This window comes from Taudactylus pleione, unplaced genomic scaffold (genome assembly GCF_031769625.1).
Source record: "Taudactylus pleione unplaced genomic scaffold, aTauple2 ptg000189l, whole genome shotgun sequence".
NCBI lineage: Eukaryota > Metazoa > Chordata > Amphibia > Anura > Myobatrachidae > Taudactylus > Taudactylus pleione.
The window spans coordinates 35,119-107,207 of NW_028284591.1; the positions used below are offsets into that span (position 1 = coordinate 35,119).

General features: G+C 47.4%; 1 protein-coding gene and 1 pseudogene across 3 annotated transcripts; both read right to left on the minus strand.

Annotated features, from left to right (window-relative positions):
- Positions 1-1,424: 1,424 nt before the first annotated feature.
- On the minus strand, positions 1,425-55,254 carry CCDC68 (coiled-coil domain containing 68). Of its 3 annotated transcripts, none has more exons than XM_088476522.1 (11): positions 54,999-55,254; positions 29,106-29,251; positions 26,045-26,119; positions 20,840-20,980; positions 19,785-19,910; positions 19,138-19,266; positions 12,047-12,129; positions 11,768-11,873; positions 10,060-10,143; positions 7,969-8,045; positions 1,425-1,893 (listed from the first exon to the last, which is right to left on the minus strand). In XM_088476522.1, the coding sequence occupies exons 2-11, from the start codon at positions 29,235-29,237 to the stop codon at positions 1,821-1,823; spliced, it is 1,026 nt and encodes a 341-aa protein (XP_088332648.1). In that variant the 5' UTR covers positions 29,238-29,251; positions 54,999-55,254; the 3' UTR covers positions 1,425-1,820. The 3 variants fall into 3 exon arrangements, with proteins under 3 accessions (XP_088332648.1, XP_088332647.1, XP_088332649.1); XM_088476521.1 differs by lacking the exon at positions 54,999-55,254 and adding an exon at positions 54,629-54,668; XM_088476523.1 differs by lacking the exon at positions 54,999-55,254 and adding an exon at positions 54,587-54,653.
- Positions 44,357-47,710, minus strand: LOC148519487 (uncharacterized; annotated as a pseudogene).
- Positions 55,255-72,089: the final 16,835 nt, after the last annotated feature.

The window sequence follows — 72,089 nt, forward strand, 5'->3', positions numbered from 1 at the left end:
TTTGGCACCGATGCACCTGGATGGTCCCTCACGTGCTCCCCACCCTTTCATTATATTCAACCTTTACATTATTCTCCTAGAATACTGCTCAGGTTATCTACATTTGTTTGAGGCTTTGTTTTACATTGGACAAATGCACGTAAAATTGCACTTCCCTGGTGACTGGCAACATGGAGGCGCAGGGCCATTAAAGATATCGCACAGGACTCCAGGAATTCCAGCTCTGAGCTGGTGCGAAACTCCTTTTGTGGAGTGGAAGTGGCCGTGCCCCTCTGGGCCTACTCAGGAAAGTCCTTAAGAATGTGCCGTCCCCAGCTTATCATCTCACTCCATAAACCGTACTCCTCGGAGACGCACGAGTGCGCCCATACATTGCAAAGCGCACATTCAAAGTTCCCAACTCAAAACACTGTCAAATTCTATTCCTCCCCCATCGCCGCCATGTTGCTCGACCCACCAAGAAGCTTTTACCAGATATCGTTTGCACAAAACGGAGACATGTGCTGGGACCAAATATCTCTTTGCACTGTGTATTTAAACTTGGTCATGGACCTCTAATGTGTCAAAGGAGGTTCCTGTACAATATTTAGCGTTTACCATGTTTCATTGATTGGTGTAAAAGGGTTAAGCTGGCTGCACATGCAAACGCTGCAGTTATGTCAGCCAATTCCATATGCATCTCAACGCGCCTGCGCAAACTCGCCACTGCGATCGGGACTGCGAGCGCAGAGGCTACGCAGACCCATGGCAGAGTGATTGACAGGAAGTGCCGTTTGTGAGCGGTGAAGGGGGGTGGTCGGCCAAACGCAGGCGTGCCAGTGCGTCTCAACGGCGTGAGCCTGAGGTCTCATAGCGTGCGCTGAAGTGAGCAATTCCTGAGTGATGTTGGACCTGCCTTAACTGAGTGTATGGGTCCGATGTTACCTATTGTTTAGCTATGTTGTGAAAGTATACCGATGTGAGTATGGGGAAGTGGGCGTCCTTATGTCAGGCTGCGATCGAATGCAAACATTTACATATCACCGCTGATATTAGCAACTGCGTTGCGTGCGTATAAGCAGAATAGCGTTGCGTAGTGAATCAGGCCCACAGTTCACTTACAAACGTGCTTCTCTGATTATTGGGAGGGTGAGAAATTCATCCAGAGGAAGGATTTAGGGGTCTATTTATTAAGCCTTGGAGAGAGAAAGCTAACGGAAATAGAGTACCAACCAATCAGCTCCCGTCACTGAATAGGCTGTGTTTGAAAATTGACAGTTAGGAGCTGATTATTTGGTACTTTGGGGTCCATTTACTAAACAGTGTTAGGAGAAGTGAAAAGTGATAAGGTACCAGCCAATCAGCTTCTAACTGTCATTTTTCAAACACAGCCTGTGAGATGACAGTCAGGAGCTGATTGGCTGGCACCTTATCACTTTTCACTTCTCCTAACACTGCTTAGTAAGTAAATAAATAGAGATCGATCTCTCTCGTCACATGAAAGGTACAAAATGGCTTCTTGAAAATGAAATGGCTGATAACAGAGAAAAAATAACTTGTGCTTTTCGCCATAGAAAATAAAATGTTAAAATATCAAATTGCGTTCTTTTGCGGTATGGAGACGGTTACATGTAATATACACGTGGCTGTAAAAGATGCTATTCAGTAATGGAACTGTGTTTTAGGCCCTTGAACAACATGTAAAGCAGGTTTATCTAGCTCCTTTAATAGAACCGCTTAGAGAGAACTGAATTTTCATTACGCAGGCTCTGTAGCGAAGTCGCTTCCGGTAGCACAGTCCAGCTGGCGAGGAACAAGCCGCGCACTGTCCGAAACTGGTGTCAGCTGCTTCCTGGGCTGTTCTTGTGTTTCAGCATCATATAGTAGGGAGACAAGGCGCCAAACATGGAGTCACTGCAAAATAAGATCCAGTCACAGTTACCAGAGTAATCGCTATAACCTGGAAATACGGATGTAACTGGAATGCATCCAGGCGCAACAATAATTAACCCCAGCAGCACCGAGACAACCACAAAAGGATAGACCCTAATATCCAGACATACATGTATCTTATCAATCACTTATTATAATAGTTCTATCCTGTTCCTGCCTTCAAAGGTTCAAAAGTTGCCACTACTTACATTTATCCCACACATCTGTTGCGTCAAATGATATAGTACATAAATATTAGGGGTGTGCACCGGCCACTTTTCGTGTTTTGGTTTTGGATCTGGATCTATCTTCGTGTTTTGGATCTGGATTGGTTTTGCCAAAACCACCCTTCCGTGTTTTGGGATCTGGGTTTTGTGTTTTGGATCTGTATTTTTTTTTTTAAAAAGCATAAAAACAGCTAAAATCACAGAATGTGTTGATTTTTCTGCTCCTATGCTATTATTACCCTCAAAAACCTTAATTTCCACTCATTTCCAGTCTATTCTGAACACCTCACAATAGTGTTTTTATGTCCAAAAGGTTGCACCGAGGTAGCTGGATGACTATGCTAAGCGACACGAGTGGGCGGCACAAACACGTGACCCATCTAGGCGTGATACTGCAGTGGCAGACAGGATGGTAGTTTGAAAAACTAGGCCCCAAACTGTACATAATGCAAAGAAAAAAAAGAGGTGCAAGATGGAATTGTCCTTGGGCCCTCCCACCCACCCTTATGTTGTATAAACAGGACATGCACACTTTAACAAACCAAACATTTCAGCGTCAGGGTCTGCCACATGACTGTGGCTGATATGATTGGTTCGTTTGGGCCCCCACAAAACAAGCTGGCAATTAATCTGGCCCTGCACAAACTGGCTCTACGGAGGCAAGATGTCATCCTCATCCTCCTCATTCGCCGATTCCTCACCCTCTTCAGTGTTGTGTACAACCTCATCCTCACAGAGTATTAATTCGTCCCCACTGGAATCCACCACCACAGGTCCCTCTGTACGTTCTGGAGGATGGTCTCCTTGGAAAAGTTGATCATTCATTTTTATGAACATAATCTTCTCCACATTTTGTGGAAGCAACCTCCTACGCCTTTTGCTGACAAGGTTCCCGGCTGCACTAAACACTCTTTCGGAGTGCACACTGGAGGGGGAGCAACTCAGGTAAAATAGAGCCAGTTTGTACAGGGGCCTCCAAATCGCCTCTTTTTCCTGACAGTACATGTACGGACTGTCTGACATGCCTACTTGGATGCTGTCACCGATGTAATCCTTTAACAGACAGACGCACGCTTGTCGCTGCTGCTTTGAGGATGCAGGTGCGGCTACAGCCCACACAATTCACAAAGACAGGAAAAAAAAGACGAATTTTTTTATTGTTTGTGGAGCACACTTTGAGGGTGTCACCACCCTTTAACAGACAGACGCACGCTTGTCGCTGCTGCTTTGAGGACAGTATCATATGCAGTGACAGTAGACTTGTCAGAAATTGTTGGAACGTCCTTCAGTCCGGACCCAGATGTCCAAACCGGCCCTTGACTTATGACACAGGCGCACGCTTGGCGCTGCTACTGTGTACGCTTGGCGCTGCTACTGTGTTGATGCACGTGCGGCTACATCGCACACAAGTCACAAACACATAAAAAAAATAGTTTTTTATTTTTTGGAGCACATTGAGGGTTACACCACCCTTTAACAGACAGACGCACGCTTGTCGCTGCTGCTTTGAGGATGCAGGTGGAATCTAGACGGGATTTGGAACTGGGGACACACTACCTCCATCACTTGTCTAAATCCCACTGCACTAATGGCGGATACCGGACGCACGTCTAACACCAACATAGCAGTCAAGGCCTCAGTTATACGTTTTGCTTCAGGATGACTGCTGTCGTACTTCATCCTCCTCGCTAGGGACTGTTGGAGGGTCAATTGTTTAGTAAAAGTAGTGGTGTTCCTACTTCCTCTCTGGATGATGAACAACTCCCAGCAGCAGCAACAGCACTAGGAGGAAGTGGTTCTTGATCTTTCCCTATTTTATTTTTATCGGAGAAAGTTTGGTCCTCCATTTATGTTATATTGATATATACGTGCGGCTAAAGTGCACACAAACACAGAAAATATTTTTTTATTTTTGCTGGACAGTAGTGCACTTTGTGGGTTACACCACCCTTTAAGAAATGAGCAGCCCGGCTCTTTACTTATGGGACACAGGCGCACGCTTGGCGCTGCTCCTTTGTTGATGCACGTGCAGCCACAGTGCACACAATTCACAAACACAGAAAATATCTTTTATTTTGTTTGGAGTGTACTTTGGGGGTTACAGCACCCTTTACGGTCAAGCCAGCCGGCCCTTACCTATGACACAGGCGCACGCTTGGCACTACTTTGTTGATGCACGTGCGGCTACTGTGCACACAATTCACAAACACAGAAAATATTTTATTTTTTTTGCACTTGGGGGGGAGCACCCCTGATGGACAGAGCACCCCCTGGACAACACTGCAGCACCCCTTTAGGACTGGGACTCTGCACAGGACTTTGAGTGGACACAGCCCCTATGGACAACTGACTGCACAACACAGTCCAGCCAGCCCCTATGGACTTTGGAGGAGTGGACACAGCCCCTATGGACAACTGACTGCACAACACAGTCCAGCCAGCCCCTATGGACTTTGGAGGAGTGGACACAGCCCCTATGGACAACAGCAGCACAGCACAACACAACACAGCCACCCCTATGGACTTTGAGGAGTGGACACAGCCCTTATGGACAACAGCAGCACAGCGCAACACTACACTGCACACTACACAGCCCCAGCCAGCCCTAACTCCCACCCTCCCTCTTCACTGTCCACAGCAGAGTGAGAAATGGCGCCGACGCGGGTACCTTATATAGGATCCAAAACCCGCGAGACCCGAAGCGGGATGATGACGTTTGCCTCGATTTCAGATCCGAGTCAGGCGGGAAAAGTAGAGCCTGAATCGGGTCGGCCTCGGATCGGGGGGGTTCGGATTTCAGAAATCCGAACCCACTCACCCCTAATAAATATATTTCTCTGCAAAGTCCCTCCTACTTTATCGTGCACAAATTCCATTATAGTTTGCTTTCTAAGTAATAACTTTTAAACCTTGACCCATTTTACAATGGACGTAGGAATTTAAGGCCCGATTCAGGACATGTATGCTATTCGATGTTTAAGCACCAAAAGCGATAATCAGCAAGCAGGGTGTAGTCATGGCACCCGGAGCATGTGTGGGGGGGTGTCCAGCATGTAGGGGCAAATTAAAGGCAATAAAAATAAACTTTAAGGGTAGTATCAAACTGGACATGGAGGGCTAGATCTATTCCAACCCACTAAAGTGATTCCACCAATTAAAAATAAACCACACAGTAATGCCCGTTATGCCACACAGTAGTGCCCATTATTCACATCATGCATCAAAATAATGGCCACTACACACGTTATGCCACACAGTGCCCACTAATTTGCGTTATGCCACAGTTTTGGCATTTTTTTTAACATTATGCTACACAGTAGTCCCCACAGTTCATAGTATGCCACAGTGGAATCGGTATGTAATGCAGTCGGGATTCCTCCTGTCAAAATACAGACAGCAGCATCCAGATGGTTGGTATCTCCCCCCCCCCTCCCCATTACCCTTTCTTCTTTTAGCCTAACCATAATCCTGCCCGTTCGTGCCGAACCATAATTCCCCCAGTGGTGCCTAACCTTCCCACCAAAACCGAACCCTAACCATGCTATCCTTCCCAAACATAGCCCTAACCCCGATGCCTAACCCTCCCCCCTAGGGGTGCCTAACCTCCCCACCAAAACCGAACCCTAACCCCCCCAAAGCTAACACTAAGGGCACCCTGGACTTACCTCTTTCGAGCTGGCATCCTCTGGATTCCAGCGTCAGGATTAAGTTAGACGTCAGGACCGAAGATATGTGTCAAAATACTGTGTTGGACTTTCAGCATCAGGACTCCGGGCCTGATTCAGACCCGCTCGGGAGCGCATAGCGTTCGCAAGCGGTCGATGTTGGCCCCTGCGCATGCGCTGCCTCTGGCGTACGCATGCGCAAGCCCCAGCAGCTCTATCGCTATGGGGCTCACTGCAAGACGAGGCGGATGTCGATTGACAACTCGCCCCGTTTTGAAGGTGGGGAAGGGGGGTGGCTGTACAACGCAGGCGTTTCCCATAGGAATGCCTGCCGTTTGTGGGCGGCCCTACTGACATCACTTGGCGATGGTCGCGTTTCTCGCAACCATCGGGCTTTCGGCGAGACCCTGCGGGAGGGGTCTCGGCTCCCGGCAAGACTGAGTGGACTTCCTGCTCTAATAGAGCAGGAAGTCCACTACTGACATCTGCTTTGCAAGCAGCCTGGGACCAAAACTAAAAAAAAAAAAAAAAAAAAAAAAAAGGCCCCGATTCAGAGCGCGCGCAAATAGCGTGCGCCTCTGAATCAGACCCTCAGTTCGGTGGCACGCTGTCTGCCGGTCTGATAACTACATCCAGCCACAGTAATGTCCATAGTTCACATTGTGCCACAGTAGTGCCCCTTGTTCACATCATGCCATAGTAGTGCCCCTTATTGGCATTTGAGGTCAGAGCAGTCAGGCTTGACCTCATCAGACTCACTGCTCAGGCTTCTCCCAGTCACGGGCACCACAACCCAGGCTCTCAGCAGCACCCGGCTCAGGCCTCCCCTCAGCAGCAGGAACACAGCTGCCATGTTCTTTCCATGTAAACTGGCCCGACTGACGTCAGGGCGGCAAAATACCGCCTCAGGGCTCCATATTAATGTATATATAAATACGCACAGTATATAAAAATTTCTCACACAGCTCTCCCCACTCACTCAGATCACACACACACACACACACACCTCCTCCCCTCAAACACACACAATGATCCCCCCTCATTCAGACCCCGCCACTGCTCTCCCCCTCACTCACCTCCCCCGCACACACAGCGCACCCGCCATCCACACACACAGCGCTCCCTCTCACTTAGCCTCCCCCCACACACACAGCGCACCCCCCAACCACACACACACACACAGCGCTCCCCCCTCACTTAGCCTCCCCTCATTCGGATCTTCACTCAGATCACCCCCCCCCCCCTTCACACAGACAGCGCTTCCCCCTACTCGGATTTTTCACCTCACTCAGATCCCCCCCCTCACACACAGACCAACCCCCGCACACACTCATACACAAACAGCTCTTCTACTTAAAGCTCCCCCTCCCATCACACACACAGATATTCCCCCCTTGCTCAAATCTCCTTCCCCCTCCTTACTGTTGCAGGGTGCCGGAGATCAGCCATTTGACTGGGGGAGGGGCTTACGAGCTGAGGCCTGAAGCACATAAAGAGATCAGTGCGTCCATACTGGGGGTGTGTGAGGGCGGAGCCACAAGCGCTGTTCCGTTCACACCACGCCCCTTGTCTGGAGGCACTGATCTGTAGGTGTTTCATGTTCAGCTTAGCGGGTGCTCTGCCCTTTGTCGGATGGCTGCTCTCCAGCACCCTGGCCGGAGCAGGCTCACTGGAGCCATCCTTGCTAAGCCCCTGCCAGCAATCTGCACACGCCCCCTTCAGCTGCAAACCGCACGTGTCAAAGTTCATCGCTCGCAGCGACTATTTTCACGCAGGGTGATTGACAGCCGGGCACAGTTTGGGAGAGGGAACAGGGTAGGCGCAGCAAAAATGCAGGTCTATCATGGCCATTTTCGGGGTCGTAGGTCGCAGCCTCAGTCTGCGATCCAGTACGCAGAGAACATGCTCCAGTCTCACTACACGCCCATAGGGCTACTCAGAAGTCAGATTATTAAAAGGATCTGTGGCTGCGTCTTTGTACCGTATTCGCTTGGATTTGTGGAGCCGCAGGTGGGCGTCTCAATATAAATGCCGGCGGCCGCATCATTTGCATATTCTCGTACAGTTGCTGCGTGCAAAGACGTTGCAGCGATGGCATTAGCCTACATCTCTGAATTGGGCCCATAGAACAAGAAGACAAAAAAATTAAAAAATAAATGTCCTACTTCACAGAGGTTGCTTTGGTCACTTTGAAGTTGTTGGGGCGAGAGCAGTGATCCACCTTATATTTTAATTCTTTGTTCTGGAATAAAAAAAAATGTAAACAACAGAAGAAATAAACAGATCATAACAAAAAAAAATATTAATGAACTTTATTATATATATTCCCCACAATATTAAGAATTGTTTGAAATACATTCATTTGTCATAAAAAAAAAAAAAAACTCAAAAACTCATAGCTTGAATCTGTCCGTTCAGCTGCTAAACATTAGACCAGAGGTTCCCAAACGTGGTCTTCAAAGGCTCCCCAACAGTTCAGGTTTTAAAGATATCCATGGTTGAGCACAGGTGGTTAAATCAATTGACCGAGGTACTAATTAAGGTCACCTGTGGTCAAGCCTGGATATACTTACACTCGGGACTGTTAGGGTGCCTTGAGGACCGGGTTTGGGAACCTCTGCATTAAACCGTAAGCTCTGTGGACCACAGAGCAAAGTGCTTGAATAAAAGGAAGACATGCATGTAACAAGTCTATAAAAAAAGGAAACCTTAGCTTTCCCCCTCAGTGAGATTAAAGTATATACCGTACAACAGTTACCGGAACCCATGTCTACCTATTCTAGGTCTGTTTGTAGTTAGAATTCTATACATCCACAGTTAAAGGTTGTAGTACTTGAACTACAACCAGAAGAGCCTAGCTAGCACAGACTGTGGTCACCCACAAGTGATACAGCTACAGACATGCGTCTCAGGTGGGGTCTGCCTCCGGTCACTGTAGCAAAACACTGGACCTTTTATAGTACACCCCCTTCCTTCCTTTGTTATGCCTCTCTAAGTGTAAGGGGGCACAATGTCAGATCTGCATATGGATGCCCATCTCAGTTCCAACCGCCATACGGCTATCAAATGGGAAAAATAATATAATTTTCATAGGGGTTGGGGGGGGGGGGGAAATGTCTCAAACCTTGGAGAGGGATAAAGTGGAGATCTGCCAACAGCAACCAACCAGCTTCACAATGTCATTTATCCAGCACCCATTGCTAATTCAGCACGGTGCTGTTATAGGAAAATGGGTGGAACACTAAAGGGGCACATCCACTAGACGATCTACTCCCTGTCCAATCTCTAAACGATTTTCCCTCGATTTTTTTCCCTTGAAATTTTATATTTCAGTCTGAACGATTTGCAAACGATCTTTAATAGATCAAGTGAGATTGACCTGCATGTTCAGCCGACTGCTGAGACGATCAAACGACCAGCGGGAGCGCGCATCGTTGATAGTTTATGACCAAACACTTGCACGATTTATAAACGATTTTTTAAACGATTGAACGATACGACGTCGTGATCGTTCAATCGCCTGCTAAAATCGTGTAGTGGATTGCCCCCCTTAAGTCTATATTTCCCTACATTTTTTTGTACCAGAACACAGGCTGCGAAGACCAGGGCTGGTTATGCTTCTTTTATTTAAAATTTTTTGGAGGTGGGTTTGGGAGGTAGGCATGCCTTTCATTTTTGACACTTTTTTTACACCTATAGCACAGAAGCACTGCACAGATCACACTGAAACCGTGCAGCGCTTCTGCAGATCACACACGGCTGCGGAGGAGATGGTCTATTTAAAATTTATAGTTTTAGACAGAGTTTTGCACTATTTTGGAACGTGTTTGCTTCTTTACTACAGAAAGTACTTGCGAGTTGGTTTGATGGTGTACTGACTTCTAATTGTGTGTGTTTGGCCCTGTTTTGCAGATCAAATTGTGTTTTTACACCCGTTTTGCCTTTAGAAGAATATACTGTATATCTTTCTCAAAAAAAAAAAAAAAAAAGATTTTTATTAAAACTAAGCATTTTTTCTGTGGACGCTAAAGGCATTGGCTATCGGAGAATAGTGGCGGGACTTGTAGAATAGCTGGAGTTCCCCTGGGTCCAGGTTACTGCTGGCAGTAGCAAATTGCCGGCGATTGACCTCACCAAGATGGGGAATCTCGTAAATAAGCAAAAACCCTAAAACCATCCCTGCCTAAATACCCCTACCCAAAATGGTCACTTGTATGCATAAGATGTTGAAATTAATAATAAATTAGTTTTTTCACCTGACATTCCAGGATATTGATTCGGTCCTTTAATTCACCAATTCTATCATCTTGCTCTTTCAGGTGGTCCTTTAAATCTTCACTCTGTCATTGCAATAAAACAAAACATAGAAAAATAAAAAACAGTGCGGAATTCACTTCAGCGCGATGAGCTTGGAGAATAAATGGGGGAAGGTGCTCGCCGACAAATATCTTTGCCGATTTTTCTTCTGACCCAATAAAAGGTGCCCAGGAAAATGAGCGTAGATTGCCTACCGTAATAATGGCTTGATACACTACGGATCGCAACGGAGATTACGCACGCAGACGGACGATTCTTGAGTACTGCGCATGCGTCGCAGTGCGCGAAGGCTCCACTACGATCGCAGTGTCCACGCAGACCCATCGCAGAGTGATTTACAGGAAATGTGCATTTGGGGTGGTGGTCGGCAAAACGCAGGCGTGCAGGGGCATGCATAAATTAACCACTGCGACGCCATACGCAACTTGAGCTTTTCATTGAGCAAGTGTGCGTGAGGCTCCGATGTTAATTGATGGTACCGATGGTTTCGCAGACTAGCAAAGTATTACGGATGTTTATAAGGGGGAAGTATGTGTCCTTATGTCAGGCTGCGACGGCATAGCGATTGCAGGCATTAGCATTTTCGCAGCAGGACTGCGTGCGTAATTATGGCTGCGATCGCAGTAGGGTCTGAATGAGACCCACAGTCCTCTGCAAATGCCCGGCCCGCACTCCTGCGCCATCTGCTGGATAAAGCAGAGTGTGCAAGAAATGGTCATTTTCTGTGACTGAGTCGTTCGAAAGTGGGTGGAGTTTATCTGTGCAACCGCGGCGCATCATTTACCATTGCTAAGTATTAGCTGCAACATAAATACTACTGTTGTACGCCAAGCCAAGTGGGTTTTTGTTGTGGTACTGGTCTGTGCAATGTGATGGTTATTTTTTTTGGGGGGGGGGGGGGAGGGGGGATTTCTAAAATGTCAGTATCTAGTTTTTAGCACATCACTTCCTGCTGCATTATATTACACAGCTCAATTATACTGCTACATTTTAAAATACAGTTTAGTATCTCTGACTGACTAATTGAAAATGCTTTATATAAATCCCAGGGGTCTATGTACTGCGCGCGGAGAGAGCGAGAGAGAGCAGGGGAGAGAGAGCAGGGGAGAGAGAGCAGGGGAGAGAGAGCGAGAGAGAGAGAGCGAGAGAGAGAGAGCGAGAGCGCGAGAGCGAGAGCGAGAGAGAGCGAGCGAGCGAGAGCGAGCGAGCGAGAGAGAGCGAGCGAGAGAGAGCGAGCGAGCGAGAGAGAGCGAGCGAGAGAGAGAGAGAGAGAGCGAGAGAGAGAGAGCGAGAGAGAGAGAGCGAGAGAGAGAGAGCGAGAGAGAGAGAGCGAGAGAGAGAGAGCGAGAGAGAGAGAGCGAGAGAGAGAGAGCGAGAGAGAGAGAGCGAGAGAGAGAGAGCGAGAGAGAGAGCGAGAGCGAGAGCGAGAGAGAGCGAGAGAGAGAGCGAGAGAGAGAGCGAGAGAGAGAGCGAGAGAGAGAGCGAGAGAGAGAGCGAGAGAGAGAGAGAGCGAGAGAACCAACCAATCAGCATCTGTAATTTTTCAAACACTGCCTGTAACAGGACAGTTAGGAGCTGATTGGTTGGTACTTAATCTCTCTTCAAGGCTTAGTACATAGACCCCACAGTCCTGTATGGGCCTCTCACCTCCTGGATCAGAGCACGTAGATGCTGGTGATGGGACATCATTAACTGCTGCAGGTGACCGATCTGCTCTTGTACCGTGTAAACCTCATTTTGAATCATCACACAACTAAAAGCAACAAAAATAGGAGAGTGATGAGATTTAGTTTATCCGGTCATCGTATATCAGTCTATTTCAAACATTCTGTAAGTAAGGTGGAGTGTCACTGTGGTGAGAAGTCCTGGTAGATAAATGGGCAACGCGTGACACCACAGGCCATTGGATTCCATTGTATTACTGACCCGTTCTTGTTGGAAGGATTGGCCATTCGCCTGGAGAGCTCATTTTCAAGGAACTGTTTCTTCTCTACCAAAGTTGCGTTCTCCTGTAAGGAAAACGCGGCAAGTTCATTAGAAATTACATTATGATAACAGGCAAATTAATTTTAAGTGATGTCTGATCACATACATTAATTTTAACATTTCCCACAAAACCACAATAATTGTTATTTATAGGAGCGCCAAACAAGATAAAAACGATGGGCCTGATCTGGAATCTGTTGCAAAAGTGACCGTACAGCCAAAGCGAGGATCCTTGCGGCTTCAAGCGGAAAGCCGTGCCGACCACTGATTTTACACCAGTTACCGCAATCGTCGTTATTAGTACTGCATGTGCGTGGTTCCTCGGCATTGAGAACTTGCTCAGCAAAAACTACTGGGAGTCATCCCGTATCGCACCAGCACTAGGCTGATGTAATAGAGGTCAGGACAGGGATTGCCGGGGAAGGGAGTTATTGTAACACATCTCGGATGACTCACTTTTTAGTACATAGCAGCACTAAGGCATCCTGCACCGTTGTGGTAAGTGTCAACACAGTATGTCACTTAGCTCTGAGAATAGGGGCATACTAAAGGCGGGATGTACTAAGCATCACATCCACGAAGCGGTACATTCCGCCTCTCTTCGGGTACATATCGCGGTTGATTACCGCGGTATGTACTGTACCTAGAACATCGCTATCTTGAAAAGAGTGGTCCTTTGCGATCCCCCGGCTAGAGAGACTTCTGGGATTCCCCCTTTAGTACATCCCACCCAATAACATTTGCCCCTATGTGTTTTAGGACCACCACAAGGTCTCATGGTTACTGCCAAAACAAAAAACAAGCCATCACATTACATCAGCCCTGACATTCTTAAGCCATGATTTTTTGCTGTAACTTATTGTAAATGTATAAAAGTGTTAATATGGTATCCTCATTCCCGCCTCAGTAAGCAATAACCCTGTGCAATGCGCACTAGGAGGGTACCACATCCTGAAATGGTTTTGCCCAATGAAAACCTGTGTGCAGAGTACTGCACCTTTCTAACATCTCCTTCTACATGAAGCAGGACTTCTGCCTAACGGATGTGGTGAAGCCGACACGGGAATGCAGCTAAAAGCTTCTGCATTCATAAACACGCAACCTTTCATGCAGGAGGCCATACTCAGGCGGAGAAGCCACCTCGGCCATAGGGTTAGTGCTAGTTTCCGTGGTGCGCTGCATATAAAAGCCGCAGAGTGACGGAAATACACTGCCCTAAGGTGCTGCAAGTGGGGGTCTCAGTTGCTCGAAAAATCGGACGCAGCATTAGCATAAAGACGCTGACACGACTGCGGCAAAAGGCGCATCTGCTCCCACCTCTGGATCAGGCCCACTATGGCGATCATTTGAGAAGTAGTTAAAAGACAGACATTCCTCGTCTACATCTGTAACCACGGAAACAAAATGAGAACAATCTATTAAATGGCGGCAGGTGACTTCAGGCAGCCATCTTATTTCAAGTATTACGACTGAAGAGGTAAAACCAGTAACTTGTAATAACCAACATAATGGTTTTTACAAGGAAAATAACTTTTGATCTAAGGGCTCGATTCAGACCCGCTCGCTAGATGCGTACGCTCGCTCCCAGCGTATGCAAATTCGGCTAAGTGACAACATGGCGTGCGATAGTTTTGTGTACGTAGACGCCCACCTGCGCACGTCATCTCCAGGAGGTGTATGCAACAATCGGTACATCGGGTACCATTCGAAGCAAACGCTCCCTTGAGGTTGACTATACCGTACCGCAAGCACTTCAGTGTAAAATACAACCAGGTGACGTGTACTATGACGCTGCCTGTTAATTATGCACGCCTCTGAAACGGCGTTAAGATGCTCAGGCACGCCTGCGTTCATACCTCCACTCCCCTGTTTCTAGTGGACTGCCCCTGTCACCACCCACAAGGCCTCTACTGTCACTCACTCTGCTGGGCTGTCTATGCTCGGCGAGCGACCGCTTGCCAATCTCTCGCACTGGTTTGCACACTGAGATGCATACGAAGAATGCGGAAATCGGCCCGTTACGAGCGAACGCTTCTTAGGACCTGATTCAGACACGGTCGCTAAGTTCGAACGGTCTGCAAATCTGCTGATCATGTTGGACAATCTGATTGCAACCAAAAAGTGATTGGAATTGTTCAATCTGTGATCTATAAAGCCCATACCGTACACTGCAGATTTTTTATACACAATCGATTGCAAATGGCAGAATTGCCGCAATCGATTGCTGATGTACGGGGGCCTTTACTTGCTCTATCTGAAGGCCCCCATACATCAGCAATCGATTGCAAATTGCAGAATTGCCACAAAGGATTGTATAAAGATATATCTGCAATGTATGGGCCTCACAGATCGCAGATTGCAACCAAAAAGTGTTTGGAATGGTTGAAATCAGATTGTCCAACATGTTGGACTCCACAGATGGATTGGGGCTGTAGATTGCTACTGTATGGACATAACCAGCAGATCTGTGTTTGCTGCAATCGATCTGCAAATCACTGAAAAAGATCTGTAGTGTATGGGCGCAGATTGCTAGATTGGGAAATCCTAGAATCAGGCAATAAATCTTCAAATTGTTTAATTGTGGTTTTCAGATTGCTGATGTATGGGGGCCTTTACTCTATTCCCAAATCTGCATCAGGCCCTAAGAACTTATAAGAGGCTTGCCTGGGACATGATGCACAGCACCACCAGTGGGCTACTGAAGACTGGATGAAGTTCTTATGAAATCGATGAAGCACCCAGGTCTTTCGTCACGTAAGATGGTACCTCAGTGTGTGGGGTTTGTTTACTAAGCCCATGTTTTGCTATCAAAAGCATTGCACTTTCAAACTGTGGGCCTAAATAAGCTGTCAACATAAACCCCTATGACATTGACTAAGGGGTCAATTATTAGCCACAAGTCCATCAATCCAGCTGCATGCCACACTCATGGTACCTCTGGACTCTCAGATTTTTGTTTGCAGCTGGGGGTTCGAAATGAGGTGTCATTACCGGTGTTTCCACAACGTTACAATGGCAAATCGCCCCCATCGCAGCCAATTGAATTGACCTTAATCTGTCAAAAATGGAGGAAGTAGTTGGACGGCCTGGGGCTCTTTTCCGTGATCCCCGGTCAGCGACTTGCACAGAGTGACTGGCACCCAGGACCAAAAGGGGCACTATGGCATTGTGCAGAACCATGCAATACCCTCTGATCTATGCCTAGTTGGTCATGTGCTCATCCTACAGCAAAATAACATACCCATAAAAATATCTCCAGGCTATGGCCCCGATTCAGAGCCGGACGCTCTGACCAGAGCGCTCGCTCTGAATCAGGGCCCACCTCCATTAATATGGAGCGTCCTCCTGGACGCTCGTATAGCTGTGGGTCACCACCCACAGCATATACGAGCGTGCAGGATGATGGTCGCGATGGTCTTGACCATCGCGACCATCGAAACTGCGAGCAAAAGCCTGCGGTTGGGTTTTTCAACCGCAAGGCCAGGAGTGATTTTGGCTCTATCAGAGCCAAAATCACTCCCACTGACATCACTAGTGATGTCAGTGGGGCCGGCTTCTGACGGTAGGCGTTCCCTTGGGAACGCCTCCATCTGGCAGGCACGCCCCCGGCACGCCCACCAAAGGGGGAGTGCTGTCAGAGCTCCCTCCGTCGTGCGCATGCGCAGTGGGGACCATCGACCCACTTGCGAGCGGACAGCCGCTCGCGAGTGGGTCTGAATGAGGGCCTATGTCAGAACTTCCATAATGGCTTCATTCACGGCATGGTTAGCACAGTTCTCCAGCCTTATGGTGCATACACGCGGTCGGATATGTCAGATGAACATTTTAACAATTTTTTACTGTATTAAAATGAATGGAAATCGTGCAAAACTGACTGCAAAACACATCAGATGTCAGATATTGTTATCTGACAAACGGGAACGCGCATCGTTCATTGTTGCACACATGTCATATATGAACGATTTTTAAAATAGTTATCGTTCAGTTCTGAAGAAAAATCTGACCGTGTGTATGCACCATTAGGGCCTGATACAGCGAGGAACGCAGCGGCTTATACGCACGCAGTCGGCCGATTGTTGCGTACTGCGCATGCATCACGTGTGCAAACTAGCCGCTGTGATCGGGAAAGCAATCGCAGAGGACACGCAGACCCATGGTAGAGTGGTTGACAGGAAGTGCTGTTTGCAGGTTGTGATGGGGGGTAGGGGGATGGGTGAAAGCAGGTGTGCCAGTGCGTTGGGATGGCTTTGCAGGGGCGTGCATAAATTAGCCACTGCGATACCATACGCAGCCTGAGGCCTCATAGCGTGTACTGAAGTTACCAATTCCTGAGTGAGGTCTGACCTGTGTTAACTGTGCATATGGGTCCAATGTTTCCGATTGTTTCGCTTTGTTGACAAAGTATATTGATGCGAGTAAGCGGGAAGTGGGAGTCCTAATGTTAGGCTGCGATCGCGATGCGAATGCAAACATTTACATATCACCGCTGATATTAGCAACTGCGTTGCGTGCATATAAGCAGAATGGTGATCCGTAGTGAATCTTGCCTTTAAGCTGTATACACAATAAACGATTTTTATCAACGATAACGATTAACGATATATTGTTCAGTGTGTATGCAGTGAACAACCAACTATGGCCCTGATTCAGAGCCGAACGCTCTGACAGAGCGCTCGCTCTGAATCAGGACCGTCCTTCTTAATTTTTAGAGCGGCCTCCTGGCCGCTCGTATAGCTGTGGGTGATCACCCACAGCTATAGTGAGCGGCCAGGAAGTTGGTCGCAATGGTCAAGACCATCGCGACCATCAGGCTTGCGACGAGACCCTTGTGGTAGGGTCTCGTTGCCGCAAGCCCTGGAGTGCTGTCGGATCTATCAGAGCACTCCCACTGACGTCACTTGTGATGTCAGTGGGGCCGGCCCCAGACGGTAGGCGTTCCCATGGGAACGCCTCCATCTGGGCAGCCACGCCCCCCGCACGCCCACCAAAGGGGGCGTGCTGTCAGTCACCATCGACAGCACGCCCCCTTTGTAGCGAGACCCGGAGCGACGGCTTGCCCGTCGCTATCCGGGTCTCGCGCATGCGCACAACGGAGCCGCCTTTGTCGTGACCATGTGGCTTGGGCCAACATCGACCCACTTGCGAACGCTAAGCGCTCGCGAGCGGGTCTATATCAGGCCCTATGTGCGCTCCAGTGGGTCTTTAACGATGTCTTTTGCCATCCGTACATGCAGGCCTATCTGATGATATCGTCAAGAACGGCCTGTTCAGACCTCTGGCAGGACGACTTCACTGTAGGTGCCCACACACATACCAATGTCCTCATGATACGATTTTATGGCCAATTTCCTCATGAACTTTCACGGTGTGGAGTTAAAAATGTCGAATCTGACTAAAGATCTATCTTGCAGCCAATGCATTGTATCCCAGATTGGCTAATCTGCCCTACAGCACGGCAGATCAGAAGATGCGATGTACGACGAGCGGGGACGCGCATCGTGCTCGCGAGTATAAACTCACGATTTGTACCTTTTTTACCCGATTCGTCGTCACGATTCGTCGAAATCGGCCAAATCGTGTAAAATGTCGCTATGTGTGTGGGCACCTCTTTAAAGATATATCTCTCCATGTGTACACCTAATGTTGTTTGTCCTGCACTACAGAAAGTTCAAGGGAAATCGTTCACAGCACATCGTCTAGTGCAGTGGTTCTCAAACTCGGTCCTCCCCAAACAGTGCATGTGTGCCATGTCTCCTCAGAGTCACAAGTTAAATAATTAGCTCCATCTGTGGAACTTTTAAAATATGTGTGTGAGTAATGATTACACCTGTGCACCTGCTGGGTGACCAGGAAAAAGTGACCTGTGTGGGGTCCTGAGGACAGAGGCCCTGATTCAGAGCCGGACGCTCTGACAGAGCGCTCGCTCTGAATCAGGGCCGTCCCTGCTCCTTTTTGGAGCGGCCTCCTGTTGACCACCCACAGCTATAGCTATCAGAGCCAAAAGCACTCCCACTGACATCACTAGTGATGTCAGTGGGGCCGGACCCAGACGGTAGGCGTTCTCATGGGAATGCCTCCATCTGGGCAGCCACGCCTCTGACACGCCCACCAAAGGGGGGCGTGCTATCAACATCGACAGCACGCCCCCTTTGATGCGAGACCCATAACTATGGTTGGCCGTCGTTATTTGGGTCTCGTGCATGCGCACGACGGAGCCGCCTCCGTCGTGCGCATGCGCACTTGGGCAGCATCGACCCGCTTGCGAGCGCTCAGCGCTCACGAGCGGGTCAGAATCAGGCCCAGAGTTTGAGAACTTGTGGACTAGTGTGTATGACCCTTTACACCCCATGCAGCTGGTTTGGTATGAACTGGACAGAAGGATGAAAGCGAAGCAGCCTACAGGTGCAGCATATTGGTGGGAACTTCTGCAGTAGTGCTGGGAAGGGAATCAGTATGTAATACCGACAGCAGAAGCCCGGCAGGGGTGAAGATCCAGACAGCTGATTTTGGCAAGCACCCCTAACCCTACATCTCCCTTAGGGGTGCCTAACCCTAACCTCTCCTTCCCCGCAACCTAACCCTAACCCTCCCTTCCCCTAGCCTAAAACTAACCCTCCCTGGGGGGGGTGCCTAACCCTAAGTCCCACTGGGAGCCCTAAGAACTCTTTTTTTTGCCAATATGTTACAGCAGCATTTTTCCTTTGGCTTACTATGGTTGTAAAATATGCATATCGATAGTAAATGGGGGCCTATATACATTACTGAACTTTAGCACAGAATGTACTAACGAGTTTTATCACCAAAACAAGTGATAAATGTCACTGTGTATGATAAATGGTGCTCCAGCCAATCAGCTCCCAACTGTCATTTTTCTAACAGTTGACAGGTGGGAGCTGATTGGCTGGAGCACCATTTATCATACACAGTGAAATGTATCACTCGTTTTGGTGATAAAACTCGTTAGTACAGTAAATGAAGCCCATAATGTCCTTATTTGGAAAACACTCCTAAAAACCCCAAAACACACTCACAGCTTCCATTCTGTCCATAAGATTTTCCAGCTCGAGGATTCGCCCGTGTTTCTCTTGTATTTTCTCCGCCACCTCTTCCAACTTCTCAACACTCTTCTTAAACTGATCTTCATGTTCAGCGGCAGAAACCTAGAAAGTCGATATAAAAAAATAACCAAATAATATAAAGCTTTTTTTTTTATATCGATGACGTGAATGGTTTTCCTAATCAGCATTACAATAACAATTTGCGCATTTTGTGAAATGACAGAGAAAAGTGCGCAAAACTCCGGGAACAGCCACAGCAGCCAAATTTGCTAAAGTGACTATTCGCACTGCTTCATGCATATAGCTGCTCTGACCACGGTTTTACTGTCTGCAGCGCCCGTTAACCACATGGAAACGCCCATTTCACGGGTGAGATCCATTAGACTCAGAATTGCTTGGAGATACACAAAGATGCGCAAGTTGCATTCTCTGGGCGGTATGTACTATGAAGGTGGCGTTATTCATCGGGACGAAACACCGGAGTACATCGCATTCCAGGTGCTTCGTATATTCGGAGAATGCGGTAAAACCCCAAACGTAATTTTCGGGTGTTTTAGCGCATTTTTACCTTTAGTACATCCTGCCCGCTGTGTGTTTATGCTGCAATTCTGCTACATTACCTGTAACCTCTGCTTTTCCTCCCTGTGACACTTCCGGAGCTCATCAGACTTCTTGCTGTAGTTTTCATACAGTTTCCGCGTAGCGTCTCTTATCGCGCCGGCTCCGGCTTCACGTGTCGCTTCCAGCTAAAATAAAGACATTAGACGAAGACACAATTATTTACTTACACACCTGCGTTATGGTTTCTTATAGGTTGAAACCATTTGGAAGAGAGTTTGACAGCACAGGTTAAGCAAATGGATTCTGTATATTTGTTAGACCTTCACAATGTCGGCATGGTCATAATGTCGACACTGATGTTATGTCCATATTGTTGAAATGTCGACACTGTCTTTTTTTGGAATTCTGTCCCCAACGCTAAACCCAACAGAAATTTCAACATTATGGAGATGACATAATTAAAACTTCAACATCTTTAATGTCGACAACAGAAATTTTGTCAACCTGCCGCTATCAACATTGTGGGCTCAATCCTATTAGCCACAGAGGGGGCAAGTTGCCGTAGCAACTAGGTAGAAACACCAAACATGGCAGAGCAACTTGTCCCCTTTATGGCCCGATCTCATCCCAGTCTCGTAGACTTTTGTGCGCAGCCCTGTTGGGGCTGCAAACAAATATTCGTGAGTCTGGAGGTACAGTAAGTGCCACGAGAGCTCGCAGCTAAATTGGATTGAGCCCTGTGAATGGTGACTGCATACCAGCCCAATTACCCACCAATGATAAATTAAAAGCTTTTAAAAATTTTAGTAAAAAAAGTTTTCACATCTATACGGGTTGGGTTCATGATCCCAGCAGTCAGAATCCAGAGGGTGACAAAGCCGGCTCCGGGAACCCTTACCCTTGAACCTTGTTACACCCAATTATACGGCCTCTTCTGCCTAATCAGCATCTACAACTTTGGGAGGAGGGGTTGCTTTCCCTGCCTACAAAGCTCCCAAACAACTGTGTTTCATTCATTATAAGTTCCCTCCAGCCCTAGCAGTGACTGCCCGGGTTCTATGTGCACATCGCACAAAGAATTATACAAAAATGACTGATTTCTAGAGGACTCGACCTTTATCTGCAGATCTTCATTTTCCCTGTGAACGTCGACAAGCTGCAGATCTTGGTCATTTAACTGGTCAATGATGCGTCTGTACCGAGAGCCAAAAGAATCTTCTTCTCTGCACCCATTCTGCTGTATCAGAGAAGAATTCTGAAAAAGAACCAGAACCCACATCACTATCCCTCTGTGCTATGGTTTCCTCTGTTTTCCATAGGTGACAATTACTGAAAATGTCGCTTGAAATCATGTAAAAGCATTAAATAAAAAAAAAGGGTATAAACAATTACTTTACATATGAATATAAGAGACAAGGTCATATATTTCAATCGCTCATTTACAAACCTAAAAAATGAAGCCTGTATGGATTCTATTTTTGCACGTGTGTTACTACTACCAGACGTGTTTGAAGGTGCTTGCCCATTTCCCGGTCTTTGGAAACACCCCTACAGATACCAAAGTCCGCTGCCTTGGCATCGCCATCTACTCCTCCCTCTCATTCACCACCCCACATCCAGTCCCTCACCCACTTCCACTCGTTTTAGTCACCGGAACAGTCGTTAGGATTGGACCCCGTGGGGGAAATTTACTAAAAGGTCGATTTAAATGGTTTTAGATCGAGTTTAAATCAAACACAAGTGAAGTGGAAACCCTACGGATGATAAAATATGCAGATTTTGCGTTTAGGAGTCCCATCAAAGTTGATAAGATTTGGATTGATTTTAAAACTCTCTAAAATAGACGTTTACTAAACGTACCCCTTATTCGCCCTTGACACCACCAAGACACTGGTTCCCTCCCTCATCATATGGTTCTTCAAATATTGCAACCTTCTCCTTTCTGGTCTCCCCCTCACCCGTCTCTTTCCTCTGCAGCCACTTCATGTTGCTGCTTGGCGTATCTTTATTTCATGCCCCTCTCCTTCTGCCCCCCCACTGCTTACCCCTCCACTGGCTCCTTCACCCCCTTAAAAACTAACTCCTCACCCACATAAATATATCCAACCTCATCTTTTGCCACACTCTATCCAGTCATCACTGGATAGTTATGGGGTTACCCCCTTAGTAAATTAGGGGAGCATTTAGGTGACCTGCAGCCCGTCAGTTTTTTTTAATTAAAGTCATACAGCCCCATTGACCCCATAGGCAGGCACAGTGAACTCACATACCCTACTCTCCCTGGACCTTACTGAGCATGTGCAAATAGGGGAGGGGGAGGGGGAGGGGGGGGGGAGAAAATGCCCCTTGGTCAGTAACCCGTTTTTGCGGGAAAATCCTGCCCCACTCATTGGTATCCAGGCAGAGAACCTGGTAGGCGGTCTGTTGCTGGGGGTCCCCTGTCCATTCAGAGGAGCTGGACAAGCAGGGAAGAGAAAGAGGGGAAGGTTATAAAATAGCAATCCCCTGGAGGGGAGAGGGAGAGCCCTGATGGGAAGGAGCTGGGCTGTAGTTTTATCTGAAGCTAAAACCTATTTTAAATAATGTAAAGGTTTGCTTGTACAAAGATTCTACTCTTGTTTAAGTAGAACTCTTAAAAGGTTTGTTATCTACCTGTATATACTTAAAACTGCGACCTGGGTGGTTTGGTGTCAGGTTTGGCATTCTTGACCACTTAGTATTTTCTACCGTGCTATGATCGGTCATGCGTAAAACCAGTTTAGAAGCTTATTAAAAGTCCACCTTTGATTTTGCTTTCATGTAAAAATCGTTGTTCTCAACAATATAGGTTTATGCAAAAAGGGTGTTGCAACGAAATGTATGTTACGTTAAATGCTGATGGGTTTATTTTAATGAACATGCTTGCTGTGCTTATAAATGACCATAGCAAAGGACTTTGTGCAATTCTTACTGGCTCTTGCAGTGCTGGACTGTGCTTAAAGTTAAAGCCGCCTAACTCTCTCTCTATTGCTGGACTTGATTTGCTTAAAGCCGTGAACTGTACGCTAAGCATCATTTGTCACTGTAATGTTCTACTGTGGGTTTATCTTAATTGAAGTCAGAAGTGTAATGGCTTTGCTGAAACTACAGTTGTGTTTTAAGAAATGGATATTGTGATGCAATGTACAGCGGTTATGTGTCATTTGTTTTCTTGCATAATAAAATTGTGTTGTACCCTCTTCTATGTCTGTCATTGTGTCCGTTTAAAAGGGAAACGCATAGCTTGTCTCTCTGATCACATTCCAAGCTGGTCCCTAGTAAAAATGGGACATTACAGATACATAAAGAGGGAAGCAGCATCTTTCAAATAATGTGGCCTTTAAGCAGCTACTATTTGCTGATGACCTGGGAACCCAAAACAATATCAGCCTGTGGATTCGGAACATCTATGGGCACCTCAGCGGCCCCTTTATTTGTTAATATTTTTATCACAGTACTATGGAAACAACATGTATACAGAGTACTTTTCTTTGTACCTAAGTTTTATAGAGAACACTGGGCACTCGCAAGCGGGTCAATGTTGGCCCACTGCGCATGCGCACGACGGACCCGGCTCAGTCGTGCGCATGCGCGAGACCCGGATAGCGACGGGCAAGCCGTCTCTATGGGTCTCGCTACAAAGGGGGCGTGCTGTCGGTGGTGAGTGACAGCACGCCCCCTTTGGTGGGCGTGCCAGTGCGTGGCTGCCCAGACGGAGGCGTTCCCATGGGAACACCTACCGTCTGGGGCCGGCCCCACTGACATCACAAGTGATGTCAGTGGGAGTGCTCTCGGCTCTGATAGAGCCGAAAGCACTCCAGGGCTTGACCATCGCGACCATCTTTTTGGCAGCTCGCTATAGCTGTGGGTGGTCACCCACAGCTATACGAGCGGTCAGGAGGCCGCTCTAAAATCAGGAAGGACGACCCTGATTCAGAGCGAGCACTCTGTCAGAGCGTCCGGCTCTGAATCAGGGCCACTGTTTGGAATTGTCCGATAACGGTTTAACTTCATGATCAATGAGGCAAATCAAGCACCCTGCTGCAGAGTCATTTAGTAATGAATACTGGGGGACAGGTGCACCATATAAAAAAGGTATGCCATACTGACAGAGGGCTTATTTTAAACTATTTGCCTGTATTGCGTTGTAAAACGAGGGCTCTCCCATGGCTGAGAATGCAAGTCATTGTATGACAACTAGGATATCATTACTTTAGTGGATACTTTAGGTCAACCAATTTGAACCATGAGGAGAAATGATGGGGGCAAGTCTCAGCGATGTGCCTACGACATGGTCACACCAATGGGTGTGGTATAATAGATTGACAGTCAATAGGTCGAAACTAAATGGTCGACAGGGACAAAAGGTTGACACTTGTGCCTAAAACACAACTCTCCCTAGTGCCTAACCATCCCCTACGACAGCCTAAGCCAGTGTTGGCTAACCTTGACACTCCAGCTGTTATGGAACTACATAACCCAGCATGCACTGCTACAGTTTTGCTATTAGGGCATGCTAAAACTGTGGCAGGGCATGCTGGGATATATAGTTCCACAACAGCTGGAGTGTCAAGGTTAGCCAATACTGGCCTAAGCCAATCACTCCCCCTAGTGCCTAACCATCCCCTCCGACAGCCTAACCCCATCACTCCCCCTAGTGCCTAACCATTCCCTCCGACAGCCTAACCCCATCACTCCCCCTAGTGCCTAACCATCCCCTCCGACAGCCTAACCCTATCACTCCCCCTAGTGCCTAACCATCCCCTCCGACAGCCTAACCCTATCACTCCCCCTAGTGCCTAACCATCCCCTCCGACAGCCTAACCCTATCACTCCCCCTAGTGCCTAACCATCCCCTCCGACAGCCTAACCCTATCACTCCCCCTAGTGCCTAACCATCCCCTCCGACAGCCTAACCCCATCACTCCCCCTAGTGCCTAACCATCCCCTCCGACAGCCTAACCCTATCACTCCCCCTAGTGCCTAACCATCCCCTCCGACAGCCTAACCCCATCACTCCCCCTAGTGCCTAACTTTCACCATAAAACCTTAAGATGGTGGGAAAACAACAAAACAAAAATGAATATTTTCAGATCAACCATTTCTGTGTCGATTATTTGCCCAGTCAACCTTATGGCCCTGTTGACCATCTATTGTCGACATATTGACTATCAATTTTCCATCCAGATACCTAAAGCAAATGCATCTTTGATAATTTTTTATCCTCGCCCCACAGAGGTTTGCAGGAAAATGTGCAGATTGCTTACTGTAAAAAGCAGTAATGTGCCCAGATGAGCAACACTACGGTACATAGAAGAGGATTTAATGGCCACAGACGTCCTCTACGCAGCCTACTTTAGGTCACGTTTTACTAAAAGAATATAGAAAGCTAAAGTGAAAATACACATGCAATTGCCCTTTCACCAGACCACAGAATACACCAGATGTTTGCACAAGTAATTGAGGACTATGGGGCCTATTCATCAAAACATAATCATCACTTGTGAGAATTATGGTTTGAACTCGCTGCGAGTTCAAACTCAGTTTAGGAGGCATTCATCATGCCTCATTCATCATGCCTCATTCATCATGCCTCACGCCCTAAACTATCACTTCCGAAAAACTGCTGTTCCTACTAAGCAGTTTTCAGAAGCGAGAGCCTTCACTCCTGCTCCTCTTCAGTCTTCACTGCACGTCTTCAAGCTGCGCATGCGTGGCACAGCCTGCCAGCCCGCAAAGCTGGCGCACGCCCCCTCCCCTCTACGCCCCCAGCGGGTACAGTAGAGTGAATACGATGGACGGAGCCCCGGCAGTGAACACCGCATTGCAGACTGTAGAGGCGCCGGCAGGCATAATACAGTGGAGTGTGGCGCAGCAGCGAGGAGGACCCGTGCCCACTCCTGGCCCCTGCTCACAAGACAACTGCTCTGGGAGCCGGGAGGGAGCGTCAGGCAGGTAAGAGGACACAGCAGGGAGGGATCTTTCAGATCCCTCTCCTGTATCGGATGCTGTACGCCACCTCAGAGTGGCCTTCAGCATCACTGTCAAGTTCCCAAAAAAATGCTTTTTCGGAACTTAATGAATTACATAATTTCCACATCCCCATACTACAGTATACTACTATCTCCATACATATATTACATACTATAAGTATGGGGACTGTGGTAATTATCGTGGGAGAATTGTAACCAGGAGATAGTGATAACTCCTGCGTTACATGTTTGGTGAATAACACTGACACTTAAAGATTTTCACCTATTTTTGTAGAAATTAGGTGATGAATAGACCCCTATATATTTACCTTCTCTTGTATACTTTTCCCATTTAGATCATCCTTAAATAACTGACTTTGAATCTTCTCTAAAGTTGTTCGGATCTATGAGAAAAAAAAAAAGCACTTAGCAATTGTCAGGAGATCAGCAGACACAAGTGTTGGGAAGGGCCGCAGTATTGGTTTTGCAGACATAAAAGAAAATTCATTTTCAAGGTGTACACCCACTTCAGGATATAGAAAGTATAAACACACCAGTAATATCCATTAGCGCAGTGGTTCGGCACCCTAAAGTATCAGTGTTTTAATCACTGCACCCCCAGGCCAATAGTTTCTTATTGAGAACATTTAATAATTATTGCTGAATAACTAAATTTTGCTTATATGTCATCCTTAGGGTCAGTCATGTAATGGAGGACTGGACTGTGCATCCGTTTGTCCACATATTAATAACTTGCAGCTGCCAGCACTGGTTTTGCCCTTTTAAGACTGACTATAAATAATTTGATTTGGTACTGGACCACCAATCTGTGGCACCCCTTCAAATGCTCTGTGGCACCCAGTTTGGGAACGACTGCATTAGCGCATTCATTTGTGGATACAGCACTTAGGAATAAACGCATGGCGGAAAGTCCAACCTAATTCAACTTCAGGGATCCCCTTAGCAAAGTTCATGTTTTTCTACTAAAATAACGCACAGTTTAGCCTTATGTAAGGCTCATTCACATTACTTTGCATGCACTGGTTAATGCTGCAAATCATTTGTTTTGAAGCATAGTAACCTACTTCTTCAATATAACCTCTGGGGATTCTATGAGGGGGGAGGTCCAGCTGGGAAGTAACTGTGTATAGTGTCATTACAGCTACACCTCCCATGTCATAATGCTATGATTTATGCTAATCACAGTCCCGCCAACTTCACCGGGGAGGTTGGTGGGATCGGGGAGGGCAGCCTGCTATTCTGGGCGCCCAGGAGAATTCCCTCCCCACAATTCTGGAGTTTCCTGAAGAATAGGTAACTGAGCTTTTAATAATAAAAAAATAAAAAAAAAATAATAGAAAAAAAAAAAAAAATAGGGAGAACGAGTCCTCAATTAAGAGCATCACCTCTGAATAGAGAATTAAGGATAGGGGCACAATTTATTCTTTGATTATTACAAATTTTGGGGTGGCAGAAAAAAAACAGTTTTTAATGGAAGTTACTCTTCTAAATGAAACACAAATTATGGAAAACGTTTAAAATTTACAAAAAAGGTGGATGGAACGTTTCATTTATAAATAACTATCACACTTTGCCTTTCAAACTGTTTTCATGTTAAAAGCAAAAAATGCTATGGTCATGATCCAAAAAAAAAAAAAAAAAAAAAAAGAATGTTATAAATTGTACATTCTATGTCATGGTTGGGTTTGAAAGCATTCACTAGGAAATTAAGTGTAGTTCTCACTGACGACGACAGAACGCCATAATACTAGATGGACCATAAATGGGTCATCCATCTTACTGTAAAGAGGACCTGCCCCATGTTCTGTTACCACTGTATTATTTATTATTACATAGTGGTTTGTAGTTGTACAGTATGGGGGGCAAATGGACTGTAATGGGGCACTCTCACAAAGTATGCTCATCGTCAGAACTGCAGGCTATGCAGCACAAATGATACACCCGCTTCCAGGTGTATCGCCTTCACCAAGTACAACCTGCTGTAAGCCCACATTGATGAGTAGCAGCAAAACAAGCATACGGTTAAATGCGTACAACTTTGCACACAGTCGTACAAGCACTTCCATCTCCCCCCCCCCCCCCCCTGTACGCAATGCGCTAGTATCTATGGGCAATTTTTGTTCAACTCATTATCAGACCCTATATCGTTACCAAGAAAAAAATTATTTCTCTGTGACATGTAGAGCGTTTAATACTCTGCGCTCATTCCATGCTATGCTCTTTCCTGATTCTCCATTCTATAGACATCTAAGCAAGAGAGCAATGGAAGTATAGAGACAGCCAGAGCAGATGCCAGGGTTGGACTGGCCCACAGGTGTACAGGGGAAGTTCCCGGTGGGCCCCGCTGCCTGTGGTGGAGCAGGACCACTGATCAACATGGGGGCTATCAGACAGCACTACGAGTACAGTTGCTCTGGTGCTTGCTTTCTCTGTGACTCACTGCTCTACTACTGTGAGCTTTGGAGAAAGTGAGCCCAGGACATTAAGCCTTCTGAGCACTACATATAATCTGAGACTGGTGCACTTTCATTTCTGTGAGACCCCTGCATTTACAATAGAACACACAGTGGAGGCAGCAATTCTGTACACTGAACCAATATTCATGAGAATTCAGGCCATCAATTCCCAGAGTGCCTCATGCCTCAATGGAGGTCATTGGGGCTGATTGAGTTGGGAGCAAAGCAAATAAAAAACAAGTCACTTTTTAACTTGTACAAACCATGTTGCACTGCAAGGGGTGCAAATCCATTATTAGTTTCTGCATGCAGGGTAAATGCCGGCTGTATTGCATGTAGCCCACAAATGCTGGATAGGTTGATTTTTACACAATAAATTTAAGTTTGGACACAGCCCTCCCAAATCTTAATCTCCCTGCACATTTTACATTTCCCCTATTTGCATTGAAACATGGTTTTGCCCAGATGTAAAGTTAAGGCCCCCATACATCAACTACAGATTGTTGCAATTCTCTGATCCCCAGACACCGGGGTATCGATGAGATCCAACATGTTAGGTTTCCCTGATTTCCCAATCCCGACCAAAATATGATCAGGAATGGCAAATCAGGGGATTAACATGAAGGATCTCCCCGATTCCTTGACGGATCGCTGATCATTGTTTGCCGTCGGTCGCCATTACCAACTGGTGGATCAGCGGTTTTGGTCGGATCAAGGAAACGACCGCCTGATGTATGGGGCCTTTATCTTGGTCTTTATTGTCTTACTCCCAACTCAAATCAGCCCTAATGACTCCTGGTGAACAACAAGATGCATTCCCATAAATATTGGTTCAACTCACAAAATGGCCGCCTCTGCTTTGTGCAGGTTAGGGGGCCCACTTTATGGAAAAGGCAGCACCGAGGACACTCACCTTACGGACATATTCCGTCTCCTCGGTGATGTGGGCTGCTGTGGATCCACACACATACAATATATCATCTTCCATCGCACTTTCATTGACTCTTTTTAAAAATACTCTCTCTGACGCAGGAAGTGAGGCCATTTTTCTGGAATATACTGTAAATTTATATGCAGAAGAAAACAAGGATTATAATCCCATTTACATTAATAAATCTACATTGTAGATCCTATACAGTACATTGGTGCAGAGGATACGTGACATTGTGCTGGAAGAGAGGAGATAGAAGAAATAGAATATACAATATATACAAGATAAGATACAAGAGTGTAATTTTATGACGGTCATGGTCACTCTCCTGGAATGTCTGTGTGACGCTCCAGCTATAACTCTACCAGGATCCCAGGACAGTAGCCAAACATCATACATCCCATGCACCTTTGCAGTGAAAGGAGTATGGTGTAATTGAGTTAATGTCATTTTCTGTGAATCACTTCATTATGTCCCTACTGCAACTGATGGTGCAATTCACTGTGCCACACCCCCCACCAGGAGTCCCGCAACGTCGGCAAATATGTAGTATGTACAGAAATCATCACATACAGTACACTGGTTACTGATTAACATTTACTGCCCCTTTTTATGAGTTGACTATAATAAACCAACATCTTAATAAATGAAAAGCCTTTAAAACCAAGGACTATACCCTTATGGAATATTTATGAATATTGACAGTCATATCGAAAATATGATTTTACTGGAACAAAAACATTCTGGTTAATTGAAATGCAACACGAAAGCCAAAAACACAAAAAGTTCACTGAAATAAAAGGGCTACAGATCACATTGTGAAACATATAAAACGTGAGCTTATCTGGACGGAAAGTGCGGATCGGCTTGGACGTCACTAGAGATTTACCATTTCTGAAAACCGATTGCTGTAAAATTTGCCCTTTGGTAAAACCATGTTGCACTGCAGGTGGGGCAGATGTAAGCTGTACAGATGTGCAGGGAGCCGAATCGCCCACCTATGCCACGCCAGGCCCCCCACTCCATGCTGTGCCGACCTGGATGCCCTCTCCCGGAGGGGCAGCCAGAAGGTCGGCAAGTAAGATTTACCCTGCATGCAAAAACATAAAAAAAAATAATGTATTTGCACCCTTGCATTGCAGCGCGGTTTGCCCAGGTACAAAGCTACTTACTTTTTTTTTACATTTTGCTTTGCTCCCAATGCAGAGAGAGAGTCCCTTTGTTTGATTTGGGGGAGAGGGATAATAACATTTTCATACTATGTACAAATGAAGTTATTTAAATCATTACTTACACAATGGCATGAACCCCATTAGAGCAGGGATAGGCAACCTGTGGCACTCCAACTGCTGTGGAACTACATATCCCAGCATGCACTGCAATGGTTTTAACCTTTCCGGATCAGAAAAACTGATGTGGAAGTACACATCCCAGCATTCCCTATCAGTTTTTCTGATCCAGAAAGGTTAAAACCATGGCAGTGCATGCTGGGATATGTTGTTCCACAGCAGTTGGAGTGCCACAGGTTGTCTACCCCTGTATTAGAGGATGTTTTAGTGATGAGAGTTCCCACCAACCCCCCCTTCGCCAACAGACAAATGTTTTAGAAGGGTGGGTGGGTTTCTGTGCAAGGGATAGAGAGGCACCCCCCTGGCCATTCACCAATCGCAGCAGTGGGATGTCTCCCTACTCTGATTGGTGGCTGGCAGCAGCAGGCAGGTAATATATTTAACCTAGTCCCTTATTGATCAGAGATCTGATTTACAGTAGTGGGGGCAATAGGGGAATCACTTTACATGAGAGAAAGGGGTGGGTGATTGCAGATTTAGGGTAAGAGTTTCAATGAGGGGGTTGCAGGTCTGGACACAGAGTAAGATACTTGGGGGTGGTTAGATCTATTGTCTTTCAATGTAGTCCCACAAACGTATTTATTTCTCTGTAGTGCACAGTACACAAGAAGATTGCCTAGACCACAGGTTCTCAAACTCGGTCCTCAGGACCCCAAACAGTGCATGTTTTCCAAGTCTCCTCACAGAATCAGTGAAATAATTAAGCTCCACCTGTGGATCTTTTAAAATCTGTCAGTAAGTAATGGCTACACCTGTGCCCCTGCTGGGTGACCTGCAAAACGTGAACTGTGTGGGGGTCCTGAGGGGAAGCAATCGGGAAGCCGACTGCCTATATACCGGCAGCTGGCTTCCCGACTGTCTTATCCTGGCAAGGGTGAAATGCCGGGCGTCTAGATGTAGACGCCTGCATTTCCCCGACTGGCGCCCGGCATGACGATCGTAGCGATGCCGGGCGCCGCGAGTGGACAGCCCGCTTTAGGTTTAGGGCTCCCGGGATGGGGGGGGGGGGGGGACACTTAGGGTTAGGCACCCCCCGGGAGGGTTAGGGTTAGGCACCCCCCCGGGGACTTAGGTTTAGGTAGCGGGGAAGGGGGTGGTTAGGGTTAGGCACCCCTAAGGAGGGTTAGGGAGGTTAGGTTAGTGGATACTTACCTACCCACGATCGGGATTTCCAGCGCTGCCGGGCTTCCGCTGAGTCGCACTCTGCTCCTGTCGGGCTGCCGCTGCCGGGAATCGAACCGCCGGCCGATATCCATTCCATTTATGGTGATCTGTTATGCCTTTCTCTCCTCTCCAAATAATGGTGGATAAATTGCCAGTGTGACTCACCACAGCACTTGGCTGAGGAGAGGAGGAGAAGAGTGATCCTAAATGTACCATGACATGGGAGGAGCTTCTGCTGCTGGACAGCTACCTCTAGGCCAATGGTTCTCAAACTCTGTCCTCAGGACGGAATGGGTATGAAATACAGCAATGGCAGTTCAGCAAATACTCAGCTATTTCGGTGATACAAGCCCGGATGGGTATAGCTCAACTTGTCACTTTGCCAGACTCGGGGAGGCAGGCCTGCGTAACACCGCGTATAAATAAATATTACAAGATTAAAGTTTATCTATTTAGGTGTTACTATGTTTCAAGCATTTGTTTGGCTTTTTTTCCCCTCAAAAGGACTTTGCATTTCATTAATGTCTAAGCAGTCACTCTCATCAATGTGGGTCCCAGCATGGCAACTTCCAGCGTTTCACCCTGATACCATTAGACTGTACAAAAATACATGATGTGAGCAAACCGTGACAAATTGCAGCCGAAAAACTACTTTTCCCAAACTATGGAATGGATTTAATCGTTTTTATGATAAAGAAAAAAACACACAAATCTAGCGCTTTGTCATTTACATTTACAGATATTATATTTGAGTAAGGTTATAGTATAAAACAAGCCAGCATAGCTCTAAGCAGTTTCCCAGGTAATTGTGATTCAATCACATTTATCTCATTTGACGGGGGCTGGAGACACTGAAGAATATTGGGCACTAGACTTTATACACCTGGTAACCAAGGCACTGACATGCCAGTGTGAAGATACTCTGGGCCCGATTCAGACCCGCTCGCTAAGACGCATACTCTCGCTCCTGCCGATGGTATGCAGTGCGCATACCTTAGCGAAAGTTCACAATGCATTCGCTCGCTGCGCATAGACAGCCCAACAGAATGAGTGACAGGGGAAGCCGTTTGTAGGTGGTAACAGGGGCTGGCCATTAAAAAAGGGGAGTGGAGGTGCAAACGCAGGTGAGCATCTCAGCGGCGTGTTAGAGGTGTGCATAATTATAAGACAGCATCATAGTACACATCACCTGGCTTGTTTTTACACTGAAGTGCTCGCAATGCCCACGGCACGGTATGGTCATCCTCAAGCGCTGTGATCGCATCCGATGTTACCCGATGGTTGCATACACTTCCTGGACACAAGTGGGCATCTTAAAACAGGCTGGTGGGTGTCTGCACACACTGTGTGATCGCGTTCTAAGAAATACTGGGCGTGCTAATGCATTGCTGTGCGATTGCCCTTCCTAGGCAATTTGCATACACACCGTGCGAGTGATCGCATCTAGCGAGTGGCTCTGAATCAGGCCCCCTGTCCCTTCCGCTGTGTGAAATGGGTCAGAAGAGGACTACTCTTTTTTTTTTTTGGGAAGGGGGGGGGCACTACTTATTGGTAATATTAAAAAGGTATTAAAAGTTTACTTTTATTGATAGACTTAAAATTTAGTCGGACATACAAGAGACAAAAGATGAAATATAAAAGAAACACGTGTAGGAAGATTCTCCTATATGACATCCATGCCCTGCTGCGACAATTCAGTATTTAATAGCAGATTTTCATAACGAATTTCTCATCCGATAACTTTTCAGCAAAATTATATATTGTAAAAACACCCTGCACATTTATCTTAGATATAGGATGATAGCCTTCCAACACAGTGTTGTCTCAACTATTAACATAAATATGATAATTGTATGGTATATATCCTATAGGTCTCCTCACTGATAGAAGTTAATAAACATAGCTTGAATTTCGCTGTGTGAGAAGGCTGGATAGACGAGAGATGGACGCCTACGCCAAGTTTCACAATGTTTACAAGACCTTAATGTTATGTGTGACATAGGCGTGAAAACATGCCAGCTTCTGTTTAAGTGCAAACAAAACAAGAGGACATAAAACCTCCATCACAGAGTCTAGTCCTGTCATGTATAAGGAGCGTATGGTGTAGGTCAGGTTTTCAGTAAAGAGTGATTGAAACATTTTCTGCTCCGATATTCAGTTAAGCAAATACTCATAAAACTCATCACCCTTTAGTAAATGGGTGGAAGTAGAGCCACAGGGTATCACATTAGATCAGAGCTGTAACTAGACTTTTTGGTGACCTGTGCCAGAAAGAGCATTGGCACCCCCCTATTTTTCAAATGGGGACAAAACACACCCGAAAAAAATGTATTTATTTATATAGCGCACACATATTCCGCAGCGCTTTACAGAGAATATTTGGCCATTCACATCAGTCCCTGCCCCAGTGGAGCTTACACTCTATATTCCCTATCGCATGCACACACACATACACACTAGGGTGTTGGGAGCCAATTAACCTACCAGTATATTTTTGGAGTGTGGGAGGAAACCGGAATACCCGGAGGAAACCCACGCAAGCACAGGGAGAATATACAAACTCCACACAGGTTGGGCCGTGGTGGGAGTTGAACCCACGACCTCAGTGCTGTGAGGCAGTAATGCTAACCATTACACCATCTGTGCTGCCCAAAAATGGGCATCTCCTCATGGGGAAGGACCAGGGAAGAGATAGGGGAGGGCAGGAGATGCTGGGGATAAAAGAAGGAGGAAGCTACAAGTGAGAATGATTATAAACAGAAAATGTAAAGGCTCGAACAGCCATGGCACAGGTCACACTACCCTAGTTACGTCCCTGCATTAGATCGTCTGGAAAAGGCGGACTTGACTACTCTCCCGGAGTGCCCAGCGAATAAATCTGAAATGGCAATAATCCAACCTCATCAGGAGGATGATCCCCCAGATGAAGTTGGATTAACGCTATTTCAGAGCTATGATTACTGGCTGCTCTCTCTGCATTACGGATCGCAATTCTGCTTATACGCAAGCAACGCAGTTGCCAATATTAGCGGTGATAAGCAAAGGTCTGTATTCGCATTGCAGCCTAACATAAGGATGCCCACTTTCCCTTACTCACATCCATATACCTTGGCAACATAGCGAAATAATCGGTAACATTGAGAAACATCGGACCCATACTGTACGCACAGTTAAGGCAGGTCAGACCTCACTCAGGAACAGAGCACGCTATGAGTCCTCTGGCTGTGTATGTCATCGCAGTCGTAAATATGTGCACCCTTCTGCAACAGCGTGCGAACGCACTGGCACGACTGCGCTTCCCCAAGCACGCATCCCCCCCCCCCCCCGTTACCACCCGCAAACAGCAATTTCTGTCAATCACTCTGGTCTGCATAGCCGCTGCGATCTCAGTGCCCATCGCAGAGTCTGGTTCGCGCACTGTTATGCGTACACATGCGCAGTGCAAAGCAATCAGCAGACTGCATGCGTACAGTATAAGCAACTGCGATCCTTTCTGAATTGGGCCCTCAGACAAGAGCATTTTTATTTTTACAATGTACGTGCAATTCCAATGTACTCTGTACTATCGTCTACCCTGTGAAACAGGATTATGTTGTGCATTTGTATTTATCCTTTTTTCCATGACAAATATTTGGAATGAAGATTAATCTTTTGGGAAATCCCTTTAGAGCTTCTTACTTTGTGGTTCAGATAACCAGATCCGTTTTATCATTTGGTAAGAGGCCATTGCACTTATGATATGATTAAACCCACGGCGTCAGGTTCACATTCTTGCACAAATGTATTGAGGCATATTGGGCAGAGTGCATTAGGCATTGTATTTTGCATGCGATGTAAATAACGCCGGTATGCATGAACACCACCGGTAAGATCGGTCCTTTGCGACAGGAGAACTTCCGGGGATAAGACCCAGAAGTCCTTCTGAGCGTGCGTCGAGTGACGCACGTGCCGCAGCAGGTGCTGGGAGGGATCCCATTGGCTTCCTCTCAGGGAGGAGTCGCAAATAGAAGCATAGGCTTCTATTAGGCAACGTCATCTAAAGATAGAGTTGCCCACCGCATCCAAGCCCTGGAATGTATCGCATTTCGGAGTTTGGAGCAAAAGCGGTGATCCGCCAAACCTCAGAACACGTCATTTCCGGACTGGTTTGACTGCAATATTTGCAATGGTGCATCGCACTCATTGAATGTTGCACCACTATGCAGATAAACCGTGCCGGAGCAATGTTCCTTGGCACTTTGCTAACCTCCAGACTCGAACCCCATGATGCCCACCAAGTGGCGGAGATGGCGGCAGAAGCATGGAGAGCTGCTCGCATGCTTCGGGCGTCTCTACAAAAGGTGTGTGCTCAGAGAGTCCTTTGGATGCTGCCGAGCAGCGCTGAACCTGCACTACTAGCCGCAGCTAGCCAGATGTAGGGGCAATGGGGCATTGCTTGATTATTGTAGAGCAGGGGTGGCCAAACTCCATCCTCGAGATCTACCAACAGTTCACAAAGTCACCCAGCAGGTGCACAGGTGTAGTCATTACTCACCGACACATTTTGAAAGATCCACAGGTGGAGCCAATTATTTCACTTGTGATTGTGTGCGGACCTGGAAAACGTGAACTGTTGGTAGATCTCGAGGACAGAGGGCCTGATTCTGACCTGCTCGTGAGCGCTGTACGCTCGAAAGCGGGTCGATGGTTCAAAAGTGCGCATGACGGAGGGAGCTCCGTCGTGCGCATGCGCGAGACCCGGCGAGCGATGGGGAATCCGTCGCTCGGGGTCTCGCACCAAAGGGGGGGTGCTGTCGATGGTGAGTGACAGCACACCCCCTTTGGTGGGCGTGCCGGGGGCGTGGCTGCCAGATGGAGGCGTTCCCATGGGAACGCCTACCGTCTGGATCCAGCCCCACTGACATCACTAGTGATGTCAGTGGGAGTGATTTTGGCTCTGATAGAGCCAAAATCACTCCAGGGCTTGCGGCAGCAAGACCCTACCGCAGGATCTCGTCGCAAGCCAGAGGGTCGCGATGGCCTTGACCATCGCGACCATCTTTTTGGCCGCTCGTATATGCTGTGGGTGGTCGCCCACAGCTATGCGAGCGGCCAGGAGGCCGCTCCAAGTTGAGGTAGGAGGGCCCTGATTCAGAGCGAGCGCTCTGGTCAGAGCATCCGGCTCTGAATCAGGCCCAGAGTTTGGCCACCCCTGTTGTAGAACCTTCCTGCCATCATGACGTACAGCAAATCCTCTCAAGCTCATTGGTTCCTGGTTAATCCTTACTCCTGCCTGGTTTATTCAATTTAACTCCACGTGTACCGAAGTCTTGCCATCTAGACCTCGTCAGTACCTCACCAGGCTGACCGACTCCATGTGTATCAAAGCTTTGCTGCGTCGTCCCCGTCTTTACCTTATTACTTGGCTAAAGAACTTGCACTTAAGTCAAATTGGTGTCAGCCTTAGGAGTCCGACTCCATAAAAGTATCCATGACAGCCATGACAACATTATTAACAGCAACATTGTACTGTGTATGCACTAGCCCTAAAACACGTTTATAGAGTGTCACAAAATTGGAAACAGACATTTGAAAAGGGATAAACTGGAAAAGGAGCTGCATGGCCTGAAGAACGATGTGAGGTAGATGGGATATAAAAGCTTCATATATTCATCACTCTAGCAGAGAGAGTTCCAGCATTCATGCCAAGTTAGAATCATAAAGAATGAAGCACATTGTGGCAGCTCGTAGGGCTGAACCACCAACTGATCTGTTACCTAATAGAGTAAAAATGTACTGTCACATTCTTACAGGAAAAGATGAGAAATGCGCACCTCAGGCACAAGCCAGATAATTGTTCTATAAACAGCCAGATTACAGGGACGGAGGCTTCCTATTCTCTCTGTACCTCCCCACTACTGCAAAAGCAGCTCGCTTTACTAAAGGAGTCATTTCTTCTGCTCAGTCTGTGCCACTGACATCACTAACTTGGGCTGAGTGTAAAAACTTCCCAATTAGAAAAACTGTACGATATGCAACAAGTTTTTCCAAAATAGATACATATACAACACTACTGGTCTTCGCCAATACGGACACAAAAAATGTACCCCTGGGGAACAGATTCTGAGTGGCATGCTGTATTTGCAGGCAGCTGCTGTAGCCTAATTTACTAACTTGTGCTGATTAGGGGCCTATTTACTAAGCAGTGATAGGAGACAGAGTGAAAAGTGATAAGAAAGTGATAAGGTGCCAGCCAATCAGCACCCAACTGTCATCTCACAGGCTGTGTTTGAAAAATGACAGTTGGGAGCTGATTGGCTGGCACCTTATCACTTTTCACTCGGTCTCCTAACACTGCTTAGTAAATAGACCCCCGAGTTTCCATAGGGCTAATACAAGGATCCCTGCATTTCAAGTGGGAAGCAAACCAATTGATCCAATCCATGGTTTCAATAATAGTCAGGAGGAAACCATATGCACATTCCTGCCCTTATCCATTGGGCTGCATCTATGTGACTGCTGCCATCTATCCTCTGGTGAAAGCAGTTGCCATTTGTGCCAGCCCTATGCTTTGTGCACGAGATCCGACTGAAAATATGCCCACCTCTGACCCACAATGCCATCCACATGCCGATGGAAGGCTCATCCTACGTTCAACGGCCCCGTTGTCATCCAGTAACATCCACCCAGTTGCAAGAGATCTGTACGCAGACACAGGGGTGAAACTAGGATGTCTGGTACCCGGGGCAGACTAAAGCTCAGCAAACCCCAACATACCCCCACCCAACCTGTATGTCAAAAACTATATTAAGCTTCTTTCCTCTTCCATGAGTCACCACCACCCCTCCCGATGAATAGCTCCACAATGTTCTCAGTCCACCATGCTCTCTGCCGTAGTGACATTTGGTGGACTTGTCAGATTGCACTCTCAACTACAGGCTCTAGAGTAGGGCCAGGCTGCACTATAATGGGGAGGTAGATGGGGTGTGAGAAGATGGGGTGCGGTACAGATGCAGACTGTCAGAAGTGGACTTGTTATGAATGCCAACAGGTCATGTTGACATTGATATGCAGATTTGCATTGGCGAATTATCGGTCCCTAACTCTAAAAAAAAAAGAAAAAGAAAAAAACAGCTGCTGACTTTCTATTACAGACTTTCCCCAAAGAGGAACATTACATCATGTCGACATTTTGTCATTGTCAACATTGTGAATGTCGTCATTCAGACCAAGGGGTAAATTTACGAAAGTGAGAGTTTTTAGAAGAAGGGAGTTTAATAAGTGATGTTGCCCATAGCAACCAGATTCTAGCTATTATCTTCCAGAAAGTGCTATTTAAATGTTAAGTAGAATCTGATTGGTTGCTATGGGCAACATCACTTTTTAAACACCCTTCTAAAAACTATCACTTTAGTAAATTTACCCGTAAGTGTTGACATTAGGAATGTATACCGAGAAGATGGTTACAGGGGTTTTTAAACTAATAACTGGTGGGGAGGGAAAAGATAGAAGTGTTCAATATATTGTAGACCGTAATCAGAGCTCAGTCAAGGAGAAAGGGGGGGGGGGGGGGAGGAAGTAGTGAGAAGAGAAGATAAGAGGCGATGTGTAATCATAAAAAATGACGACCGTTAAAAATACCAAATGTATGGTAACAAATGCTGGGAGACTCCCAACCCAAATACGTGACCAGGAATGATTGATGTTAGAAGAGAAGTATGACATAATGGGTGTAACTGAGGCTTGTCTGGAGGAAAGTCATGTCTGGGCAGTGAAATGAGGAGGGTACATCAAGTTTAGGATGGATTGAAAACATAGGAAAGGGAGGGGGTGTATTTCATTGAGGATATATAAAATATTTTGACAACGTATATTTAATATAAAAAAGACCCCAATAAAACCCTGGACTAGGAAATTTGGTAAAACTAAAATAGAAAGCAGAACGCTATCTAGTATAAAAGACAATAGGGAGAAGCTGGGCCTAGTACTGATTATTAGAACAGATATCTTATATACAGGTGAGGAGGCATTTAGGTATAGTGATCACAATAGCTAGAAGACAAGAAACTGCCTGCGTCCTGCCCACTTACCTAGTAAACTAGTCAGAGCAAGGACCGCATCATCGTGGCACCACCCACCTTCCTGCGCAATGCTGCAACAGTAAACAGAGGGTGGTGGAACTATGATGATGCAAATTGCATTGCCACGTTCTCCAGCCTTGCCACCTGTAGGAAAGTGTAGTATAGAGAAGCACTGAATCTTGTAGACTGGGACTGTTTGTTCCTAAACAAAAGCATGGAATGGGACAAAAACTGGGATTTTTTTTGCAAAAATAATTTTAGTGAATAATAATAAAAAATAAATAAAAAAACCCCCCTCACTTTCATTGTATAATGGGCAGAGCAAGGAGCGTGATGACGCACTTGACGGCGAAATGCCCTCATTGCACAATGCTGCAACATTAGGCAGCCGGTGGCGGAGACACGATGGGGAAAAATCATCTCTTCCAAACTGGCCACTAGTAGGATACTATGGGGTCTAGTTACTAAGCAGTGTTAGGAGACAGAGTGAAAAGTGATAAGGTGCCAGCCAATCAGCTCTAACTGTCATCTCACAGGCTGTGTTTGAAAGATGACAGTTGGGAGCTGATTGGCTGGCACCTTATCACTTTTCACTCTGTCTCCTAACACTGCTTAGTAACTAGACCCCTATACTTCACAAACATGGAATTAGTAAACTGCCAGCCCTAAACAAATGCATGGAATGGGACAAACAAAAATGGGAATTTTTACAAAAATATCTGAACTGAAATACTGTATGGTACATGCCATAGGGCAGCACATTTCTAGAAATAAAAAGGTAACCAACTGGTTTACATAAAGTGTTGAGGGATAAAAGACATTATTTCATTTAAAATTAGAAGGGAACTGAAAATGCATTATGGAACTAGAAGTATCAAAGCAAATATATTCAAAATAAATAATGTTACTAGAAACTGCAGCAAGAAAAGAGAACTTACTAGAGATGTACGCGGACCCCTGTGTTTTGGTAAAACCACCCTCAAGTGTTTTGGATTTCCTTAAAAATGATAAAAATAGCTAAAATCTTGTAATTGGGCTTGTTTACAACTCTACATGCAATCCAAAATCTGAGATTTGTTTTTTAAATCAGAGTTCGGAAGTTACATCAGATCAGAGCCGGGGCTCGGCTCTCCACGGGACCCCAAAAGTGATTTCCAGTATATAACCAGCAAAAAAAATAAATTGTAAAAAAAGGATTGGCTACTAAATTGTAAAGCTACGTGTTTTCTGATAGATTGTTGCTTCAGTCGCGCTGAACAGGGTCGCGGGTGACTAGGCTGCACGGAGTGTCTCTCTCACTTAAAATGTGCATCTTATTTGCGTAAATTCAACTGGAAGCGCCAAAACGACATTGCCAGCTTACACTGATCAATCTGATGTGCGACATTTGTACATGTGTGTACAAAGTGCTACGATGCAATGGCCACAGATTTTTATCACGCCAAAGTTCCGTTGCGCTTCAGCTGCGACTTTGTACGTGTTTAAAACTAATTCTTGTGTCGCTAAAGTTGCAGCCCAGCACCCAGGGCCGGCTCCAGGGGTCTGAGCACCCTGTGCCGGTCCGGTTTGCTGCGTGTGACCAAAATTGGATATGTGTGACATTATTTGGAGGCATGCCCTTCAAGTAATGTCAAGCTGGGGGTAAAGCCCAGCTCTCCGTCACTGGCTGGGCTCCCCTCAGCCCTCTCCCGTCTGAATGGATGCCATGCGCATACTCCGGGGGTCTGGCAACTCCGGAGGTCCCTAACCTCCCGATTTCACCACCCGCGGGCCACTACTGTGTTGGGGAGGGGTGCGTCCTCTATGAGTGGCGCCCCTGTTCGACCACACTGGCCGACTAAATCGCTCAGTGTGTATACTCAATATGCGGGTGCCCGGGGTCGCTAGAGGGGTTTGACGTGCCGCAGATCAAACCTGGTGATTTCGCATGCGACCTAATATATGTTAATGCAGGACGGAACGTGTGATCGTTCAGTCATTCATTAATCGCTGTAGTGTGTACGCGCTATTATGCGATGTCCAGCATGTCCCGGGCCGTTGGAATAATTGCCGGTCGTTTCAGTGTGTACCCAACTTAAGTAACAAGAAATTATAGAACGGATTCTGAAGGATGTTATAAGTATATTGTAGAAATTATTTTGAATTGTAGTGCCAGCATGGTTTCATGAAGGAACAGGAATGCCTAATATATATTTGCTTTTACAAGGCTAGACATCAATAACCTGGATATTAGAAGTACATCTGAGGTTATGTATTTGGGTTTTGTGTACTAGTCCACATAACGGTCTGGTACATTGTGGGGATAATTTTATACATTGGTAGAGAACTCACCAACTTAGACAGGGTAGACTGCACAGATTTTGCACACAATGGTTTTATTAAATTGGAACTACCCTGCAAGTGAGCACATGCGTACCGCCTTGTGCCCCTTCCCCCTGCTACGTAGTGTTAGAATTTGCAGCATAGTTCCCCTTCCCTACTGCACAAAGAGAATCACGGCACCATGCCATGGTGGGTCAGCAATGATGAAGGTCACCGTGGCACCACGGCCCTGCACTTGCCCACGGGAGCTCCCCTCCTGGATCTCCCGGGAGGAGGTCAAAAGTGTCAGCAAATTGGGGTTGTCCATTGCCTTAGTGATGTCAATGGTTTATGGCCGATGACATTCCAAGGTGCCAGGACTCTGGGTATAGCTCCGCCCCATGGCATCCGCGAAGCCCCGCCCCCACGTTCTTATTGGCCCACGGGCCAGTCATTAAAACAGGGTTGACCATCGGTTTATGTTACCATCGATGGTCATTCATTGACTAGTGTGTAAAATAGCATGTAGCCATCGATTATCGAAGTTACCTGTTGAAACTTGGCGTAGCTCGCAAAATGGCCGCCTCCTCCTGTGACGGACACATTTTAAAAACAGTTACCCCATCCACATCACCTTACAACAGGTTTGAAACCTGCTGTATCTATAGCAAAACTTGTCACGATACCGCCTTCCCAGGAAACCCATTTGGTTAACAATGACGGCTCATTATAAACAATCGTGTATTGGTCAGTGACTCACATAATAATACTCAATTACTCCCTAATTTGTCACAGTTATTTGCAGTCTATTGTTCAAACAAACTGCAAGAAACAACAAGCTCGTCACGAGGCATATAAATGTGTAAGTCACACAGGAGCGTTACTGTCAAATATTTAATTGTACAGTAGTTCATTTGTAATGTAAATGATCAGACATTAACGATTATAATTATATAATCATACTAAATGTCCGTTCACTTTTGTTGTATCCAAGAACAATAAGGCGTCCATAACTTTATTGCAATTAAACACAATATATAACAGCTTACACTAACTTATACTAAAATAAAGACAGGACACAGACTGCTTTGGTTAAATGGTCATAACTTTCTTTATTAAAGGTATGACCCTGAATTATACTTAAATTATTGAGTTTACTTTATTGGGAGGCAAAGAAGGATGCTACAACCAGCTCCAGCCATATGATCTTAGCCAATATTAGGGGACGACTGATACGCCCCCCCTGTGGCCATTGTGACCAATGTTAGGGAGCGACTGAAACGCCCCCCCTGTGGTCATTGTAAGCTAAGCTGCGAAGACTCACAACCCCTATGATATTGCATAGTACGAGCGTGTCCGCAGAGACTGACTCCCAAAGTCCTCCCGCAGAGGTAGGCCATACTACGACCATTTAAAGGATATGTGCTCCACAACGAATACTCTTACACTTTACGTGGCCGCTGGATTGTAGCACTTTCCCGCCAACGCCAGGTTCCAAAGAACCGCAGCCTGCCACCCAAACCAAAACACTAGACCGAATCCAAACAAGAAAAAACATCACCCAAAAACACACCTAACCCCAAATCTGATAAATGCACCCCATCAGGGCGAAAAAAACGGAGCCTGTTCTAAACGTAAACTTGGGTGCCGAACCACCAAACCACCTGACCCGGAGACAAAACGAGAAACAGCCTTGTTAATCTTCCTGCGAGCCTTATCCAAAGCCAACAGGTCCGAGGGATAATTTCCGACCATACCAAGCGCACCTCCGGCCACCGGGACCGAAGGGCGCACAAATCAGCCTGCATCCGCAAGATCAGATCTATACCCTTAGACTGCCCCACATCATTGCCTCCGAGGTGAATCACCAGCCATGCCGGGCGTCCACAGCGCATCTCCTGCTGAAACAAGAATTCTAAAAGAGCTGGCCACCGCATGCCCCTGACTCCAAACCAACGAACCTGACGCGCCCCTAACAACAGGGATGCCCTTTTTGCCATTGCATGCCTTTCAGCCCAATAAATAAACAAATGGCCCACAAGCCAGACTTGCTCAGAAGACACGGACATAGCTGTAAAAGAGCAAAAAGAACTAAAACGTCAGTAAAGAAACATTATATGAAGGGATAGAGGTAACTTAGGAGGAGAACGTTAGTAACAATGCCCAGGCGAAGGAGAAAATCCAAAAAACCTCCTTTTTGTCCTAGTGATCCATGAGCCGTGTATAATAAGCCAATTGAATTACGGCCCTTTTTTCTTTGGTGGAAAAATTAAAAAATCCCTTCACACCCTCAAATTTTGAATGCTAGCCATTCAAAAACTGGCGGGTAAACTACGTTTCTGGGTGAGAAACACACAACTTAAAGCTTATCACATCTAACATATGATTTATAGGCGGATGACCTCCATCTCCCAATCGCTTGAATGGCAGATGGAGACAATCAGCTAGCTGCTGCACACGTAGCCGCGCCAATACGGAAAGAATGCGTCCCGTAATGCGCAACATCTAAACCCAGCTGACCCAAACAGCGCTTAAACACAGCAGCAAACTGAAACTTAGTCAAAGGAGAGGAGTCAGCATGTAATAACCATTGCGCGCCAACCGACGGACGCAGACCCGCATATATCCCAGCCAAGCGCAAAGGGCAAATCTCAGAATTAGCATGCGGCTTAATGGTAACCCAACGCCCACGCCCTAACTGATCAGTTTTGGAACGTGGAATTTTGCACAGGATAGCCCCCTCCTGGATTACCACATGCTTAAATAATAGCCCTGAATCAGCAGACCTCTTACTAGATGCCACAAGCTCACTAATCCGAAACGCGCCAAAAAAAGCAAGCGCAAACGCTAAACTTAACAAAAAAGACTCAAATTTGGAAGATGTAATCAACGAAACTACCCCTATCAACCGCTGCAGTAGGGCCAGGTCAATCGGCCGGCGAGAATCAGCCACCATGGGATTTTCTTTAGCCCAACCCTTAAGGGCCTTAGACAGCACAAAGGACTTTGTGGGATCATGACCGCCGTGAAGGCGAGAGAAAAAAAAGCAATACCTGCAAGGGCGGAAGCCATGGCCGCCTTAGATCGGCCCCTCTGATAATGGTCCCACACAAATTCAACTAAACGCTGATCTAAAGACTTACCCACCGCAGGATGCCTAACCCGATAAGCCTCCCAGTCGCGCCAAGCTGCCTCGTAAACTCGCAAAGTTGACGAAGCCAGGGACTTCCGGGCCAGACCAATTAGTCCAGCTCGACAATCTGCCAGACAGAAGACGGACACGTCATCCCAATCGGATTAGCCTCAGGGGCCAACACCCGAAACCTATCAAATTGAAAGCGGGATAGTGAATCCGCTATCCCGTTTTCAATGCCCGGTACATGCCTCGCCCTAAAGACAATATTCGCCTTCAAACATCTCAAAACTAAAAACCTCAACAGACGCAGCGCCATAGGAGAAGAAGAACGCTGATTATTAATAGCGTGCACCACGCCCAGGTTGTCACACCAAAAAATTATGTTCTGGTTAGACAAACTGTCAGCCCACAAATCCACAGCCACTATTATCGGAAAAAGTTCCAACAACAACAGGTTATACTGCAATCCGCGAGCTATCCATGATGCCGGCCATGGAGCAGCGCACCATTCCCCCTGAAAATATGCCCCAAAGCCAGTTGAACCTGCAGCATCGGTGAACAACTGCAATTCAGCATTGTCAACCGGCTGCAATGGCCAAATTAACTCGAGGTTGAAATCCAACAAAAATTAAGCCCACACCCGGAGGTCATCTAGGATTTCCCTGGAAAGGCGAACACTAAAATGCGGGTTGGAGACCCCCGCAATGGCCCGCTCCAATTTACGGCAAAACACCCTCCCCATCGGGATGATCCGACACGCAAAGTGAAATGAACCGAGAACCGACTGAACATGGCGCAATTTAACCCGCCGAGAATCTAAGCAACATTGAATCTGACCTAGCAATCGCTGCACCTTATCGTCTGGCAAACGGCAGCACCCAGCAACAGTGTCCACTTCGATACCTAGGTAAGACAAGAAAGAAGTCGGACCCTCCGTCTTGTCTGTGGCCACCGGAACGCCGAGCACCCGAAAAAGGGCCGCGCAGAAAACAACACGTCCCCACAAACTGTGCTATCATGTGGGCCGACGAACAAAAAGTCGTCCAAATAATGTGCGATACCAGCATGGCCAGTGCCAGCCTGGATACACCAATGCAAAAAGGTGCTGAACTTTTCAAAATAAGCACACAAGATAGCACAGCTCATGGGGAGGCACCTGTCGACAAAAAATTGACAATCCAACATAAAACCCATAAAACGTAGGGACTTGGGGTGCAACGGAAGCAGGCGGAAAGCAGATTCCACATCCAATTTTGCCATCACCGCCCCAGGACCATAACCCCTAATCATAGCGAGCGCCTCATCAAATAGCTGGTACTGGACCTGGCAAAGCGAGTGGGGGATTGCATCGTTCACAGAGCCCCCATGAGGGTCTGACAAATGCTGTATCAGACGGAATTTACCCTGGACCTTTTTGGGCACGACTCCCAGAGGAGAAATGCATAGGTCCTGCACAGGAGGGGAGGGAAAAGGCACGGACATACGGCCCAACGCCACTTCAGCAAAAACTTTCTGTCGTACCACATGGGGAAGCTCTCTGGCCGACCGCAAATTCCGGGAGGAGACTACATGCAAAGCGCCAGCTACGGGTAATCGGAAACCCAAACGAAAACCATCCAGCAAAAATTGGGAATCGTCCCGCAAAGGATACCATCCCAACCATTTCGCTAACTCGTCTAGTACCACCGGAGAATAGGCCTTACTCGTCAACTCCGGTAGCGTCAGACCTGCCCCCCGAACCGCCCTTTGCTCCCGACTTACAGTCTTTAGCGGGGTAACTACCGTTACAGATGCGGCAGGAGTAACGAAAACGACATCCTGACCCCCGGGTACACAGAGAGTCATTATAGGCGAAACACTTCCCTTTACCGAGCATGTTCGCTCCAACACGCGAAGGGAGAGAAGCCTTCCTACCCTGTGCCCCTTCCGCAGGCGCCTTAGTTTCCTGTGTAACAGCTAACCAGACCTCCACATCCTTACGGCCCAGAGGCATAATCAGCTGACCGTCCTGCTTCCTACGAAACTGTTCGTCATAATCTCTCCAAACAAAGCCCTTGGATTTGATAAAAATATCATGCACCAAATGAATATACTTTATTACATTACGGTGCTCCGTTGGGCGCGTTTCAAGGTAGCAGGCTGAAAAAACCAGTATGCCACTAAGCCAATGATGAAAACCACGGCAAGAATCCTCCCCGCCACCCCCAGGTTTTTTGGCTTTATCTAAAGCTTTCTTCATGTCGTCGGTTAGAGAAAACACATCCACAAACTTACCCTTGCGAATCTTGTCCCTGGAGCTGACTGACGCTTAGCCGCTTTCCTAACTAAACGCTGCGCAACCAGTTTAGCTAATTTACGCAGGCGCGGCGGAGAGCTAGACGAGGAGCTACTATCGCTAGACCCTGAAGATTCCGAATCGAACTGCAAAGGAGGGACAGCAGACTCACCACCAGCCAGACCCGACATCCCGTCACCGACAGCCTCCGGCACCGCAACATCAGGGGCAATGATCACGGCACCTGTAGCAGGACCGGCCACAGCGCTCCCACTCGCGATCCCAGCATCACCAGAAGCCATCACTGGAGCACTAGGCAAAACACTGCGGCGAGACATAGAGGATGGTAAATCACTGGACACCACAGCGGGGGTACTCGGAACTGTCGCTGGGTGAAAAACCGGGACAGGAAGAGAGGAGGAGGTAAAGGGGGAGGGGCGGCGCAAACCGCACTGAGAGAAGGCACTGGTGGGCGTGGGGCAGGACCCTGTGGGGGAACAAACTGTTGCGGCCAAGATGGGGGCGGAAGGAGAATTCACGGGCACAGGGTAATTTGGGACATGGTAAGGCTGAGCAAAAGAGGGGTGCCAATAAGGAAAAGGGGCCCCCGCAGGAGGATAAAGAGGGTAATTGGAAAATTGGCCAGGAAAAGTAGGAAAAACCGAAGGTTGGGGAGCAGAAGGAAAAACTGGGGAGGACCATGAAGTGAGGGAAGGAGCAGAGGAAAAAACAGGGAAAGAAGGATGGACTGCTGAAAGAGGAAAGGGGGGGGAGGGAGGAAACAGGCTGGGAGAGGAGGCTGGGAGGAACGGGAGGGGGGGTTATAGAGAGGGGGGGGCGAAACCCGCCCCGGCAGGAATTGTAGGGTGGTGAGAAACAGGGCCCCCAGGGTAAGTGGCCCCCATGAAAACAGGGGCTGAAAGCTGGTGATGTGGGGTGGGGCCCGGGGACAAAATGGCGGCCGCGGGGGGAAGCGCCGCTGGCCGCATGGAGGACTGGGCCCCCTGCAGCATGAAGCAGCATAGCGGGTGTGAAGGGGCGTGGAGCGCTGGCCGCAAGGAGGGCCGGGCCCCCGCGGCTGTATACAGCGCCGCGGGGGGGCACCCGGCAGCGGGGGACAGTATTACAGGAGCGGAGGGAGGAAAGGCCTGGCCGGAGCCGCACGCGGGCGGCGGAAGTGGCCGCGCGCCCGCGAGGAGGTAGTGAGAGGCTGACTGGGTGAGCGGTGACCCCGCAGGAGACGGGGACCGCTCGCCCGGGGGGAAAAAGGGCCCGGCAGGAGGGGGAACATAGTCGGCAGCGGGGGGCGTGGCCAGTCCCCATGAAGCATTGGAGACTTCGGCCGGGGACAAAATAGACGGCAAACTAAGGCGCCGCCGGGCAGGGGGAGGTGGGGGGGGGAACAGGAGAATCCATGAATCGGCAGGGGGGGGTACTGATCGTTTTGGGCGGGGCATGAAAAAAAGGGGGGGTTTGGGAGGGTGAAAGAGGAAAAGGTTGATGAAACAGGGGAGTGAAAATAAGAAATTGAAAAACCAGGGGGGGAAGCAACAGACAAGAGGTGCACAAAAACAGGAGAATACAAGAGGCAGGGAGAAGAAAACAGACAGGGAGATACAAGCTAAATGTCACCAGATACAGGTCTGAGGATGTCCAGGACAAACACCGTCCAGAAAAGGAAGTTGCTGGGCGTACACCAGTCCTATAAAGTCCACCAAGCCACTCCCACGAGCTCCCACATGGTCAGCGACCAACCAACCATGATAACCCCCCCCAAACTACTCTACCTAGCAACTACTGACAAATTCCAACCAATTACAAAAAACTAAGGACTCTTATATAGATTTAAACTTAGTCAGTTCTCATCTCTTCTAAACACATTTATTATGACAAATTATCAGACCCAGGAGTTCATTACATAATCTGGGAAAGAACATTTACACACTGTCACTGTTTTTGCATTGACTTAATCAACAGGCCCTTAAATGTTTAACTTAAGCCCATAAATCCTCTAATCAGCAATCCCCCCTCCCCTGCCAAACCGATCATCTTACTAGGGGTGTGCACCGGCCACTTTTCGTGTTTTGGTTTTGGATCTGGATTGGTTTTGCCAAAACCACCCTTCCGTGTTTTGGGTTCTGGGTTTTGGATCTGTATTTTTTTGAAAAAAAGCATAAAAACAGCTAAAATCACAGAATTTGTGGGTTTTTCAGCTCCTATGCAATTATAAACCTCAATAACCTTCATTTCCACTCATTTCCAGTCTATTCTGAACACCTCACAATAGTGTTTTTATGTCCAAAAGGTTGCACCGAGGTAGCTGGATGACTATGCTAAGCGACACGAGTGGGCGGCACAAACACGTGACCCATCTAGGAGTGACACTGCAGTGGCAGACAGGATGGCAGTTTGAAAAACTAGGCCGCAAACAGTACATAATGCAAAGAAAAAAAAGGAGGTACAAGATGGAATTGTCCTTGGGCCCTCCCACCGACCCTTATGTTGTATAAACAGGACATGCACACTTTAACAAAGCAATCATTTCAGCGCCAGGGTCTGCCACACGACTGTGGCTGAAATTATTGGTTCGTTTGGGCCCCCACAAAACAAGCTGGCAATTAATCTGTTCCTGCAGAAACTGGCTCTAAGGAGGCAAGATGTCATCCTCATCCACCGATTCCTCACCCTCTTCAGTGTGTACATCCTCATCCTCACAGAGTATTAATTTGTCCCTGCTGGAATCCACCACCACAGGTCCCTCTGTACGTTATGGAGGGTAGTCTCCCTGGATGAGTTGATAATTCATTTTTATGAACATCATCTTCTCCACATTTTGTGGAAGCAACCTCCTACGCCTTTCGCTGACAAGGTTCCCGGCTGCACTAAACACTCTTTCGGAGTACACACTGGAGGGGGGGCAACTCAGGTAAAATAGAGGCAGTTTGTACATGGGCCTCCAAATTGCCTCTTTTTCCTGCCAGTACAGATACAGACTGTCTGACATGCCTACTTGGATGCTGTCACCGATGTAATCCTTTAACAGACAGACGCACGCTTGTCGCTGCTGCTTTGAGGATGCAGGTTCGGCTACAGCCCACACAATTCACAAAGACAGAATAAAAAAGAAGAATTTTTTTATTGTTTGTGGAGCGCATTTTGGGGTTCACAACACCCTTTAACAGACAGACGCACGCTTGTCGCTGCTGCTTTGAGGACAGTATCATATGCAGTGACAGTAGACTTGTCAGAAATTGTTGTCCTTCAGGGCGGATCAGATGTCCAAACCGGCCCTTGACTTATGACACAGGCGCACGCTTGGCGCTACTACTGTGTTGATGCACGTGTGGCTACATCGCACACAAGTCACAAACACAGAGAAAAAATAGTTTATTTTTTGGAGCACTTTGGGGGTTACACCACCCTTTAACAGACTTATGGGACACAGGCGCATGCTTGACGCATGTGCAGCTAGAGTGCACACAATTCACAAAGACAGAAAAAAAAGAAGAATTTTTTTATTTTTTGTGGAGCGCACTTTGGCCCTGATTCAGAGCCGGACTCTGACCAGAGCGCTCGCTCTGAATCAGGGCCCACCTCCATAATTTAGCTAGATCCTCTTCAGCTACAGGACCGTGACATCATCAGTTATGTTACTATCCACGTGGACATGGAGGAGGGATAATAACCTGTGGGGACTTATGCGAACAACCGTGCCTAAAGCGTGGCAAGCGAAACAAGCCCATTAGGGGACAGATTTCTACTATTGGTGGCCAGATGCTACAGTTGAGACAAAATAACAGCCCTGCCAGCGCATGGAATCACACTTCCGCCCTCACTCAACGTCACATTCGGGTCCTTTAGCTGAAGGGGAACTAATATCAACCATCATGGAACACCTTCAAAATAAATCATGTGACACACAGGGACAGTCTCAATTTTTTGAGTACACAAGATAAAATTGAACGCCCAGCGGTTCCTTGTTCAGCTGTGTTATTTTTAGGAAGAATTATGGCAATGAACAGCAACAAAATGGCCCCGTTTCTAAGTCACACACTACAGTATGCCCATGTGGGACGTAATTGAGTGATTTTTTTTCTTTTAATCTTTTTTGCTGCGCACGCGTCAAAGTCGAACCACACATGCGGCCCCCAGTTGCGTTCATACAGAGTCGCAGAGGCAATTTCAGATGCAGGCAGAAATGTATTGAAAATGTATTGGGCTTTCCTGGATGGTGACTGGGAAGGGACAGACATACTGAGCTGGTCCATGTTAAGGGTGTATTGTGGGAGTGTGGCGGATGCATCGCTGAAGTACACAGACACGTGATCGCATACATCGGCGGCCATACTCCGATGGAAAATATGCACCCAACATAGGGTTGGTGCAAGTTTCCATGGTGTGACCAATGGCGACATCTCTAGTGGAGGCTCCAGAGGTGGGGCAGCAGCACAGTCCAAAATTCAAATAGGGGAGTCACACCAACTGCCACCCTAAACATCGCTGACAGTTGGTGTGACACCTATTTGAATGCTGTACTGCGCTGCAGCCCAACCTCTGAAGCAGCCAATGGTGACATCTAAAGATGCACCAAGCATGTTTGCAAAATAATACGCATGGCTGTACACAAGGGCAAGGCTTGCAGCGGCATTAGCATAAAGTTGCAGTTTTGCAACGGGCAAAAGACACAGACGCCGTTGCATCAGAATCAGACCCGATGTGAGGTTCCTTAACTTGATTTTCCCCATTAAATATGTACATATCCTCTTTTGCTAATATGCAGAGTGTTATTGTAGCTGCTTACACTACATGTCCCTGTTGCTGCAAGTGCCCGAGAGACGCAATAGATTTCTCAGCCTGATCACGTTGGTGTAGCGTTATTTTTATGCGCCCGTTTGACATTTTAGATGCTGCTGACCCTTATATTGGAATCTAGCTCGGTCCTCTGGAAAATGTTAATGCAGGATACTGCGACATTCTGGCCCCAAACCTCGAGATCTTATGTTAACTGCGCAAGCATCAGAAAAGGGCTAATGTGGTCTGCGCACGCATCGCAAGTTGTGTCCTCAGTGGTAAGGTGCAGACTGAGCCCAACGTGAAGTCTGCATTTCTGGGTGGCAGATGGGCAGTGACTATGTGGGCACATGGACCAGCCGTCTTTGGTGGCAGCGTCTTGGACGGGAGGTAGTTGAAATCCTGCTGCCGGGATGATGGCACTCAGAATGCCGGCTCCGGAATCCCGACAGTTAGAAACCCGGCGCTGGAATCCTGACCACCGCCATCCTTAAGGCATACTTGCCGACATTAGGCTCCAGCCTTCCAGGAGGGAGCTGATTGTCGGCTAATAGCGGGGGCGGGGCCGGCCATTGGGGGCGTAGCCGGGGCTGCCATTTTGGGTCACCCTGGGGGCGGAGCCGCACGATCACGTCATCGTGACTCCGCCCCCTCTTCGCAATGCCGTGATTTTTGGTATTGTGAAGCAGGGGGCTGGGCCAGGATGACGAGATTCTGCACGAATCACGTCAACGGGCCCCCCGCTGCGGGGATTTCTGTTTTTTTCAGGGGGGAGGTGGGGAGGATGTGAGACTTCCAGGAGGCTTGCCTGCCTTTCCGGGGGGCCGGGAGCGGCACCCGAAAATTGGGAGGCTCCCGGCCAAATCGGGAGGGTAGGCAAGCCTGCCTTAAGGTAAGTAGTGGGGTTAGCGGGAAGGGTTAGGCACTAGGGAGGGAGGTTTAGGCGTAAGCACTGGGGGGGACGGAGGTAAGGTTTTCGGTGCGGGGAGGAAAGGTTCGGGTTAGGATACTTACTGACAGGTGTCGGTATCCTAACCCTATGAATGTGGAGAAAAGGAATCAGTTTCAATTTGGGTGCACTCAATCCCCTCAATTTGGGTGCATGCAGCATCCATTCACACTGCGGGGGTCCAGCACTGCCACGGCGGTGGAGGTCCCCAACCTCCCAATATGACCACCCGCGGGCCACTTCAGCCCAGAGGTGGAACTGCAGGACAGTATTGGGATGTTGAGGAGGGGTGCGCCCTCTATGGGTGGCGCCCCTGTTCAACCGCACTGGTCGAACAATCCTAGAGCCGGCCCTGAGTAGAATAACCTAGCACTGCTCTGGACATAAATGCACTGGATAGTATATTTTTATACAGTAATAATAATTAACCATATTGATGGCCTATAGCAGTGCATTCCTAACAGTGCATGTTTTCCAGATCTCCCAGTTGGTGAACAGGTGTATGTATTACTGGCTGACATATTAAAACATCCACAGGTGGTGCTATTTAATTTGTGATACTGAAGAGAACATGCAGCACTAGAAAGATTCGATTATATCACTATCTCCATTGTGGCCATGGTGGGGGCTGGGGAGGGGGATTTCCAAGCAACTGGAAGCCCCCCCCTGCATTTGCCTATGTGTCTGTTTCTGCACTTGGTTTAACTAGCCTGTGTTAGGATTTATTTTTAGTGTTTTTCTTTGTCAAACCTAAGACCCTACTAGGTCCACCGCCCCCTTCCCCTCCCTCAGAGATGCTGTAGTACATACACATATAATTCTGTCTAATGAAACATAATTTATCCTAGGTCTGTACTTTACAGAACTTTGCCCAGTTAGCATGACATTTGAAGAGGTAATAATCAGGGAGCGACCGAACAAGAATTTTACCTGAGCTGAGGCCCAAACACAGGTAATATGTGGTTTATACACAAAACAACCCCTGCAGCCAGGCACCGGTTTACACTACACTGTAATCTATTGTTCTATTGCACAATTACAGGAAGTTGCAGCACAGAAAGCACAGTGTAATATTCTATTATTCGTGCTCCGTGTTCTGTCTTGTCATCAATGAGAAATTAAATGGTAAGAATCTGTACAAATGAAAAATGACCTAAATATAAATAAGACTAATTAGATATTGCATTAAAACATAATAAAAAAAAAAAAAAAAAAACACACACACCAAGTCCTGTGGTAGGGTATGCTGATATTTGTAGTTCTGAAGCAGTTGGCTAGTCAAAGGTTGCTCAACCAGGTCTTAAAGTTAAAGTAAATAAATGTAATCACAGAATTTCTTCCAGCTATGCTATGCTAGGACTTGTAGTTCCACAACAACTGGAGTGTGACATGTTGCCTGTTTCAGCTGTTGAGATTACCAACAGGCCTAACCACTGACCTCATCATGACAGCTGCCAATCTTCCTCCTTTCCCCACGCACCTGGCTCTACCAGACTCTGCATCAGGGATGTTCCTATGCTAGTCCCCAGCTGGCTAATCCTCTCCATCCATCACCCAGAGCCCCATGCTCGGTGAGAAGGATTATTGACCTGTAGCAACGCCTTCCAGTGACTCACACTCACCTCAGTTTACAAACCAGTAAAATCCTCATTATTACTTTAAAAATTAACCCTTGAAATGCAGCTCACGCAAAGCCTTCATACCAGCCACCCCCACCAGTGCATCTCCTAGTGTGTATCCTCTCGCATTGCAATCTATGACAAATAAACAGGTATAAGAGTGCCAACCTATCCTTACAGCATCACGGCACAGGTAGCCCCATCACAGGTGGGCAGCAGAAGGTTGCCTACCTCTCAGCTGTCGGCCAGTGTGCGTTATTGCGCTGCGTCATCGTCAGCCACCATCCGTGCGTATCATCCCTGCATCCAGGTGAGGCTTCTATGAGCCTTGTTCCAGGTGGAGCAGCCCCTCCCAGACTGGAGCAAAGTTCAGCAGTAGTTCCTCCTGTCACTCTCTCCGGTTTCGGTCAGGTCTCACCCTCCTTTCTGTGTGCAGTTCTCCAGGTGTAAAGGACCTTCCCTGGTCGTCAGTGGCATTATTTCGCGTCTACATTATACACTGATTTCCATGAGGTCTGCCCCACAGGTGGGGTTATGCAGATTGGTGTCAGTAATAAGACACAGCTGTATAGCATTCAGTGAGGAAGGCCACTACACATATATGTATCAGTAAAGGGTTACACTTTTTATGTTTACATTTGCAGTAACAGCATGATGGGTTGTCTGATAAATCCTCCTGGTAAGTATGTACTATGCCTGTATAGCATATTAGGGTGTATGTCCATTCTAGCAGTTACTGTAAGCTATGGGCTATGTATATATTATGAATAGTGTTTTGTTTCCAATGCAAAATTCTGACAAGTTTCTATAAGCAGCAATGTTATAATTTTATGTTTGAGACTTAAGGTGCGTACACACAGTCAGATTTTTCCTTCAGATATGAACGACATTGAGCACCCCCTGCCGGGGACACACTAGACGATATCGCTCAGGGAGCATATCGTAAAGGTGCGTACACACTGAGCGATTAGGATTGATTGTTCAGTGTAGGCACTACAGTAATCGTACAGTCGTTCCTGATCCCCTGTAGCGCCTACACTGAACGATCAGTTGTTCAGTGCAGGCACCCTGCATCATTCCTGAACATGGCCAATCTGCATGTTCACCCTTTAGGAGGACAATGTCGGAAACGACCAGCGGGAACGCGCATCGCTGGTCGATTCCGATGTTATAGTGCACGATTACTGAGCGATTGCACGATTACGATGTCGTAATCGTGCAATCGCTCAGTAATATCGCCCAGTGTGTATGAACAATTAGGGTTTTTTTAATGAACGTTTAGCTAGAATTGAATCATGTGCTGCTCCAGAAGAAACATCCTGGTTCTGATAATAAGTTAAATGTGAAATGACAACCCACAAAAATACATCCATAATTTGAAGTTCTGTAGCTTAATTTTGAATTCAAAGGATCTTAGTTGGGTACGGGATGCATCCTGACCAGGTTAGAATGCCAATGCCCCCAGGTAAGTAAGCCTAACCTAATCCCCAGAGCCGGCCCTAGGCATAGGCATAATAAGCAAATGCCTAGGGGCGACTGGAAAGCCTAGGGGCATTCCAGGGCTCTGCCACGGTTCCCCACCACCACCGCAAGCCCCTCCCCCTATCCTGCTGCTGCCCACGATCGGAACTCAGCTCCGATCGGGCAGCACAGTGGCCAGTTGAGCCGCTCAGGTCAGAATGAGCTTCTGTCCAGAAGTTAATTCTGGCTACAGGAGCAAACAAGATGGCCGCGGGAGGGCATACTGTGCATGCCCAGCCGCGTCCATTCCTCCCATGGGCCTTTGACTGACATGGCTCCGCCTCCATAGGACCAGGCGCACGGCGGTAGTATGGACCGCAGATAAGTGCAGTCCGCACTACACTGCCAGGAACAAACACACAGCTGCCGCCGCCGGCAGCTGTGTGTTTGTTTCAGCAGCCAATGAGAGTCAGACAGACTCTCATCGGCTGCTGCGCCCACTGCCAGTGGCTGAAATGCAGAGCGGGCTGACGCGGGAGGACGCTGGACGGAGGATTCGGACGCCGGAGTGGGGAATAAGGTAAGTGGATTTTTTTTTTTCCGTGTGTGTCTGTCGGGCACTGCTGGAAGGGGGGGGGGCTACTGCTACTAGGGGCACTGCTGCAGGGGGGGCTACTAGGGGCACTGCTGGAGGGGGGGACTACTACTAGGGACACTGTTGGATGGAGGAGACTACTACTACTAGGGGCACTGCTGGAGGGGGGGACTACTACTACTAGGGGCACTACTACTAGGGGCACTGTTGGATGGGGGAGACTACTACTACTAGGGGCACTGCTGGAAGGGGGGACTACTACCAGGGGCACTGCTGGGGAGGGACTACTGCTAGAGGCACTGCTGGATGGGGGGGACTACTACTACCAGGGGCACTGCTGGGGGAGGACTACTACTTGGGGCACTGCTGGAGGGGGGACTACTACTTGGGGGACTACTACTAGGGGCACTGCTGGAGGGGGGACTACTACTAGGGACACTGCTGGGGGAGGACTACTACCTGGGGCACTGCTGGAGGGGGGACTACTACTAGGGGCACTGCTGGAGGGGGGACTACTACTAGGGGCACTGCTGGGGAGGGACTACTACCAGGGGCACTGCTGGATGGGGGAGGACTACTACTACTAGGGGCTCTGCTGGAGGGGGGACTACTACTAGGGGCACTGTTAGGGGGGGGGCTACTACTACTACTAGGGGCACTGCTGGAGGGGGGACTACTACTAGGGGCACTGTTGGGGGGGGCTACTACTACTACTAGGGGCACTGCTGGAGGGGGGACTACTACTAGGGGCACTGTTAGGGGGGGGCTACTACTACTACTAGGGGCTCTGCTGGAGGGGGGACTACTACTAGGGGCACTGTTAGGGGGGGGACCACTACCAGGGGCACTGCTGGGGAGGGACTACTACTAGTGGCACTGCTGGGGGGGGTGGCATAATTATTTATACATATATACATTCAGCCCGACACTCTGGATACATTTACTGTTAATCTCGAGGGTGCTCTCCTAGCATAATAAACAAATTCATATACCGAGCTGAACAGCCCCTGAGGAAAAAAACATGCGTCACTCCTCAGTAGTTGTAACAAAGTGATATTTTGTCACAAATCACATAGGTTCCGTTGATGTTTCAAGAGCCATTGGTTATTTCATCATGACATGTCCTGATGAAAAGACAGATGGGTCTTAAAACGTCGACAGCACCTACTGAGGAGGGCCACCAATTTTGTTCCTGAGGGGCTGTACAGCTCGGTATGGGAAGTTGTTAGAGGGCACCAGTCAAAATTTTGCCTAGGGCACCAAATGGGCTAGGGCCAGCTCTGCTAACCCCTACCCTCCCTTCCCGGGGCCTAAACCTAACCCCTCCCCTTCCCACAGCCTAAACCACAGTAGTCCACACAGGGGGGGGGGTTTGAGTACCCAGAAACCCCCTTGACAGCTTCGAGAGCAGACACCATGTTATTAAGCCCCGCCCTCTCACAGCAAAATGCGCGATATGAAGTTTAAGGAGGAGGTGAACAAAATATGACACGATATTCTATTAGAATCGTGTCATTTGGCTCCGCCCCCTCTTGATTACATCTGCAAATTGCGGCAGTTTGCAGATCGGGGGAGGAGCCTAATGACATGGTGCCCCTGTTAGTGGGAACAAACCAAATCTCAACTAAAATATGATGAGGGCGCAAAACACTAAAATATCTTAACAGTTAAATGGATAATGAAATAGATTTTCAGTATTTTCACAGTTCAAAACCCACTTCCGTGGGGTAAAAAGCGTTCGACAGATCAGAACCTCCAATAGTAGGAATTCAGATCAAGTCCCTTTTAAAGAGAAAGAATCAGTCCAATTTTTTCTTCTTTACTAGACTGGACCAACCTTGATGTAGTTTTTATAAGCTCCGAATTAACCGAATTTGTAGCTTGATACTGAGATCAGTACACACCACAGTCTGAGAGGTCTCTTCAAATCAAATAGTCCATTTCAAGGACAGTATGTTGCCAGTTTCTTTCCGGATTTTTTACAATTCATAGAATCCGGTCAATTTCAAAGGACATTACCTTGCAAACATCTTCTGGATTTAGTTTGTTTTTTGCATTTTGATATATATATGCCCCTGATGAAGTCCTAACAGACGAAACGCGTTGGATGGTGTATTACCAGAAGGGAGAAACCTGCCTATTTGAAAACCTGGTCTTAAGGGGTTAATGGCAGGCTATATATCATCTTCTTCTGTTGAATAATTGAGCAATTGTGTAAGCATTTTAAAAAATTTTATATGTACATTTTTTTATTTTAATAAATTTATTGTTCAAAATCAAATGGTGGTCCATTGGGCCATTTATTGGGTGTTTTCTGGTGAGTGGGTCTTTTCCAGAAAAGGTTAATTCGGAGCTTATAAAAACTATGTCAAGGTTGGTCCAGTCTACTAAAGAAGAAAAAATTGGACTGATTCTTTCTCTTTAAAAGGGACTTTATCTGATATCCTACTGTTGGAGGTTCTGTTCTGTAGAACGCTTTTTACCCCACGGAAGTAGGTTTCTAACTGTGAAAATCTGTTTCATTATCCATTTAAGTGTTAAGATATTTTCGTGTTTTGCGCCCTCATCATATTTTGGTTAATATATATAGTGTGACTTGCCTAGGCGGTCACTGGCTGGCTGCTGTAGTAGGGAAAAAAATAATGTCTGCAGCAGCACAACAGATGCTGTGGGCCTGTTTTCATGGGAAGGCCTGGAGCTGCAGCTCCACCCGCCCCATTGTTAATCCTGACCCTGCCCTCCCCCTGCAGCCTTACCCTAACCCTCCCCCTAGTGCCTAGCCCATTACCCTCCCCCTAACCCCAGTACTTGCATTCGGGATACCGGCGGTCGGGATGCCGGCGAAGGTATTCTGACAAGTGTCGGGATTCCGGCGTCGGCATTCTGACCGCCGGAATCCCAGCGGTTGGCATTCTGACTGCATCCCATCTACTGTACCTGTATGTATGGAAACATACGGTGCAATAATGCACCCTTCATCATCAAGTCGGGAACTAGGACTAGGCCATCGCCAATGGGATGCACAAAAAATACCCTTCCTGAAAGACGCATCTTAAAGATACAAGTTATTGTCATACAGTACATCTCTACTCTGCTAAATTTGAGGGGCCCATACAATGATTTAATGATTCTGAAATCCCCCCCCTTAGAATCTCATATAATATACACACACACACACACACACACACACACACACACACACACACACACACACACACACACACACACACACACACACACACACCTAGAGGTATGGGGGCCCCATAGCAAAATTTCCTCGGCCCCCATAGGTCTACCTATACAGTACTCCTGTAGTTGTGCCCAGTATGCAATACCCACTGTAGCTGTGCCCATTATGCAATGCTCCCTGTATTAGAGCCCCTTATGCAGTGCCCCCAGTAGTACCCCTAATGTAGTGCTCCCAGTAATGCCCATAGTAGTGCCCCTTATGCTGTGGCCCTCTTCCCCTGTGCAGTACCTCTCACACTGGGCAATGCTCCAGTCCACTCCATCGACTCTCCTCCCGCGTAGACGCTGCCGCTGACTGGATCTAGCTAGATCCAGCAGCAGGTGCAGGCTACTCTCATCGTGGTTGTCTTTAGTCTCTGATCGCTTCAGAGACCAGCGGCCAGAAGCCAGTGGCCCACCATTTTTTATTGTTGGGGCATCAGCTTACTTCCTTAAGATGTTGCATCATTGATTTTTGTTTTGTTTAGGGTAATATATGTAATTTAATGCAATTATATACAGTAACCTTTTGTATTTGTGAGGTTTTGTAATATGCATGTCCCTATGGTATAGGTCTCTGGATACCCCCATTGATGGGAGCGGGGCCGCTCCATACACATACATATATATATTATATATATATATATATATATATATATATATATATATATATATATATATATATATATATATATATATATATATATTAGGGATGTGCAGGCTCGGATAGGTTCGAGTTTGCACGTTGAGTTCGGATTTTTCCCTCCAAAAAAACGGAACTCAGAAAGAGGCTAAACGTCATCTTACATGGACAAACATCATCATTCCTGGACTTTTGTCCAGGAATGATGATGTTCGTCCATGTAAGATGACGTTTAGCCTCTTTCTGAGTTCCGTTTTTTTGGAGGGAAAAATCCGAACTCAACGTGCAAACTCGAACCTATCCGAGCCTGCACATCCCTAATATATATATATATCTTCTTTATTGTCTGCCACATTTATGGGGCATCCTGTAGTGGATTGCCCCTCAGGATGTACATAGTATATGTAAGCCAACAGGTAAACTCCTGTGTGGTATTTATTTAATTCAGTGTTTATATTATTATATTATTTGTCCACAACCATGGGTTGCTATGGTGACGACCTAAGGACCAATGAAAGTTTTTGGTACGTCCGGTGGGCGTGGCTATTGACACCGGAGGAGTCGGGTAGTTGTATGCTGCAGACTAGTGATATGGGTGATGCGCCGGCGGAAGTGACGTGTGCGTTCCACGTGGTGGAGACTACGTCACTCTATCCGCGTTGTTCTCTGTGTGCGGTTCACATACAGGAAGTGCTGGTGTGAGTATGCCGCTCTATACTTGTGGACCACTTGTTAGATTTATCCGTGTCTGGTGTTTGAGACATGTTTGGGCGCCATTTGGCTGATTGATGGGGGTATTTAGGGCCCTAGTGGGAGATGCACAGTCTAACTTGGGATCCATAAGGATTTGTTGGATATTGCTGTGGAGGCTGCATTGATGTATCTCTTGATAATGGTCCGGATGGGAGAATTATTCACTTATGGATTATGTGAGGAATAAAGTTTGATTTTTACATGTGCAATACTGATGAGTGCCCCTCATTTTTTTATGTGTGTGTATATATATGTGTATATATATTAGGGGTGAGCGGGTTCGGATTTCTAAAATCCGAACCCCCCCGAGCCCCCCCGATCCGAGTCCGATCCGAGTCAGGCTCGACTTTTCCCGCCTGACTCGGATCTGAAATCGAGGCAAAACGTCATCATCCCGCCTTCCGAGTCTCGCGGGTTTTGGATCCTATATAAGGTACCCGCGTCGGCGCCATTTTCTCACTCGGCTGTGGACAGTGAAGAGGGAGGGTGGGAGTTAGGGCTGTGTAGTGTAGTGTAGTGTAGTGCTGCTGTTGTCCACTACTTCAAAGTCCATAGGGGCTGGCTGTGTTGTGCTGTGCTGCTGTTGTTAATAGGGGCTGTGTCCACTACTTCAAAGTCCATAGGGGCTGGCTGGACTGTGTTGTGCAGTCAGTTCTCCATAGGGGCTGTGTCCACTCCAAAGTCCTGTGCAGTGTCCCAGTCCTAAAGGAGAGCTGTAGTGTTGTCCAGGGGGTGCTCTGTCCATCAGGGGCGCTCCCCCCAAGTGCTAAAAAAAATAATATATTTTCTGTGTTTGTGAATTGTGTGCGCAGTAGCCGCACGTGCATCAACAAAGTAGTGCCAAGCGTGCGCCTGTGTCATAAGTAAAGGGCCGGCTGGCTTGACCGTTAAGGGTGCTGTAACCCCCGAAAGTACACTCCAGTCCAAACCAAAAAAAAATTATTTTCTGTGTTTGTGAATTGTGTGCGCAGTAGCCGCACGTGCATCAACAAAGTAGTGCCAAGAGTGCGCCTGTGTCATAAGTAAAGGGCCGGCTGGCTTGACCGTTAAAGGGTGCTGTAACCCACAAAGTACACTCCAGTCCAAACCAAAAAAAAAATTATTTTCTGTGTTTGTGAATTGTGTGCGCAGTAGCCGCACGTGCATCAACAAAGTAGTGCCAAGCGTGCGCCTGTGTCATAAGTAAAGGGCCGGCTGGCTTGACCGTTAAAGGGTGCTGTAACCCCCAAAGTACACTCCAGTCCAAACCAAAAAAAATATTATTTTCTGTGTTTGTGAATTGTGTGCGCAGTAGCCGCACGTGCATCAACAAAGTAGTGCCAAGCGTGCGCCTGTGTCATAAGTAAAGGGCCGGCTGGCTTGACCGTTAAAGGGTGCTGTAACCCCCAAAGTACACTCCAGTCCAAACCAAAAAAAATATTATTTTCTGTGTTTGTGAATTGTGTGCGCAGTAGCCGCACGTGCATCAACAAAGTAGTGCCAAGCGTGCGCCTGTGTCATAAGTAAAGGGCCGGCTGGCTTGACCGTTAAAGGGTGCTGTAACCCCCAAAGTACACTCCAGTCCAAACCAAAAAAAAAATTATTTTCTGTGTTTGTGAATTGTGTGCGCAGTAGCCGAACGTGCATCAACAAAGTAGTGCCAAGCGTGCGCCTGTGTCATAAGTAAAGGGCCGGCTGGCTTGACCGTTAAAGGGTGCTGTAACCCCCGAAAGTACACTCCAGTCCAAACCAAAAAAAATATTATTTTCTGTGTTTGTGAATTGTGTGCGCAGTAGCCGCACGTGCATCAACAAAGTAGTGCCAAGCGTGCGCCTGTGTCATAAGTAAAGGGCCGGCTGGCTTGACCGTTAAAGGGTGCTGTAACCCCCGAAAGTACACTCCAGTCCAAACCAAAAAAAAATTATTTTCTGTGTTTGTGAATTGTGTGCGCAGTAGCCGCACGTGCATCAACAAAGTAGTGCCAAGCGTGCGCCTGTGTCATAAGTAAAGGGCCGGATGGCTTGACCGTTAAAGGGTGCTGTAACCCCCGAAAGTACACTCCAGTCCAAACCAAAAAAAAATTATTTTCTGTGTTTGTGAATTGTGTGCGCAGTAGCCGCACGTGCATCAACAAAGTAGTGCCAAGAGTGCGCCTGTGTCATAAGTAAAGGGCCGGCTGGCTTGACCGTTAAAGGGTGCTGTAACCCACAAAGTACACTCCAGTCCAAACCAAAAAAAAAAATATTTTCTGTGTTTAGCCGCACGTATATATCAAATCGATATAACATAAATGGAGGACCAAACTTTCTCCGATAAAAATAAAATAGAGAAAGATCAAGAACCACTTCCTCCTAGTGCTGAAGCTGCTGCCACTAGTCATGACATAGACGATAACATGCCATCAACGTCGTCTGCCAAGGCCGATGCCCAATGTCATAGTAGAGGGCACATACAATCCCAAATGGCAAAGTTCAGGAAAATGACCTTGAAAAAGACATTTAAATCAGCTGAAGAGAAACGTAAACTTGCCAATATGCCATTTACGACACGGAGTGGCAAGGAACGGCTAAGGTCGATCCCTAGTATGTTCATGACTAGTGGTTCAGCTTCACATGACGATGGAAGCCCTCCTCCCACTAAAAAAATCAAAAGAGTTAAGCTGGCAAAAGCACAGCGAAGAACTGTGCTTTCTAAGAAGATATCACAAATCCCCAAGGAGAGTCCAAGTGTGGTGGTGGTTGCGATGCCTGACCTTCCCAGCACTGGACGTGAAGAGGTGGCTCTTTCCACCATTTGCACGCCCCCTGCAAGTGCTGAAAGGAGCACCCACAGTCCACTTGCTGATATGCAAATTGAAGATGTCACTGTTGAAGTACAACAGGATGAGGATACTGGTGTAGCTGGCGCTGAGGAGGAAGTTGGCGAGGAGGATTCTGATGGTGATGTGGTTTGTTTAAATCAGGCTCCGGGGGAGACAGTTGTTGTCCGTGGGATGAAAAAGCCCATCACGGTCATGCCTGGGCAGAAGACCAAACATTCCACCTCTTTGGTCTGGCAATATTTCTATCCAAATCCGGACAACAACTGTCTTGCCATATGTACCATATGTAAAGGTGAAATAAGTAGGGGTAGGGACGTCAACCACCTAGGAACATCCTCCCTTATACGGCACCTGCAGCGCGTTCATAAAAAGTTACTGTCAAGTTCAGAAACTTTGGCTAAGACCGTAAGCAGTCCAGGGACACCTAAATCCCGTTGTCCTGTTGTATCCAAGCGCCTGCAAACCACACCGTCAACTCCCTCCTCGTCAATTTCCTCCTTAGTCAGGATCGGAAGTAGTCCTGCAGGCCATGTCACTGGCATGACTGACTCTCCTATCCGGGATTCCTCTGGAGGATCCTGCATTGCTATGCCTACTGCTGCCGCTGCTGCTGTTGCTGCTGCTGGGAGTCGTTCATCATCCCAGAGAGGAAGTAGGAACACCACTACTTTTACTAAACAATTGACCCTCCAACAGTCCTTAGCGAGGAGGATGAAGTACGACAGCAGTCATCCTGAAGCAAAACGTATAACTGAGGCCTTGACTGCTATGTTGGTGTTAGACGTGCGTCCGGTATCCGCCATTAGTGCAGTGGGATTTAGACAATTGATGGAGGTAGTGTGTCCCCGGTTCCAAATCCCGTCTAGATTCCACTTCACTAGGCAGGCGATACCGAGACTGTACAGAAACGTCAGAAAAAGTGTCCTCAGTGTCCTGAAAAATGCCGTTGTACACAATGTTCACTTAACCACGGACATGTGGACAAGTGGAACAGGGCAGACTAAGGACTATATGACTGTGACAGCCCACTGGGTAGATGTATCACCTTACGCAGCAACAGCAGCAGCGTCACCAGTAGCAGCATCTCAGAAACGCCAGCTCGTTACAAGGCAGGCTACGCTGTGTATCACCGGTTTCAGTAAGAGGCACACCGCCGACAACCTCTTAGAGAAACTGAGGGAAATCATCGCCCAGTGGCTTACCCCACTTAGACTCTCCTGGGGATTTGTGATATCTGACAATGCCACCAATATTGTGCGGGCATTACATCTGGGCAAATTCCAGCACGTCCCATGTTTTGCTCACACAATAAACTTGGTGGTGCAGAATTTTCTGAAAAGCGACAGGGGCGTGCAGGAGACGCTTTGGGTGGCCCGAAAAATTTCTGGCCACTTTCGCCATTCAGCGACTGCGTGCCGAAGACTGGAGCGCCAGCAAACACTCTTGAACCTGCCCCGCCATCACCTGAAGCAAGAGGTTGTGACGCGGTGGAACTCAACCCTCTATATGCTTCAGAGGATGGAGGAGCAGCAAAAGGCCATACAAGCCTATACATCCACCTATGACATAGGCAAAGGAGGGGGTATGCACCTGACTCAAGCGCAGTGGAGAATGATTTCCGTGTTGTGCAAGGTTCTCCAGCCCTTCGAACTTGCCACACGTGAAGTCAGTTCAGACACAGCCAGCTTGAGTCAGGTCATTCCCCTCATCAGGCTTTTGCAGAAGCAGCTGGAGAAAGTGAAGGAGGAGCTAAGACGGAGCGATTCCGCTCGGCATGTGGGACTTGTGGATGAAGCCCTTCATTCGCTTTGCCAGGATTCCAGGGTGGTCAATCTGTTGAAATCAGACCACTACATTTTGGCCACCGTGCTTGATCCTAGGTTTAAAGCCTATGTGGTGTCTCTCTTTCCGGCCGACACAAGCCTGCAGAGGTGCAAAGACCTGCTGGTGAACACACTGTCAGCTGAAGCGGAACGTGACACGTCAACGGCTCCTTCTTCATTTTCTCCCGCAACTGGGGCTGCCAGGAAAAAACTTAGGTATCCTAAGCAACCCGCTGGCGGTGATGCAGGGCAGGCAGGACCAAGTTTGGACATCTGGTCCGGACTGAAGGACCTGGCAACAATTTCTGACATGTCTACTGTCACTGCATATGATACTGTCACCATTGACAGAATGGTGGAGGATTACATCGGTGACAGCATCCAAGTAGGCATGTCAGACAGTCCATACCTGTACTGGCAGGAAAAAGAGGCAATTTGGAGGCCCCTGTACAAGCTGGCTCTATTTTACCTGAGTTGCCCCCCCTCCAGTGTGTACTCCGAAAGAGTGTTTAGTGCAGCCGGGAACCTTGTCAGCGAAAGGCGTAGGAGGTTGCTTCCACAGAATGTGGAGAAGATGATGTTCATCAAAATGAATTATCAGCTCTTCCAGGCAGACCAGCCTCCAGAAGGTACAGAGGGACCTGTGGTGGTGGATTCAAGTGGGGACGAGTTAATACTTTGTGAGGATGAGGATGTACACACTGAAGAGGGTGAGGAATCGGTGGATGAGGAGGATGAGGATGACATCTTGCCTCCGTAGAGCCAGTTTGTGCAGGGACACATTAATTGCCAGCTTGTTTTGTGGGGGCCCAAACGAACCAATCATTTCAGCCACAGTTGTGTGGCAGACCCTGGCGCTGAAATGATTGATTTGTTAAAGTGTGCATGTCCTATTTATACAACATAAGGGTGGGTGGGAGGGCCCATGGACAATTCCATCTTGCACTTCTTTTTTTTCTTTGCATTATGTACAGTTTGGGGCCTAGTTTTTCTAACTGCCATCCTGTCTGCCACTGCAGTGTCACTCCTAGATGGGTCACGTGTTTGTGCCGCCCACTCGTGTCGCTTAGCATAGTCATCCAGCTACCTCGGTGCAACCTTTTGGACATGAAAACACTATTATGAGGTGTGAGGTGTTCAGAATAGACTGGAAATGAGTGGAAATTAAGGTTATTGAGGTTAATAATAGCATAGGAGCAGAAAAACCAACAAATTCTGTGATTTTAGCTGTTTTTATGCTTTTTAAAAAAAAAATACAGATCCAAAACACAAAACCCAGAACCCAAAACACGGAAGGGTGGTTTTGGCAAAACCAATCCAGATCCAAAACACGAAGAAAGATCCAAAACCAAAACACAAAACACGAAAAGTGGCCGGTGCACACCCCTAATATATATATATATATAATATATTAAATTTTTCAGTGATTTGCATTAATTTTTAGGAAAGTCAGATCTACCAATCGTGAGAGGTTCATCATTTTACTAGTAACGGTCGGCAGATTGGCTGAACGTTATCATACCCTAGCAATCTACAGCCCCGACTCTTTGGTGAAATCCATCATGATTTACCAGAGGAACCCTCTCCTGGTAAATTTTATGAAGTGTAGCCCACAGGCTACAGCAGCACAACGTCCTCTTCAGATAACATTAACTGCAGGGGCCAAACATTCCGTAGCTGGGTAAATCTAACAACATTGCATCCCAATAGAAACCTATAGGGGGCTGTGGCTGCTGCCGGTAATACAGGGACCACGGTAGATATCGGATATATCTGCTACAGTCCCTCCGTCATACATTGGGGTGATATTAAATATTTGTGGGTAAACCGGAGTGACAGTGAGAACAACTGATTCTGCCCCTAATTAATCATGCTAATCTGTGCGCCAGTTTCAGTGGGAATCTCAAAATCTGTTTAAAAAGCAATGCGTATATTTACACACGTCTCCTACCGTATGAAAAATGAATAAACAGGAAAGGGTCAAACATTTAGCAAAATAGTAACAGCGACCACACCCCCACATCCTACAGAGATAGCAGATCTGAGAGCTGCAACTCCCTCCATAATCCTTGCAATGAATGGGTGTGTTGTGCAGAGTTTAACAGTGAAGAAGTTAGGAAGTAAAACACGAATCAGGGATTTCATCTCCTCGAATAGCCCCATACACCCTGGATGATTTATTTGCATTATCTGAGCGATAACAATATCTTTCAACAATATATATATGTGTATGCACTTACCAATGAACGATCCGCGCTCTCGCGGGTCATTAACGATATCCTCAGTCGCCTGTACATGCAGTCCAATTCATACTTGCCTACCCTCCCGATTTGGTCGGGAGCCTCCCGAAAATCGGGTGCCGCTCCCGACCTCCCGGGAAGGCAGGCAATTCTCCCGGCTGCCGCTCACCCTTCCTATCCCCCCGCTATAACCCCTGCAGCCCCCGCAGTGGGGAAGGCCGGTGACGCGATTTGCGTCATTTTGGCCCCGCCCCCTGCTTCGCAATGCCTATTTTATCGACATTGTGTAGCGGGGGCGGGGCCAAACTGACGCGATCGCGTGACTCCGCCCCACCACGCCCACAGGTGATGTAACCCGACCGGCCACTCCCCCTGGTCTTGGCCACGCCCCCCCTGTCCTGCCAATCTGGCTGCTCCCTCCCGGAAGGAGCAGCCAGAAAGTCGTCAGGTATGGTCCAATTTGGGGATATCGTTAACGCCCCGACCCCAATTGCCGTCGTTCGTCGTTGCTGGCATCGGCAAGTGTGTATGCGCTTACCGATGCTGGAACCCCCGCCATGTCTGCCGTATCCAACATTCCTGGGAACACACATCGTCTAGTGTGTACGCAGGATTACACTGATTGTTGGATCTACCTGGGGATACATTGACCATGCAAATTTAAACCAAGACAAGAAAAAAAATGAGCAGAACTATAAATATAATAGTAAAAAAAATATTTAAATTAGGCTAATAAAAAGTAAACAGATATTTTTTTATTCACAATTGCTTTTATTTTTGAATAATGTCACTATTTAAAAAGTTTCGGCTGATATATAATATACTTGCCTGTTGTATTGTAATTACCCGTTTGTGTTGTCTGTCTGCCACTGGCTCCTGTCTCTGCAGCTAAAGGCCACCATACATCTGCCGGACATTTCCCAGATTCCCCGAATGGACCAGAACTTCTCTCTGGTCAGAAATGTAGTTCGTGGCCATCGATGAGTGCCTATCAGACGGGGAATTGGTGAAATTCTTAATGTTAAAAATCCCCGATTTGCTGATCCCGTTATATTTTTGTTGGGTTCGGCAAATCAGGGAAACCCAACATGTTGAATTTAACAGATGCCCGGACCCTGGTGTCCGGGAATGAGGGAATTGTCCCAATACATTTCAGATGTATGGGGGTCTTTACTGTGGGAAGTTGTGTTTCGCTGTCTATGACCCCCAGATCCCATCTGTCAAAGATCAATCCCCCAGTAGCTCTCATCTCTCAAAAACTTCCCAGGGAAGCAGCAGGGCTGTAACTACTGGTTGGCCAGAATGGCACTCACCAGGGGTGCCAGATGGGAAGCAGTTTTGAAGCCGGCGGATGCAATGCCGACCCCCGGCACCCCACCTGTCTAATCCCGGCAAGTGTCAAATGACAGGCGTCGAGATCCCACCTGTCATTAGACCTATGCCTGGAGCCCGACAGCCGGCTTACCGATCGAAGGTAAGCTGGGCGCGGACAGCCGCGGGGGGGCTAGGTTAGGCGCTCCCCGGGGGGGACTTAGGGTAAGGCACCCCCCCCAGCGAGGTTAGGGTTAGGCTAGGGGAAGGGTGGGTTAGGGTTAGGCACCCCCAGGTGGAGGTTAGGGTTAGCCACCCACCAGGAGATTTAGGGTTAGGCGGGGAAGGGGGGGTTAGGTTTAGGCCCTTAGAGGGGGGTTAGAGTTAGGCACTTGGGGGGGAGGTTAGGGTTAGGCACCCCTAAGGGAGGGTTAGGGGGTAGAATTAGGTTAGTTGCACTTACCTTAGGGACAATCAGGATTTCTTCCTCTGTTGGGCTGCTGCTGCCGGTATTAGAACCATGCGGCCGGCGGTAAATCATACTGATTCCGTGCTCAGACACCCACAAATGTTAACCTTTGGGTGGGGAAGGATCTCTGCAAAATGCCCTAGCCTCGCCTTTTGGCCTAAGGGCCTGATTCAGATCCGCTCGCTAGGAAGCGTTGGTACGCAGCCAGCCGATTTTTGCATTCTGCATATGCGTACACATTGCAGTGCATGAACCAGTGCGAGAGATCGGGAAGTGTACGCTCACTGCGCATAGACAGCCCAGCAAAATGAGTGACAGGAGAAGCAGTTTGTGGGTGGTGACAGGGGCTGGCCGCAAGAAACGGGGGAGTGGAGGTGCGAACGCAGGCGTGCCCGAGCGTCTTCTTAACGTCGTTTCAGAGGCGTGCATAATTAAGAGGCAGCGTCATAGTACACATCACTTGGTTGAATATTACACTGAAGTGCTCGCGGTAGGGCAGTCAACAACAAGCTCTACTTATGCATACGATGGTACCGATGGTTGCATACACTTCCTGGAGATGACGTGCACAAGTGAGCGTCTTTAGACTGGTGGGTGGGCGTCTGCATACACAAAGAGATCGCACGCCAAGACATAGTGGGCGTGCTAATGCCTTGCCGAAATTTCCATACGTACCTAGCGTGCAAACAAACGCATCTAGCGAGCGTGTCTGAATCAAGCCCTAAGTTCCAGGATCTAAGCCTCCATGATGTTGTAGTCCATAAGTGCAGCTTGCATGACATCACGACTTTCTTGAGTAGATGTTTTAGCTATTCAAATACTTCACTTTGCAAGAGGCACTTGGACCTCTAAACACAATAGTGGCAGGCACATTTTTGTTAGACATCATTAGTGGCTTGGTTTATATATACAGCTGCCCAATTATTCCCTCATTTAAAGCGGCATCCTGACGGTATTTGGGTTAGGAGGCGGGGCGCTATTAGGGTTAGGCTGCGGGAGGGGTGGGTTAGAGTAAGAGTAAAATACTTCCCAAAATTCATCCGAATTTGACTGCCGGGATGCCGCTGTCGGAATTCTGACCGATGCCATCCTAACCGTCGGGATCCCGGGCCGTACCCAACCCAGGATAGGATCTTATAAGTGCTTCACCTTATCTGCCACCTTACAGGAAGTTTGCGGTGGAATTAATGCCCTGAGCAATCCATAAGAATCTTCTACTCAAACTGGCATTTGTCAGAGAAATCTGGATTCTACTCCTGTGCTAAATACACAGAAAAATATACCAGACCGTGATTTATCTCAGTGCTAGAAGCCATCCAGTTAAATGTAATAGCAGCAGGCTTGAGATTCTATAATGACAGACACCGCATAATAATCACATGATACAAATACAGTATTGTTCTCAGGTCTTACCCCCAGATACAGGTATTCTGTGTATTCTCAGCTTCCCAAATTACACCCTTCACTTTACTCTAATAGCGGCTGTCTGAGACTGTACAAAGGTCTGTGGTGACAGGTAATGGTATCAAATACACCCATTAAATAAAGCTGAGATTTATAGCGGATGGTGCACTCGGTAATCGCTATAAATATATCACACACAGAAACCATGAATTCATAAGGTCCCAATGACTAGATGTCAATAAATCAAAACATGGGCTGAGCCTCTAATAAAATCGGCCTGATCTCAGTTAAACAGCGTCTCTCTATTATCTTGTTTACATTTCCAATAAATACTGTAATGTTATCTGTTTCATTTGCGATTGCAGATTTACTGACACACAGACACACGCATATACGTTGCAGCCTGCATGCACATCTTAAGGTACTCCCGAGCATTTCTGAGTGGTATGCATCTTTGTAACTTGCGACTTGATGGGTATTCCTGGCAAATGCTGATGATGGTGATGACAGATGCTCTCCCAAGCAGGGATTCAGGGGTGGTGAGGTTGCATAGATGCCTCCAGCTCAGAATACCAGCGCATGCCCACATGTGGCT

What these genes read in the sequence shown, in the direction of transcription:
- CCDC68 (XM_088476521.1), bottom strand. Translation starts at nt 54,650, where the DNA reads ATGCAGAGTCTGGTAGAGCCAG. An exon ending in ATGAAGATCTGCAGATAAAG is followed by an intron (nt 19,911 to 20,839) that starts GTCGAGTCCTCT and finishes TCTTTATTTTAG; the next exon opens with CTGGAAGCGACACGTGAAGC. An exon ending in AATCCTTCCAACAAGAACGG is followed by an intron (nt 11,874 to 12,046) that starts GTCAGTAATACA and finishes TGTTGCTTTTAG; the next exon opens with TTGTGTGATGATTCAAAATG.